The sequence below is a fragment of the Lepus europaeus genome, chromosome 10 (assembly GCF_033115175.1).
Source record: "Lepus europaeus isolate LE1 chromosome 10, mLepTim1.pri, whole genome shotgun sequence".
Classification (NCBI taxonomy): domain Eukaryota; kingdom Metazoa; phylum Chordata; class Mammalia; order Lagomorpha; family Leporidae; genus Lepus; species Lepus europaeus.
Genome location: NC_084836.1, coordinates 27,296,310 through 27,368,066, shown reverse-complemented (window position 1 = coordinate 27,368,066; position 71,757 = coordinate 27,296,310). Strand labels below are relative to the sequence as shown.

Below are 71,757 nucleotides of genomic sequence, written 5' to 3'. Positions count from 1 at the left end.
CGCATTTCTTTAAATGATTTGTAGACACTCAGACTCACTATGGTATCTCAGTCAAGCCTTGCATAAGATGCTCTAAGTCATACTACCCGCATTTGAGAGGTAAGAAAAACTGAGGCTCAGAGACAACGCAAATACATAGAGTAACTGGTACATTTTCCTGCCATGTCCACTGGCCCGGATGCTGAGGCAAGTGACCAGGCGCTCACTTTCACTGTTTTTACACTATTCCTTTTCCTCCCCTCAGCCACTTGTTTCCAGACATCATCTCCTTTCCTCTTCGGTGATTTCTGACTCAAGTCTCTTCTCATGTAACGAACAAATGAGCAAGACTTGTGTGGACCAACACTGAGTCAACTAGTATTTATTGTGCTGACCAGAAGCCAGACATTCAAAGGGTTTAGGCAGAGGGAAACAATCTTCTTTGTCATTTAAAAAAGACCATGGTGAGACTCTCAATGTGAGCCAATTATCTAAAAATAACAGATTAGCCATCCTGGAGCTCCTAGCTAGATGTGTTCTGCCCATGTTTAAAAATCCTGGAGATAGTTCAACTTCCAGTGGCTTCAGTAAGAAAGCAAAGGCTTAGAAAATGCCTGCGCACAGACTTAATTTTGCATCGTGGTGAAGCCCGACTTCTTCAATCACGGATTCAACATTCAACTGCACCTGCTGGGTTCTGGTGGTAACAGGATGAGTTAGACGCAGCAGTCCCACATCTAAAGGAGGTCATAGCCTAGACTGGGAAGACCAGCGCCCTGCTCTGAGCTCCCCCAGGATCGCCAGACTCTTGAGTGACCAGACCTCACGGCCCTCTCAGCCCCAGGGGGAAGCAGCTTCCCTCCCTCAGGCCTCCTTCTCCTCCCACACTGGGCTTTTTCTTTCCGTTCTTAGCATTCTTCTCACTCCCTCCTCCATTGGGCTTTGCATAAATCCCAGTTCCTTTGTCTTGAAAGTTCTTGAGCTCCTTCTGCAACCGCAGCTCCTCTGACAAGAAAATCTGACCAAATCTCCCCCTAAACCCTCTGCCACCTTAGACCGCGTACCATTCACAGTTCTGTCTGTATTCCGCCACTGGTTCATGTGTGACCAGCTGTTCCCAGGTCCCTACCTTCCTGGAGGGCCGGGGACGCAACTGCTTTTGTTAGAGGACAGCAGCCCCTGTTTCTCCTAGGCAGCCAAGAGGCTGTAAGCTCCCAGATGGCCCAAGTTCCACTTATTGAGCGTTGTGGCCTCAGCATCTAGCTGTGCCTGGTACTTAGCCTGAGATACACTCAAAAAACCAGTAAATACCAGCCACGACCATTATTATCAACACATTCTGGAGGGTGAGAACACGGCTGAGGCTAGAGCTGACTTCTGGAAAGAATACAAACCATCTCCAAAGATTATTTTTTAAAAGGAAAGTTGCCTTCTCCCCTTCCGGGGGAAAGAACGAACGAAAGAAAAATCCTTCAATCAATGCCCAAGAACCTCTCAAGGCCGGCACGGTCCTCTCTGGCCCGCGCCACACCGGCGGATTCTGGACGAGAACCTGGCCACCGCGGCGACGCCCCCTGGCCATTCCCTGACAGGGCGCACCCTCGCGGGGCACGCCCGCGGCTTCAGCCCCCCTCGAGCAGCTGGTGTTTAGGCCCTGGCGGGGGAGTGCTGAGGGACTGATAAACCGGGAGGAAGGAGGTCTCAGCTTTCTCGCGCTCACCGGCTTCTTACCGGGTCAGTCACTCCTCACCCGGCTTCAGCCGCCAGCCCTGAGGCCCCGCCAATCCCGAGCCCGGAAGAGCGGGGTCCCGCCCCCCAACCACCACCACCACCGAGGAGGGCGGGAGGCGGCGGCAACGGTCTCGGCACGCAGGCGCAGAAGCGCGCGCAGAATGGCGCGCGGAGGGGGCGGGGCTGGTGTGGGCCCCGCTTAAATACGGGCGGAGGGGGTGGCGCGCAGCCGCCGCGGCGCTGCTGCTCAGTCGGCGTCGGGTCTTTGCAACTGCCTCCGCGTGGCGCGAGCCTCGAGCCTGGCTCTTCCCCTGGTGGCGACGGCGGAAAGAGGGAGTGGAGACGAGCGGTCGGCGGGCTCCATGGAGAGCGGCAGACGCCCAGGCAGAGGCGGCGCTTCCCTCCCGGCCCCCGGGCTGCAGTGACCGGCGCTCACCTCCCGCACCGCGTCGGAACGACCGCCGGCCCCGGGACTGAAGCGGCCTTGCCTCAGCTCCCCGCGCCGCCGTCTCGCCTGTCAGCGCGCCCGGAGCCCCGACGCCCGGATTCGCCCTCGCCCCTACTCCCCGGCGGGGTGGCGGCGGCCAGGCCCCCGCAGCGGCGGCGGCCGGAGCAGCAGCGGCAGCAAGAACCCGCCTCTATGATGAAGTTCAAGCCCAACCAGACGCGGACCTATGACCGCGAGGGCTTCAAGAAGCGGGCGGCGTGCCTGTGCTTCCGGAGCGAGCAGGAGGACGAGGTGAGGGCGGCCGGCGCGCACGCTGCCCGCGGCGGGGCGCGGGGCGCGGGACGGGCGGGCGGTCCTCCTCTCTCTCCCCGCCCGGTGTCGATCGGGCGGCGGGGCCGGGAGGGAGTCGCTCCCCTCCCTGCCGCACTCCCTCCCTCCCTCCTTCCTTCCTCTCGGCGTTGGTGGAGGAGACAAAGGGGCTCGCCCAGAGGCCTGGGCCCTCGTGAGGACGGAAGGTGGAGACGCCCCCTGGCCCTGGGAAGGTCCCGGGCTGTGTGTGTGTGTGTGTGTGTGTGTGTCTCCAGGGAGTCACCATCTTGACGTGTGAATTCAGCTGGACGCCGAGCGAAGCTCGAGGGCTGACAGAAAGGGTAGCCATGGCGTGAGCGTTGCAAGCAGCCTCTTTTCCATTTTTCTTCCCGTGTTACGGCAGTTTGCGGTTTCGGATCAGATCCAGGTGCGTTGGTGGAGCAGCCAACAGCCCTCGCGCTTCGAAATAAAAAGCCCTTCGGTCTGGCTTTGTCCTTTTCACTTTTTGAATGGATCCATTAACTCACAAGCAGTTGGCGTAATTATACTTTATCTTTAAAAAAAAAAGGCCTCCTCTCAAAGTTTCCTGACTGCGGAGAGATGGTTAGTGAAAAAATGTGGAGTAAGGCCACAGGGGAGCAGAGAGGATGGTCTGGAGTTGCCATTTTCAGGCAGTGATCTGGAACTTTCAGCAGATTTATCAGGGCTTCTCGACATTGCTGTCTGGCTTGACATTGGAGAGGAGCAGGCCCCTCTTTGAAGAGCAAGCAGTCCTTATTCTGTAATTTGCCCGTCTGTGTTGGATTGATAGTGGCGCCCTTAGGGTTTCCCTGGGCACTTATTTCAGTTGATTTTTTTAAATGGCTCATGGTTTGAAATTTGCTTCGGGCAATAATAGTCAGGAACTGATAAATCTTTCAGCATTGCCACTCCTAAAATGGTTAGATGGGGGGTGGGGGGGCTGACATTCTGAGTTCTGCTTCTATAAGGATCCAATAAAATACCAGGCTAGAGCTGGAGATGCCAGTCTTAATGGCTTCCTTACTGCCAATCTGTAGTTATAAGTATGATATAATATATACACTCAGTGGCGCAGCTGGTCTAACAGAAATCACGTGCTTGAAGAGTGTGCTCTTCAGACTCTTGTCTTGCTTTATGTTTAGGGAAAGAAACCAAGCCCTTTAGGCTGGAAGATCCTGAACCAGTTTCCAGAAAGCCAGTCTTTGCCTTAGAGATGGTTGTACTTCAGAGAGCTAGCTACTAGGAGGGGAAAGTTCACATTTACAATGTCAATAAGCATTAAGTGCATTCTACAAAAAAAATATTAGGTCTTGAGAGAAAGGCCATTTAGGGCAAAGCAAACTTTGAATACAGAAGATTGCCAAAAGTGATCCAGATAGATCAGGCATCTTCTCTGCCTTGCTCACCGTTGCACTCTTGAAGTCATTCAGCTGAGTGCTACATTGTGTTCAGCCCTGCCAAACAAAAGTTCATTACATCTGAACCTTTGAGCACTTGGAGTAGTGCTGGTTATTCTTGTTTTGTAGATGAGGGGACAGTTTCACAGCGTAATGGCCTTAATTGACAATTAGAAAGCAGTAGAGTCAGAAATAAAGGGTCTAAACCCTACTCCTGCTACTGGGCACTTGGCACAGGGCACCACCCATGGCAGTCGAATGCTATTCGTTGAATAAGATTTTGTGAGTGTGAATTGGAAGCCTTTCTGAAAGAGGTTAGCTTTGAAGTCTTGCCATGATAGAAATTCAAGCTTTGTCAAAAAAGGAGTTTTGGGGAGTGAGGAGATTGAAACCGTGTTGAGCATATGGTAAAGCAAAGTCTGACCAGAGCTTTGGGAATTATGGTTGGTAGAGAAAAGGATTATTTTCATGCTTGGAAATTGCCTCTACTGTAATAAATACAAACTTCATAGCTTATAGTTGAGTCATGAGATAAAATGGAATAAGAAGCAGGATTTGGAGACTATATTAGAGAAATCCATTATGTAAAACTTTGAAAATCTAGTAACCTGTGGATTAAGAAACCAAGTGAATCAGCTTTTTGGGGATATGCAGTGAGGGAATTCCGACTGTGGAATTCTGAGTAAAATGCACGACCAACTTTAACATCTGGTTTAGCACTTCAGAATCTTCATTTCTGTGGTTGTGTATAATTGAGGCTCTTTCTATTACATAGTAATTACAGAATGAAGTCTTAACTTTCCTGGACATCTTAACTGTTTTGCCATGAATTTGCTTCATTCTATTGAAATGACACTGCCAACTTTCCAGGTGAGAGGTAAAAAATGTTTCCCTGTGCTGGATTAAGCACACCTAGAGTACGGTTAGAAGAGGTAAATGTGTGTTTTACTTGAGGATGAAATGTTTTCATAGAATGTAAATTGAAAGAGTAATTGCTGTGTGACTCCAAAACACTGTGCAGAGCTGGCTCTCCCTGTGTGGAAGGCGTCCTCAGTGAGGCCTTGCCTTAGAACATGTGGTTCTAGGAAAGAAAGGTGCTCTAACAGCAGAGGCTACATTCTCTTGGAGGTGGCCTTTGTATTTCTACCCATTTTATCTTTTTCTGCCCTGTGAAGTAAACATGTATTGGCATTTGTATAGGAAGAAATTAAGTAGAAGTGATTTGTCCTCAGGTCACAGAAGCTAACAGGTTTTTTTGAGTACAGATCCTTAGTTTATAAATGTTATGCTTTATTTAATCTAATTCTCCACCTGGTTATTTTTGTGGGGAACCGTCGAGCCTCCAGGCTAGCTCCCTTACCGGAGCCAGGGTAGTGCTCTTGTCTGTTGAAAGATGGCGATACTTTTATTTATTTTTTTTTTTTTAGATTCATTTATTTGAAAGGCAGAGTGAGGCAGAGGCAAAGAGAGGGAGAGAGATCTTCCTTCCACTGGTTTATGCCCTGAATGGTCACAATGGCCAGAGCTGTGCTGATCCAAAGCCAGGACTTCCCCTGGGTCTCCCACGCAGGTGCAGGTGCCCAAGGACTTGGGACTTGGGCCATCTTCTGCTGCTTTCCCAGAGATGGAAATACCTTTAAAGAGAGGTAACCAGAAATGGGTTCTGTTGAGCATTCTTGCATAGATGATGATTTGAACAGGGGATAGCAATGATGAAAACTGAGTTCCTCAGGTGCTTATTCTGTAGTTGGAAGTTAGACAAATGTGTGGTTGAGAAGGGAATACAGTAGGGTAAAAGTGTTGTCAGGTTCTCTGGGGTTGAGTTCCACTGTGAGTCACTTGGAATTGGATTTCAGTGAGTCGGAAAGGAGGAACTGAGCATCCCAAATAGATCAACACTTGCAGAGGTGGCCTAGTGGGCTGCAACTTAGGGTAGCATAGAACAGGTAGTTGGGAAACACGGAGTACCTTAAATGTAAGGCTGAGAAGTTGCTAGGCAAGAAAGGAACTCTTAGTTTTGAATAAAGAACACTCCATTTTAGATGTAGTCAAGCTTGAGAATGATCTGGCAGCAAAAATGGACTGCTAAGTGGAGAAACAGAAATGACTCTGGGTGGAATCCAGGTCCAGCTGCAAGAGAGGCATTAACAAATCAGGAAGAACTGACCTCTTAGATTGGACTTCTTGCTCTAATAATGAACTTTTTTTTAAATGTATTGATCTTAGAACAAAAAAAAAAAAAAAGATTTATTTGAAGAGCAGAGATAACAGAAGGAGAAGGAGAGACAGAGTTCTTCTACCCACTGGTTCACTCCCCAAATGGCAATGGCCAGAACTGGGCTGATTGAAAGCCAGGAGCCTCTTCCAGATCTCCCACATGGGTGTAGGAACCCAAGTGCTTGGGCCACCTTCTACTGCTTTCCCAGGTGCATTAGCAGGGAGTTGGGTCAGAAGTGGAGCAATCGGCACATGAACCTGCACCCATATGGGATGAAGGCTGTGGCTTTACCTACTATACACCACAGGGACTGGTGTTTCTACACATGGTCTTCAATAATGCTGAATGTATATCCTTGAAAAATTGAATCTGCAAGGTCATTCACTAAAACCAGGATCCAGCAGGAAAAGATAGTCTCAGATCTTTAAACAGTAACAATCCTAATAAGAAATATCAATACAGTTGAATCTCGACTAGCATCCTGACAATTTACCCTTTTCAGATTTATACTCTGAGGCACTCATAATTCCTTAGAGATTTCAGTCCTTGAAGATAATTGCTTAAAATGGAGAACACTTTTCATTAAAGTTAATACTATTCAAAGGTAGCATTTTTTAAATGCAAGGAAATATACCAACCTTTTCTATCTGTCACTACAGATCTTCCAGACCTGAAGAAGAGTTTCTTGGTCCACTAGACCAGCTGCTTCAGTAGAATTTTGCATCTGGGTTTGTTCTTTCAGTTCTTGTGGGAAAAGCTTACCCATCATTCCAAAACATTGCTAGGAGAAAACATGATCAACCTGACGTACTACTATTGGTAATCCACCTAGCTACCAATCCCACATAACCTAATTTTAGTAAAATCATGATTTAGCAGAAAGAATTGTTTTTTCTTATTGTTTGTGCCTCTGTAGCCCAAAAAGTAGTACCAATTTGCTTAACAATAGCAGTGTCATGACCATTGTAGTAACCTGTGACCTTTCAAAGTGGCTGTAGTTGGGTATTTCTAATAAGCTGCTGGCTCAATTTTGGCTAAATTCCTATGAAACAGTTAACTGTAGTAGATGTGAATTTTAACAATTTGTGATATCCTGATTCATGAAACAATCCCAAAATTGTTTCTAAATAGCTACAGTTCACAGCTTAAAAACTCTTCATTCATAGATTTAGTGATCCTTTCCAGGGTTCTCTTGGTAGCTGTGCCCCCTTCCCATCCTTGGCACGAAGTGGACTCTGAAGTGGCTAGTTGTTTCCTAAAGGCAGGCCATGACCTCCATCTGTCATCAGCATAAAAGCTGAAACACAAATGGCAACTTGGAACCAACTGGTAGAGTGAGTTAATTTTCGTGTACCTCCACATCCTCTGAAGGCTTAACTGCATTACATAGACCTGAAGCAGCATTTTTTTAGTTTGCATGCTCCTAAGCATCCCCAGTGAGGAGGACCTGTTGGGTAATAGAGGAATTGAAGGTCTGGAGACAACATAATAGATCATTCCAGTTCACTGACAAATCTTCATCCAGTAGGACTCAAGGCTGGTTCCAAGTTGACTGCTGTCAGTGTAAACACTTAAAGTGATAAATGCTTCTATTTTAAATGCTTAAAACATTAGGTATCTAGGAAGAAAGAAAACAACTGTAAGAAATGATACTTCAACAGTATTTTATTCTGTTAACTACCTAATACATGAGAAAAGGGATCAAGGTGGGAGAATGCTTGTGTGAAGGTAGTCATGTTGTCATGTAAGAAGCAGCATTCTCATTTCGCACCACTCCAACGGCTTTCTTTGGCTTTGAATTTGAGTCAAGTCTAGTTCTACAGCCTGGTGAAATGGGCAGCCTCCTCCTTGTATATCATTTTTTGACCATTAATCAGCATGTTAACTGTTTTGCCAATCTAGAAGATTGGGGGCAGTAACAGAAATGTTTGGATGGCTGTTAGTATGCCTTTGGGAGGGAGGTTGAATAATGATGCTTTGTGATATGATTCTGTAGATTTATATTCTCCCAGTATTTTCAGGAGGGACTTAGGAGCAAGCTGCCCATTATTTGAAATCTAGATTATTGCAAGAAAAACAAGTATGTTTGCTGCTGTTGTTATTCAGTAAGTGGCTTCATGAAACCAAAAAAGTCGTTAAAATAAATGGTGCTGAGACTTGACTTCAGGTCTCTACATATGTAGAAGATATTAATGGTTCACTTTGCTGACTCCTAGCAGAAAGTCATATTGAAGCTGAAGGTGGGACTATAAACCAGTAAGAACACTCACTATGCTCAGTACTAATTTCCCAGAAGTTCATGTAACAGAGTTTCAATTGTTGACTATACATAAGACTTCTCGTCTATCTCAAAAAAAAAAAAAAAAAAATTGTGGAAAACTAAACTTGTTATAACAGAAAGGTATGTCTCTGAATGTTTAATATCAGGAAACTATAGTTAATCGCATCAAATCATTTCCTGACCTAGAAAACTCAGTTGAAAGAAGATAGCTAGCTAAATATTAGATAATGAAATTATATTAATTTTGGCCTCTATTAGACTAAACTTTTATGTAATTTTTTTTTTTTTTTTAGATTTATTTATTTGAAAAGCAGAGTTAGAGAAGGAGAGATAGATCTTCCATATGCTGGTGCACTCCCCAAAGGCCACAACTGCTGGGGCTGGGCCAAGCCAAAAGCCAGGAGCTTCTTCCAGGTCTCCCACGTGGGTAGCAGGAACCCAAGGATTTGGGCCATCTGCTGCTGCCTTTCCCAGGTGCATTAGCAGGGAGCTGGATTGGAAGTGGAGCAACCAGGGCTCAAACTGGTACCCATATAGGATGCCAGTGTTACAGATGGTGGCTTAACCTGCTGGCCCCTAAACTTTTATATAATTGTTGTTAAAGCTGAATAGTTTTAATGATTATTTTAAAAATTATTCCAGAAAAATCTGGATTGATAGTTCTCACCTTCAACAAATTCCAGTGACTTTAGTAGAAAAGCCTATATTCTTTCTGATTTCTTCATAAGGTCTGAATTATGATTTGCTACTATAGTGTCCCTCGTCCCCACCATCCCAATTGCTCTTTTAAAATCTTGAGCTTTTTCACTTGGTGAAACCATTTTTTGGAAAGAGAAATTATCATACAGCCACATTACTGAAAGTTACCAAATACTGTGTAAGCATCAGATCCCCTTGTAGTAGTATAATATCCCTCTGAAATAGAGTGGGTGTGGTAGGCACTTAGAAAATACTGAGAGCCATGTGTTGACCTTTATCTCAAACCCCTGCTCAAAACAGCCTTTTTGCTTTGCGGAATTAAAATACAACCACCCTTCAAAGTGATACTAACTTTTTATCATCTGTATGAGTCTAGTGCTAGGACTGGTTTGTGCGCTTCCATAGCCTTTTCTCATGCCACAACAGACCCCTGTTAATTACAGGATTGCCTTGCTGCCCATTAGCTTCATGTTTTTTTCCCTACACTGGCAGACCTGTACTGTAGTCCTATCTATTCTTGGGTCTGTGGAGTGTTGCCCTTTAGTTGTTGCTTTCTTAATCAGCGTCTACCCCTCCCACTCCCAAATGTGGCCTTGACCTTGTCTGAACTCATGAATGAAGTACTCAAGAGGATTAGGCAAATACTTAATAAAACCAGTGTTTTTGGGTTTTTGGTGTTTTTTTTTTTTTTTTTTTTTTAGATTTATTTTTATTTATTTGAAAGTTACAGAGAGAGGTAGAGACAGAGAGAAAGGTCTTCCATCTGTTGAGTCATTCCCCAGATGGCCGCAACAGCCGGAGCTGCGCTGATCCGGAGCCAGGAGCTTCTTCCAGGTCTCCTAAGCGAGTGCAGGGGCCCAAGGACTTGGGTCATCTTCTACTGCTTTCCCAGGCCATAGCAGAGAGCTGGATGGGAAGAGGAGCAGCCGGGACTCGAACCAGCGCCCATATGGGATGCCGGCGCTTCAGGCCAGGGCTTTAACCTACTGCGCCACAGTGCCAGCCCCAAAACCAGTGTTTTCAAATCTGTACTATTAATTACCTTTTCTTGGGCCAGGAGTTTAGATTCCAGTCATTTATAGCACAGGCATATTAAGTATTATACTCATTTAAATTGATCATTTTCTTGGTAAGATTTTATTTATTTGAAAAGGAGAGAGAAAGATCAGTCTTGCCTCTTCTGGTTCACTTCTCCAAAAGATCACAACAGCCTGGACTTGGCCAGGCCAAAGCCAGGAGTTTCATCCGGATCTCCCACATAGGTGCAGAGGCTCAATTACTTGGGCCATCTTCTGCTGCTTTCCCAGGCACACAGCAGGAGCTGGATTGGAAGTGGAACAGCCAGAACTGAACTGCACTCCTATGGGGTACCAGCGCCAGCATTGCAAGTGGTGGCTTTTACCCACTATGCACAGCATCAGTCCCTTAAAGTGATTGTTTTTTGAAAAATATATTCAAAGTTAGTGGTTTGGTCATATTTAATCTCTTTTGGGATGTCAGGGAATTCTTGCATGTTAGTGAAATTAGGCTAAATCACTTATCTGAAATTTACATAGAATTATTTGTCAACAGATTAATACAGATCTATATATTATTGCTTGCTATAACAACAAAACATTGAGCCTATTATGTGACTACTCTTCCCCATTTCCAAGAATGTGATATCTTTGAAGTGGTAATCTTTTACATGAAATTATAAGTGGATAATAAGTTAATTTCAAACAGCCATATGATGTCAGTGGCAAATGTGTTAGTGCAGGGTCAGGGCCTCAAAAGGCAAGAAAAGTCCACACGTAGAAGTCAGCGGTCAGGACAGCTAGAATTATTGGCAAATGGAGGGCACATAAGAACTTAGTTCCATCTGCAGGTTTGTCAATCGGGATGAATAGACAAGTGCTTAATGAGATAACACTGGGTTTCAAATCTGCCATCACCAAAAGATGGATATAACAAATCTTTCCCTTTTTTTTTTTTAAAGATTTATTCATTTATTTGAAAATCAGAGTTACACAGAGGGAGAAGGAGGAACACACAGAGAGAGAGGTCTTCCATCCACTGGTTCACTCCCCAGTTGGCTGCAACCACCAGAGCTATGCTGATTCAAAGCCAGGAGCCACGAGTTTCCTCCTGGTCTTCCCACGTTAGAGTAGGGGCCCAAGCACTTGGGCCATCTTCCACTTCTCTCCTAGGCCATAACAGGTCGGAAGTGGAGCAGCCAGGACTCGAACCAACACCCCATATGGGATGCTGGCACTGCAGGCAGTGGCCTAACCAGCTCCGGCCCCAAACAAATCATTCTTAAATTAGTAATTTAAATGTCAAACATTTCTACATCCCAGGTAATAATCATTTAAATTGATAAATTTTTTGGAAAGATTAAATAAGTTAATGATTTGATCCAGTTTAATCTTTTTGGAATGTTCACAGGCTATTGCATAAATCCTTGGACTAGGCTAAATCATTTGTCCAGAATTTATATAGATTTGTTTTCATGAGTCTCAAAAGCAGTTTATAAACTCCCTACTTCCTAAAAGAGGATGTACTCTCATGGTGGTTAGCCACTGCACCAGCGTGGCACATTATGAAGATAATCAAGGGCATTGCTTAGTAAGAAAATTGTGTGGTATGAATTTCATCCAGTCATTAAAAACCAGGTTGTCCCTAATCAGAATCAGTAGTTACCTTTTATTTTCCTGGTAACTTGAGAATCTCAAGACATTGTTATTTTAACTTAGACTTCATTTGCCTGTCTTGATGAAGTGCCAAGTCCTTTACCATTTATCCTCAGAAAGCTTCCTTTTAAATATAAGTTTTAGAATCTGGTTTGTAGTTTCATCTTTATTTAAAATAAAATGTGAATTTAGAGACCCTTCTAGGCTCTTTTTTAGAATTAATTCCTTTTTCAGTCTATTAGAGTTGTCTTGTTCATATTTAATTTGATAGTTATTAATTAGCTTACCTTTAATAAATCTTTAGTCTTTTTGATACATTCCTTGCTGTCCTCATTTCATCATTCATTCTCAGTAATTATATAGCAAGTAACAACTGGCATAATTTGGGAACAAGTTTAATTGTTGATGAGTTGGTTCAACTCAGTTGGAAACAGCAGAAAGCTTATGGCAGCCAACAGTGCCTGGACCAGGATCTGAGATGATAATTGTGTGATCCTACAAGGATAGTTATTTCTTTTTATAGACAAGGAAATTGATGCATTGAAAGGCAGCCTGTTAGACATCACAGTATGTATAAAAGAATGAAATCTATTTTGGTTATGATATCTGAACAAACACCTTCAAATTTAAACCCATGTGTTAGGAAACTGGCAGTTTGATCTATGGCGCGATCTGCACCCTGATTTACCTCGTGTGTCCCGGTTCCCGCCACCATTGCTGAAAGCCAGGTAGCCACATGGCCCAACTACCTGTTGTCAAGCTCCACCCCCATCCTAATGGGATTCGCTGCTCTTGCTTCCTTGCCCACCCTCCGGCAAAGTTTTAAAAGGGACTGTTCCTGAACACATGGCTCTCTTGGCTCCTCTCCGTCTGCTCTCCTCTCCCCCTTTCCTCTCTCTTCTCTCCTTGCTAGCGCCTCTCCTCGCTTTCTCTCACATACTCTCCTTCTCTCTCTTCTTCACCCCTTCCCTCCAGCCTGCTGGGTTTTCCCCCAAAAAATCCTTTCAGTTACTCCAGTGTCTGGTGTGTTTTGTGATGGCCTAACAGAAATACATAACACCATGTCTTCTGATACTTGCTAGATTTGCTTACCCTGGCTCTTTAATTTTGATACATTAGCCCTGTTTTGCAGTACTTTAAGCATAAATTGACAACAATCTTAAATTTCATTTTACTAAAATTATTGTAGTTGGGCTGGCTTATACCCTTCAGCACAGCTTACATTATTTCAACTAAGGCTTTACTTTTTTTTAAAGATTTATTTATTTGAAAGGCAGAGTTAAACAGAGAGAGGAGAAGTCTTCCATCCGATGGTGCACTCCCCAACTGGCCGCAACGGCCAGAGCTGCACAGATCCAAAGCCAGGAGCTTCTTCCAGGTCTCCCACCCGGATACAGGGGCCCAAGATCTTGGGCCATCCTTCTACTGCTTTCCCAGGTCATAGCAGAGAGCTGGAGTGGAAGTGGAGCAACCGGGTCTCAACCAGCGCCCATATGGGATGCCAGCACTTCAGGCCAGGGCTTTAACCCACTTCGGCACAGCGCAGGCCCTTCAACTAAGGCTTTATTAACTGTTAGCTCCCAAGAGTTTTCTGGATTTGGCAGTGATTCTAATGGAGGCCTTAGATTTCAGTCCACATCAAGAATGAGAGAAACAATGCTGATCCCATTAGCATTAACTGATCTAGATAGGCTATGCCCATAGGCAAAGGTGTGCTATTTTCTAATGAAGGAGTTACTTGCATAGGTGTTTCCTTATCTTCCTACTTGCCTTGTGGGGAAAGGTGGGAGTTTCTGGACTCTTGTTAGCCTGAAACTTTCTAGTTGGGAAGGCTGAGTGTCTGGCAGTTTTGTCAAGCAAGAATGAACTCTTAGGGCCAACAGCTCCTCTGGCAGTAGCATACATGTGTTGTGTTGTGTTTTTTTTTTTTTTTTTAAGGTGTGGGGGGAGTAGACATACCAGGGAGTAAACTTTGCTCTAAACTTGATATGTTTTCCTTGGGAAAACTATTTAAAGTTACGTGAAGGCAGTATACTAAGATAGTTGTACAAACTTTTCTTTAAGATGTCTGTTAACTTTATAAACATCAATTGATTGTTTAATCTTTTTTTATTATGACTGCATTTAAATGTATTGTAGCTCAAATTTTTGTTAATACCTATTTTGTGTACTGCAAATAGTTAATCTGTAGAATACTTATTTATTATAATATAGTTTGTTTTTCTTAGCATGTGAAAGAATTAGTACTCTTTATGCTTAATGCTGGTCTTGATCAGGGGTCTGTAGAGGTTTCCTGGAAGTGGACAGATACATATTTTACACTTTGTGGGTGCTATGTCTGTCAAAACTATCCTCTGCTCTTGCAACACAGCTGCCACCAGGGATATAGGTAAACATGAATCAATGTTAATGTTCTACCCATGGACACTGAAATTTGAATTTTACCTAATTTAAAAATTTAAAAACCATATTTAGCTTATAGACTGCAAAAATAGGTAGTGGGCTGTAGTTTGCCAATCCTATTCTGATTCATAAATTACAACTGCCTGTTGGTAAAATGGAGCAACTTATGCTCATTTGTATAGGTTTGGAATATGAAAGGGGCTTCTCCACCTAATTTTTATTTATTTTTGACAGGCAGAGTTAGACAGTGAGAGAGAGAAAGAGAGAAAGGTCTTCCTTCCGTTGGTTCACCCCCCAAATGGCCACTACGGCTGGCGCGCTGCGCCGATCCAAAGCCAGGAGCCAGGTGCCTCCTCCTGGTCTCCCATGCGGGTGCAGAGCCCAAGCACTTGGGCCACCCTCCACTGCCCTCCCAGGCACAGCAGAGAGTTGGCCTGGAAGAGGAGCAACCGGGACAGAATCCAGCGCCCCGACTGGGACTAGAACCTGGCACTAGAACCCACAGGCAGAGGATTAGCCAAGTGAGCCACGATGCCGGCCTCCACCCAATTTAAAGCATAAAAATAACAAGCATCAGCTTTCCATTCACTTCCCTATTTCTTTCTTACATCTGTTACCCTACAAAATGTTAAGTATTGTTAGATTTTACGTGTAAGCAAACAAGGTGACCTGCCTAGAGTCATAATGCTTATTTGGGAAATAACTAACCTATCACAAACATCAGTACATGCAATAAACGAAGTCTGCCTTTATCCTTTGATAATCTCCCAAGAATTGGGGAATTTTGCTAATTGAATCTGATAGTTAAATGACTAGTTACAGAGTGATTCAGTAAAGTGACCGTGTTGGTGTTGAATTTTTTTTTAAAGATTTAATTATAGGAAAGGCAGAGTTAGCGCTCTCATCCACTGATTTCATTCCAAATGGCCACATCAGATGGCTCTGGACCAAGCCCAAGTCAAGAGCTAGGAACACCATTTGGGTCTCCCACATGGGTGGCAAGGATCCAAATACTTGGGCCATTATCCACTGCTTTCCCAGGTCATTAGCAGGGAACTGGATCAGAGTGGAGCAGTTAGGACTGGAACTGGCTGGCACTGCAAATGGCAGTTTAACCCTCTGCGCCACAGTGTTGGATTCTGATTTTCAAAAGGCTGATTAACAAAGGCTATCGTTGGTTTTTGTGGTATCACATATAATAGTTTTCATGAAATTTCTAAAATGGACTGATCTAAACTAGAGTAAACACTTGCACAGGTTGGAGAATGCTGTGCTTCCCAGGCTGGAGGTATACAGTTATGGATTCATCTTGCAGGTGCTGTTGGTGAGCAGCAGTCGCTACCCAGACCAATGGATTGTCCCAGGTGGAGGAATGGAGCCAGAGGAGGAGCCTGGTGGTGCCGCCGTGAGGGAAGTTTATGAGGAGGTGAGATAAAGAGTGGTTTCTTCTGCTGTTACAGACACTGTGCCTTAGGTTTGACAGGGGAGTCAACTGTGTGAGGTTTACTATAACAAGGCATTTTGTTACATTACACTGAAGAGAAGGCAAGAAAACTGGCACGTCATACGAAGCTTTTGTTACCTGATGCAGCATTTTTTAAATTGTGACTATAGTTAGTACTTTGCTAAACAGGTAATTTTTTTCTAGTAAAATAGAACTAAGTCCACATGGAAGTTCCCCAGAATTGTGTAATATTCATAGAGATGGATCGTGAAAGGTGAGCAGCTTCCTGAGGGAAGAATACTTTCTAAGTAGAGGAAACAGCATTCCCCTAGTCTGATACAGATTTGAAGGGAGAACACACTGAAGTTGCAGTTCTGCTAACTAAGTATAACTAATGAATATTCTGCAACAGAAGGGGTACCAAAAAAATGATGTGCCCTAAGGAAGAATGTGGTTCTAAGGGGGAAGAAGCATAGGTGTTTGGCCTATAAAGATGCCATTCACTTGTTCACTCCCCTGATGGCAGCAACAGCCAGAGCTGGGACAGACTCCCAGGAGCTTCATCCTGGTCTCCCACGGGGGTGCAGGGGCCCAAGCACTTGGGCAGTCCTCCTGTTGCTTTCCCAGGCCATTAGCAGGGATCGGGATCAGAAGTGAAGCTGCCAGGACATGAGCTGGCGCCCACATGGGATACTGCCATCACAGGTAGTGGCTTAATCCACAATGCCACAAGGCCTTTGATGGCTTCCGCCTCTTTTTTTTTTTTAAGATTTTTATTTATTTATTTGAGAGGTAGAGTTACAGACAATAAGAGAGAGAGACAGAAAGGTCTTCCTTCCTTTGGTTCAACTCCCCAAATGGCCACAATGGCTGGAGCTATGCCGATCCAAAGCCAGGAGCCAGGCACTTCTTCCGGGATTCCTACGTGGGTGCAGGGGCCCAAGAACTTACAGGCCATAGCAGAAAGCTGGATTGGAAGTGGAGCGCCAGTACTAGAACCGGCACCCATATGGGATGCTGGCACCACAGGCAGAGGATTAACCTACTGTGCCACGGCACCAGCCCCAGCCCTAGCCCTCCCCCTCCTAATAGCAACTTCCTACTAATTTAGATTCCAAGAGGCAGCAGTGATAGCTCAAGTAATTGGGCTCCTGCTACCCACTTGGTTAAGTTCCTGACTTCATTCCAGCCTGTCATCCTGGCTATTAGGAGTATTTGGGGAGGGGAGTCAATCAGTAGATGGGAGCAAGCTCTCTTATCAGTGCCTCTATCAAAAAATTTAAATTAAAAAAAAAGATAAAGAATCCATTTACTTTATTCATATAGGAGTCTGTTTTCATATATGAAGTTTGTCTCAAATTGGCAGACAAGGGGCCGGCGCTGTGGCATAGCAGATAAAGCCACCACCTGCAGTGCCGGCATCCCTATGGGTGCTGGTTCGAGTCCTGGCTGCTCCACTTCCGATCCAGCTCCCTGCTATGGCCCGGGAAAGCAATAGATGACCCAAGTCCTTGGGCCCCTGCACCTGCGTGGGAGACCTGGAACAAGCTCCTGGCTCCTGGCTTTGGATAGGCGCAGCTCCGGACATTGTAGCCAATTGGGGAGTAAACTAACAGATGAAAGACCTATCTCTCTCTCTCTGCCTCTCCTTCTGTCTCTGTATAACTGTTTCAAATAAATAAATCTTTTTTAAAAAATTGGTACACAGTTTTAATTTTTTTTTTTTTTTTGACAGGCAGAGTGGACAGTGAGAGAGAGAGACAGAGAGAAAGGTCTTCCTTTTGCCGTTGGTTCACCCTCCAATGGCCGCCGCGGTAGCGCGCTGCGGCCGGCGCACCGCGCTGTTCCGATGGCAGGAGCCAGGTGCTTCTCCTGGTCTCCCATGGGGTGCAGGACCCAAGGACTTGGGCCATCCTCCACTGCACTCCCTAGCCACAGCAGAGAGCTGGCCTGGAAGAGGGGCAACCGGGACAGGATCGGTGCCCCGACCGGGACTAGAACCCGGTGTGCCGGCACCGCAAGGCGGAGGATTAGCCTAGTGAGCCGCGGCGCCGGCCACAGTTTTAATTTTTTAAAAAATATTTGAAAGGCAGAGTGACAGATCGTAATCCACTGGTTCACTCTCTGGGGCTGGACCAGGTTGAATCCAAGAGCACAGAACTCAATCTGGGTCTTGCATGTGGGTGGTAGGGACCCAAGTACTTAAGTCATCACCTACTGCCTCCTAAGGTACACATTAGCAAGATGCTGGAATTGGACTCACTATGGAATGCAGGCATCCCAAGCAGTCTGCACTTAATCAGGAAAGAATATTTTCTATCAGTCCTTGCTATTTATGAATTAAAATGATAATAAATCTGGTCAATAGGAACTTGCATATAAAATGAACTAAGCCATGTTTTATAGCAACCCACAGATGATAAATCTTGACACAGTGGAAACAGAACTTGGTATGGGAGGACTTATTGTGCTTAAGTTCTGAAATTGAAATAGCCCACATGTAACTTTTATGTAAATGTTATGAAAAGGTAAATGTTTTATATTTCATCTTTTTTTGATAGGCTGGAGTCAAAGGAAAATTAGGCAGACTACTGGGCATATTTGAGGTGAGTTACAAAAGTAATTCTAATTTTGCTGGTAAAAAAAATTCATGATTTCTTTCTACCTATTCAGATGAAATAGCAACAGCCTATACCAGACAGTCTTGTAAAATGATCAGTGGGCAAGTCAGTCATAGGATTAGGAGGGAGGTAAGTGAAAGTCACTTGACTTTTTCATAGATCACCAGTGATATATGGATTATGGTACTAATTAGTTTGACAGTATAATGGAGCTGATGCAAAAACAGTTATCTCTTAGTGTACTGTATTTAGGTGTAGATTTTTAGGAGGTAAAGTATCTTCACTGTTACTTGGCTTAGGTCTGTTTGTGGATTCTGCCCATTGCCTTCTGCACATGACTTTAGATAGTATCTGTTGTACTTGATGACTTTTCTTGAAAGGTTCAGGTACATGGTAAAAGAAATTCTCTCCCATGTAATCCATTACTATTGAGGGCAGAATGGCATTTTTAAAAAATATTATTTATTTAGAATGCAAAGTTAGAGAGGAGGAGAGACAGATGTTCCTTCCACTGGTTCACTCCCCAAATCACAATGACTTGGTCTGGGCCAGGACAAAGCCAGGAGCCTGGATCTTCTTCCAGGTCTCCCACATGGGTGCAGGGGCCCAAGTACCTGGACCATCTTCCACTGCTTTTCCAGGTGCATTAGCAGAGAGATGGAACAGAAGTGGAGCAGCCATGTCTCAAACTGGCACCCATATGGGATGCTGGCATCACAGGCAGAGGCTTAACCTGCTATGCCACAATGCCAGCCCCCAGAATGGCATTTTTAGGGAAGAAATCCCAAAATGATAGGTACTCAGTTTTAGGGAGAATCTATTCTCATATATCCAAGATTCAGTACCAGATATATAGCATACAAGAAAAATGGTGACTTTACTTTTCTCAGGATAACAGATTAAGGGTAAGTTCTGCATCTCTGGTAGAACCATATTTTTATCTTATCTTTGACTGTTAGAGTATCAATTCTTCAGGACTACTCAGAACAGGATTCTCACCAGAATAATTATTAAGAGTAATGCCCTTAAGATGGTATCCAAACTGGTCTAGAATTCCCTGCTTGCTTTGCCTAGTAACACAGCACCATCTCCTGGTTATACTGGAAAATGTATTGGTTTTTCTGTGGTTCAAATTTTGCAATACAAGTAACACATCTGTCAACATAGTTACTTCAGGAAATCCACCGGAAATAAGTATTAATGAAAACCTGTGTAAGGATTTAACAATTATTGCATCAAAAAGTTTTTTTAATTCCAGTTTTTATGAATATTTGAAGTAGCCTCAGATGCTGACAAAGTTTTTGAAGTAAACTTCTCAAAGAGAACTTAATAGATTATATCTGAAGTTAACAGTGTTAAGCTTTACAAGTACTATTTACATGGAGGGGTCAGTGCTGTGATGTATAGCAGGTAAAGCTTCTGCCTACAGTGCCCGCATCCTATGTGGCCACTGGTCTGTCAAGTCTGTTTTTAAAAATTTACATGGAGAATATAAGGGAAAATTAGGATTGTCCTGCCCTTTCACCATGGTGATCTTAATGAATTTGTGATTGAAGCAAAATAAGCAAACATAGAAATAAACAGCTAATTCTTAAAAATGAAAGGTAATGTTTTCTGTGACATGGCTCTGACTTATGATGTACCTGTTCCTTCCCAAAGACATAACACTATTTGAATTGGTCACTAGGATTACTGTGGTAGGAAAAAACAGGAATTATCCAAACACTACAGCACCTAAGACTAAATGTAATCAGGATCGAAGTGGAACCCTTCATCTTAAGGGTAAATGGTGTTTTATTTTTAACCTAGACAAGGCTAGGTACCACTTTCAATATGGATAATATATATAAGGACTAGAATATTCTAGAACAACCCTAACCTGGATAGTCTTCAGCTTTGGCTCTGCAGAGCTCACCTAGGAGCTGTTATAATATCAGCACTTTAGACCTCAACCAGTGCTAAGCAAATTGATATCTCCTAAAAAGTCACTCACCCTAAGAGAAATAATAGTAAATAATTAATAACTAATAAATAATAGTAAAGTTCCTTTCTAGGTTAGTAGGGTCGTGCTTTATATTCATCTTGATAAACCTTAACAGGGCTGCTCTCCTGGACACTTGGGACACTCAGACTAGAGCTGAAGTGTTAACAGTTTAAGAATTAGCATGGGGGTTGGTGCTGTGGCATAGTCCTGGCTGTTCCACTTCTGATCCAGCTCTCTGCTATGGCCTGGGAAAGCAGTAGAAGAAAGCCCAAGTCCTCGGGCCCCTGCACCCACGTGGGAGACCCAGAGGAAGCTCCTAGCTTCAGATCAGCACAGCTCTAGCTGTTGCAGCCAATTGGGGAGTGAACCAGCCTCTCTGCCTCTCCTTCTTGCTGTAACTCTGACTTTCAAATAAATAAATCTTTTTAAAAATTATTTTAAAAAAATAAGAATTAGAATGAATTTCACCAGTGGTGGTGTCAAAGCTCCAATTCCATACTTTTTATTTTAATTAAAAGTTCTGTGTTAGGTATACTTATCTATGTTGGGAAATAGGCTGTGCTAATCAGCAGTGTGCCAGAACTTTGTCTCTCTCTGTCTAACTCTGCCTGGTAAAATAATAATAATATAATAATACCATGGCTAGCTCCTGTAGATTAAAATGCTTTTCTTTTTATATTCAAGCAGAACCAAGACCGAAAGCACAGAACATATGTTTATGTTCTTACAGTCACTGAAATACTAGAAGACTGGGAAGATTCTGTTAATATAGGTAAGTTCCCATTCCTTTTGCTCTCTGAATAATCTTAATTCACATACTACATCTTAAAATATTTTGGTTACTTTTCGTTTAGAGAAAGAAAGATAAGCATGTTTCTCCACATTTGAGATTCTCCCCCAAACCTGTCTAAGCCAATTCTTCTTTGCAGGGAATTGAGGGGACATTATTAATAGAGTATATGGCTTACTTTTAAAAATTTAGGGGCAGGAATTGTGGCACAGGAGGTTAAGCAACAGCTTAGGACAGCTGCATCCCACATTGGAGTGCCAGCTTGAGTCTCAGCATCTCCACTTGCTATCCAGCTTCCTGCTGATGCTGCCTTGGGAGCTGCTGAAGTGTTTGGGTCTTTGTCACCACATCAGAGACCCCAATGGATTTCTGGGCTTCTGGATTTAGCCTGGCCACCTCTGGCTGTTGGGGCCATTTGGGGAGTGGATAGAAAGAAGATGCCCCTCTCTCTCTCTCTCTCTGCTTTACTTTTTAAGTAAATAAATTGTATAATAACCAATGTCATATTGTTCTCTAGGAAGGAAGAGAGAGTGGTTCAAAGTAGAAGATGCAATCAAAGTTCTCCAGTGTCATAAACCTGTTCATGCAGAGTATCTGGAAAAACTCAAGCTGGGTTGTTCCCCATCTAATGGAAATTCTGCGGTCCCTTCCCTTCCAGATAATAATACCTTGTTTGTAAATGCTGCACAGACCTCTGGGGTGCCATCTGGTATAAGATAAAGAGGACTGGGCAGACCTCTCCCGTCATGTGCAGTTTCACAGGGAGAAGCTTCATTTTCCTTGGCAAACATCTGATTGACGCTTGCAAACTGTCTGAACTTGCCATACAGGGTTTTCAAACAATTTGCATGTTTTTCAGATGCTTTCAAAACTTCTTTAAAAAAAAAATAGTGTAAAATATTTTAATAAGCCAAAGCCATGTGGAAATTTTTTTTAGATGCCTTAACTGTGCCCTAACACCCATGTTATTATTGTGGTTCTCATTTTTTCACAGCATTTTTAAAGCTTTTTTTGTCCATTTGACATGAGCCTGGTTTATCAGATCAAATCAAATTACTGTGGGTATATTTCTCCCCTAAACTTTTCTCTTACTCATGGAATTAACATATTCAATAAATCTTTCTGTGGTAGGAATTAATAAAAAAAAATTTTGATATTGAAGAAATCCATCCTTCCCAAAACGTGCTTCATAAATCAAAACTTAGGATTCATAAATTTGAAATTTGGGATATTTTTGTTTGGGCCATAAGTGTTTTGACAGAATTGGCTTATTTGGGGGAATTTGTCAACTCATCTGTCTTAATGTTCTCAACTGGCATTATGTCACTAGATAACTGAAATTGCTGCCTCCCATGTAACTCAATAGCAGTTTTCACATGAAGAACACTCTTCAGAGTTCTGATTTTTAGGGAAATCTTGTTAGCAAAATGCATGTGTAATCACATCATCATGAAAATTGTATTCATGGGATTTATTTAGCATGCTCAGTTGCCATTTCCCTTTATAATCTCTTTATATATAATAACTTAAAACCATTATTTTCCCTCAATGTAAATTGCTCTTAAAACATTTTCAGTGTTTAAGTTTAGCAATACCTTTTCAGTTAATTTTCTATGGTTACTAGTAACCACAGGGGCATAGTCTCAGCTTATACCCAGGCAGTGATGACTGTACCACAGTGGAAGAAAATGGCCTTCCTGCTGTTCAGCTGTTACAGACTGGGACTGCAAAGGCAACTCAAGAGATCTCATCTTTTCTAGGTTGTCAGAAGGTACTATTTGTCATGTAACTAACTTGTGGGGCACTGGAACATACCTGAGCTGAGTCATCCTCACTTGTCTTTACACTCACTTAAAGCATATATAGACCACCTGGGTACCTTGTCACAGACTCTGCACCTCCCCACCAAATCAGAAATGAAAGGGGAGGAAAAGCCTCAATAAGATGTGGGGTGGGGGAAGATGAAAGATCATTTGTATTAGACTTCAGCCTTTTGTAAATATAATAACTGGCGAGTATAAAGCCTAAAAAGGATAGTTAAAACATTGGCTCTACAAATTAACCTTTAAATTGTAATTGCTGCTGAAAATAGAATCCTCCTATACTTAAGGAAAACTGGTGCCATTACAAAATGAGATCTTGTGCCATAAATGCAGCTAAGCTAAATATAAATACTAGTTCCCAAATTAATGCTAAGTAGGAAAACTTACAGTAACCTGTGTCATTTCATTCTAAATTATGTAGTATGATCAAACATGATCATCCAGAATTTTTATATTTTTCTTTGTACAAAGGTTATGTATTCTGGGTGTTTTTTAAAAAGGAAATATTTTAAATCCCACAAATTGACACTTTCTATATCAATCTTCAATGGACTAAGCTTTTTTTTCTCAGTGATCTCTGAAATTTCTTTAAATTATAGACTTAACAGAGAAACTGGATTGCTTTTGTATATAAGACTGCTGCCATCTGAAATGCTGTCACAAATACTGGGGGGTTTATCTTGTACATGATATTCTTAGAGGTAATAATGCATGAGCTTATTTTATAAACTCTTGGACTATGTATTTGACATGTAAAATATGTACAGTATTAATGTCAACCATCTCTTAAAGTTAGCCTATAAATATTGTTGTACAATTTTCTTTGGTCAGAAATATTTGGACTAAGTAGTACCACTTGGTTCAAGATTTTCTTCAGTGCCATTTAGCAAACCGTCTTTAGTCTATGCAATTAGCAAGAAATTAATACAACAGAATACTTTATGGCTTCCACACTTGAAATTTCACAGGAGGGGTTCCTTCCCAACTTCTCTGGAACCTGGTCCAGCAAAATTAGAGGAAAAGCCCTAAGATTTATTTCTGTTAGGAAAAGCCAATGTTTTCAGGCTAAAGAGTTGAATCTACTAAAATTAACTAATAGTGTCTACTATCTCAGACCTGCAGAGTTTGCAGTGCTGGGACTGTCATCCGTGCTTATTTGTGGGGTAGTTGAATAAAATCGGGCAGCTAAAATTTTCAGTTCCGTGTGCTTCCTAAATAAAACAGAAGTAGTTACTGTGAATTGAGTTGCACACAAAGTAGAAACTGTCCTGCACGTATTTTTTGTAAACATGACATTTTCCAACGAGGTACATGCCATCCAATTTTCTGTGGGTCATACCATTGTATAAAGCAACAGAACTGAAGGGGAGAAACAATCTTTGTACACACTGAATTGCTTTGCATGGTCTCTTGAGATAATTGGTGTAAGAATCTTGACTTTTTTTTATATTTGGAAACATCAAATAAAAACAGAAATGATCTTTGTTTTTTTGTTTTTTAACAAAGTACACAAACAGATCTGTAATCATTTCATTGCTTCCTTATCTCTGACTCTACTTTTCAAATGAACTTTTATTTCTAAACCGACATCATTTAAATATGTCATCTCCCACTAAAGACTTAAGAGCAACCCTGTTGAGAGTTGTACACAGAAGCCTGACTGATACTAACTCTGGCTGGTGCCATTGGCTGAATTCTAGCATTCAGATAAGCAAGCTCCTAAGGCTTATCTGAAAACTACAGCAAAGACCCAACTACTCAAAGGTTCCGTACTTTCTTGCCAGGAAATAGCCTTATATTCATCTACTCTTCTGTGATTTCAACAAATTGAATTCTGCAACCTGAAACACCTGAAAAGCATCTCTGATATGTGAACTGCCACTCCCCTAGTCCTTCCATTTTCCAGTACTTTACAAACAGCAGGATTAGATATGGCATGGCAAGACTGACTACTTTATCAGTTTTTGGTCAAACTCAGTGAAATTATTTTAGCCAGACTTAAATATACCTTCTGATGAAATAATTATACTAAGAACACAATATCTACAAGAATGCAGCCAAAAATTTATGGTTAAGCCATGGAAATAAGATTCTGGTAAAACCTGGGTGCAGAAATTGATAGCCTCTTGATAAGCAACTGAATATCAACATTAAAAAGAAATGCGCCTGGGAAAGCAGAAGAGGGCTCAAGTCCTTAGGCCCCTGCCACCCATTTGGGAGACAAGGATGGAGCTCCTGGCCTCATCCTGGGCCAGCACCAGCAAAGATCTTTAACACTAGCTTTTACATTTTTAAAAATATGTATAGCCCTTTCAACCCAACAACTCCACTTCTAGAAATCTAGTCAACAAAAGTATCTGGCAGGTAGCACAACCGAAATGTGAAATATGTGCTGCACAATTCATGAAACTATTGTCAATATACAGATAAAATTATGACATAGATTGTAGTGGAATGAGAAGGCCATGCCAAGGTGGCCACTGGCAAGCGAGCGTCAGTTAGTCAGGAATGGTTTTGAAATTGCCTGGCGACAGGCTGTGATTGGATGGCTCTGGAAACTGCCTGGCAACAGGCTGTGATTGGTTGGGGTATGGACCGCCCCTTGCCACAGCAATACTAATTTTGCAAAAGCACTACACAGTGTTATATGCATATTTGCATACAATGAAAAGGCTTAAAGGTTGCTTTTCAAAAAGGAACATAGGGATCCAGTATCAAAGCATCTATAGTTTGTAAAATGTTGGTCATTTGATAGTCATTAAGACACCCGTTTAGGGAACCTGCATCCCATTTTGGAATGCCTGTGGCTCAAGTCTTAGTTCTGATTACAATTCGTTTCCTGTTCATGTGTACCCTGAGAGACAGCAGTGATGGTTCAAGTACATGGGTCCCTGCTACCCACATGGGAGACAGGGATAGTGAACCAATGGATCAGAGATCAATCTCCCTTCTCTATGCTTCTTGAAATAAATTCTAGAAAATAAAAATGGTTTGAGAAATTGTCAATGTAAAAACATTCCTTAATTTCTTATATGAAAAATACTGGGCTTTGATACATGTTCAGTTTACATAGCAATGATGGAAGAAGGGAATTATATCATAAACCTGTTCTCAGCCTAACCTGGGTGACAGTAGGTGCTTCTTAGAAAAGGCACGTGGGAGGGTAGGTAGAACACATTTCGTTCTAGCAAAGAGCAGTGAAGAATCACTGCCAAGGAGTGGGGTTGAGTAAGGATATTTTACAGGCCTAAAAATTTAGCATCTTTTTTTACATTGTAGGTGATGGAGAAAAAAATACTCAAGTGAAAATTCAAGTTTTATTGGAATACAGCATGACCACTTGTTTACAAACAAGCTTTCTCACACATGGCATAACTGAGTTGCTGAGACAGACCTATGGCCTGGAAACCCCAAATACTTACTGTTTAATTGGGGGGAGGGGTTGAAATCCAAGAATTTGGCCCCACACACCCTCGGTTACTCAGTCCTCATGCTTCCTGCCAAAATGTAAGGAAAACACCAAGTTCAAATCTGATGTGGGCAACATACCATGTCTAAGCTTTCACTCTTGAACTGAAGTCAGGAGACTTTGTAAATCTACAAGATTATCACGAAACTTAAGAACTATTCAGAGTTACTAATGTAGATCATGGAACTTTTTCGAAGCAGTCCCTTTGTAAGAATGGATCAAGACTATGTAGAGAAGAAATATGATAGTAGGCACACAAAGTTACTAATCTTCTCTAATTTCTAACAGTTTTTGTCCTAAATATAAATGGCAGAGAAATATTAAAGCTTCTTAATGAAAACCCAGGAGATAGTCTTATAAAAACAGTGATATTTCCATTTATGTGGTGATACAAGGTCTAAGTAACTATATCCTCCTACAATCTAACAAACTGAAAAACTTAATTCATCAGAAGCTTGGTTTCCATCACATCTACATTCACACACTTAATGCCACTCCAACAGATACAGGATATCAGCAAAAGGGATGCAAAGACGAAATTAGGAAGACCCAAACTCTATGCTGAGTTCCACACTTAAGGAACTCTTTTAGTCCAAATCCCAATTTTGCAGCCAAAAGGAACCACAAAGCTATAAAGCAAAGCCAACTCTTAGAACAAATTCAATTCCCAGCCTCAACGATAAAATGGAAACTAATGCAAGAGTGACTATGGTAAGGAAATACACAAAGGATAACCAGCCCAGTTGGTGGATTATATATTTTTATTAATTGTATTTTTCAGAATTATTACATTCAACATGTTTTGCTTTTTGTGTTGTCATTTAAAATATAAACCCTGATATAATTCCTTAAGATAGGCAGCATGCTAAACAGCTAAATGAAATGTTGTCCCTAGCCCCAAAGTATATTATTCCAATAAAATATTACAATTTTCTTAAATAGACTGATGACTTAGGTGCCTTATTTATTATGGAATTTCCTTTTTTGGCCAGCTTTTTAGATATGGTTGAGTTTTTAAAACAGCAACTAATAAAAACTCAAGGGGCTGAATTAGCCAGAAAACATCTCTGAACCATGGGAAAAAAAACAATTCCTATTGTCTCCAAGACACCATTTAGTTTCCTTTAAGCTATTTATGTTTTCAATGTCTTGTAGGACACAGATTTCCTTCCCCACTCTTCTCAAAACAGTGCTAAACCATAGCAACCTGAGGCTTTCATGTATTGAAATAGGTAATATTAATAGGTAGGTAATATTATTTTTAAATGCTGCTTCTGAAATTGTTTTACAAGTACATTCTTGGTCTAGAGCAAGGTCTAAGTTCTAAATTGTTCTGGTCTAAGATCTTATTATGCAGATTCTAAGAGGACCAAGGATGAGTAGTGGGGAAGCCAATCACAGCAAAGTAGACAGAACAACAACAAAGTTAAACAAAAACCCTAAAGCCCATATCACACTCAGGATTTCAGAAAAGCAGCTGTTTGGATGAAGTTGATCTTCAAAATGCCTTTTATCAATATATTCAGATTCCCTTTTCTCTCCCAAGGCTTTGCATGTGCTATGCCCTCTGCAGGGAGATGTTCATCTAGCCCAAATCCAAAAGAGCAGCCCCTCGTGTACTTCCCCTCTCCAAGGTGCAGGTGCAAGTTTTTGTTTGCTCCCCATTTGTACTGTAAGAGCCCCAAGGGGAAGCCCCAGGCCACTCATTCAGGTAATCATCCCCAACAAGTAGTAGGCATATATTAAATACTCTTATTTGTCAAAGAAATAAACTGTTTCCTTTAGCTCAGGGGCTACAAAGTGAAAGGCTTACAAGGGATAAGAACTATTTAAAAGAGCAGGCAGGCTAGCAGGGGACCCTAATCAACTGGAGACTAACTGGGTAAGAGGACAATGACATGCTCTTAAGGTGGTTGCTACTCAGCTCCTTCCAGTAGGTGCCATGCACAAAGGTGGGGCAGGTCCACAACTGCCAGCTCTTCAGATCATTCAGATATTTGCGTTCTGGATTTTCCTGTGAACCTCCAGACTTTAAAATGCTGGCAGCAAATTCAAAATGTTTCTAACCAACCACACTGTGTGAGGCCAAGTTAAACAGACCTGCAGGCCAGAAGTACTGCCAGTTTTCAACCACTGCTTTGGTCTCTCCCAGATCTCCTAAGAAAGTGCAATCAACACATTGGCTCTTGCTTCATCCCACTGGTTGAGAAAGCAAGCCTTTTCAAAACAATAGGGACCTCTCATCAAAATTCCAAAGGGGGAAAAATGCAATGCCATGAAATTAGGAGTACATATATTTGAGGCCAAAGCCTTAAGTCATTTCTGTATTTCCACAACTCTAAACTTAGTAGACATCATAGTCCTCTTTAGATTTTTATAGTGCAACAGATTTAAATCTGAGATTTTCTAACTTGTAAATCATTATGTGATTTTAGCTAAAACCATGAACAATGCTACCCACGGTAAATAATGCTGATCTCTAACAGCTTGAAGTCATTTTTAGAATGATATTCCGTTTCCTAAGTTGTAGTCAATGATGCCCTCTGAATAACGCAAGAATTGTCTATAAACAACCACTATTAACAGTTTTAAAATTCACAATGGTAACTACTTTATTCTGAATTTTAACATTTGCTACCAATATCAGTTACCAGTCATCAAATGTTTTATGTTGAAAATGTAATTTTAATAGATAATTCTTCATATTACATAAGATCACAATAAAATACACTACATTCTGAAGAAATTCCAAAAGTTATGAGAATAAGAATGAAGAAAATCCAAATGGGCTACAATATCCATTACCTTAAACTGCAAGAGAAAAAGGTTCCAAGTTTACAGATTTATGGCTGGCTACGTTTATGACTTCAAAATACCAAGAATGAGGAATTAGATAGGAAGAGAGGTGGGAAAGAACACTTTTGTGAGGGGAGGAACTCGGTCAATGAAGAAAAAGAATCCATGAATTCCAAATTAAAGAATAAAAGTTCCCACGGCAACAACCAGAAAGATGAAAGAATCATTAACTGAGTATGTGATGCTCTCAAAGGAAGAAACCTTCTGATGACACTTAGGCAGGTGCTGTGCTTGAGATCTGTGCATCAGGCCTGTCAGGAAAACTCACAAATGCCTCCGCAAACCCCAAATGATGATCAGATTGGTGTTTCCCAATAACACACACCAGCAGGAAGTTTTCAGACAAGAATCAAGAAAAAGGTCATAACCCAAATCCAAGGCAAAAATGTGCTGTAACACATGAAAACTTTCTTTGCTGTGACTGTCCTGTATGGTAATTTTCAAACATAGTGGCAAGACACCAATGACCTAACTAATCAGACAACACAACATTTATTTCAAATTTCTAGGAGGTAAAAAAAGGTCAGATACTGATGCTTTATGCATGCTCAGGGCTAGTTTATAAATACTCCATTCAATAATGCTGTAACACAGAGTTGCATCAGTGAAAAAAAAACTGGCAAAATCTACCGTTTGCCATTCAATTTATCAGATGGTGAAAACCAAAACAGAATGTTCCATCAGAGCTTTAATTTTTAAATACGATTGTCACATTGGGAAAATGAAATAAACACAGTAAAATAAACTGTACAAAGGCAAAGTAGAATAACAAAAAATATTTTACTAAAACATAAGATTTACAGAAGTTTCCAGACAAGCCATACAAAATGGTCACAAGCTTTTTTGAAGGGGGGAATCTACACTTGACAGCAAAGTCACAATGTTATTAGTGAGGGCTGTGATGTTTATTTAATGTTCCCATTTTGGTTCAAACAATCAAGCTTGTCCATCTACAGAGTCTAAATTGTTAGACGTGGCTAGAGAGCATATTCTAAAGAATTGGTTAGCTGCTTTTAACCAATGTAATTAGATCACCATAAAAAGGGGGGGGGGGGGAAGAGCCCATAAAATTAAAACTTACCTCCCCCCTCAAAAAAAAAATAAAATAAAATAAAGAAAAACACCCACACCCCTGCAGCTAACCCTGACAACTACCTTCATTCACAGTGCTTTATACTTAAACCATGATAGGGGAAATGAGTAAAAGCAGAGGGGCCACTGCTTTTAAACGTTTCCACAACAATCCAGATGATACTTCTAGCCTCTGTTCATGCTTTACAACAGCGAATCAGGACAAGACATAGATTTGCTAATGTGCATTTAATCACCAAAGGACTGAAGATGTCTGGGCTTTTATTCTGTAATATTTCTAAGACTGTGTCCATTAAATGCAAACAAAAAGGAAGAAGTCTTGGCAGAACAGGAGAAGTGATGCATACTTGATGATCAGATCGATTTAAATATTATTCATGGCATATAGCCTAGTCCATGCTCTAGCTGTAGACAAAAACAAACATGCAATTATTATTTTACTTAGTTCAATCTATTATCTGCTCAACTCCACAGTAAATAAACAAATACTATTGTTACTTACGGAAATGCCATGCCATAATCATTTAAATTCATGTCATTTTATAAACTAGATCAAGGCTGGAAGATTTTCTGTATGCCTAATTACCAAAAACACCACAATAAAATTCAAAAGTTCTACAAAACTTAACAGGCTGAATTTTTGGATCTCCATCAATGTTGTTAAAATCAGAAGAACCTTGTTGATTCCGAACTCTCCAGCCATAAACTGCCACATATTTTAATCATATGGATTACAAAAATAGCTCAAGAGTTCAAAGGATTTCTAGATCTTTACATATTGCTAAATGAATAAAAGATACTCAGTATTTGTTAAACCCAGTAGAATTATAAGGGTCCAAGATGTTCCAATTACACATTGTCCTTAAATCTGAGGATCCCATAGCAGACTGTAAGACATTATTAGATATTATATTTTAAGATATTATTTGCATACTATAACAGGCAGAATCTAATTTATTTTAGATTTTTTTTCTTTTTTCTTGCCAAGGGCCTTAAAGAATGGTAGTACAAACTAGTTTCTAAAAGTAGAAGTGGTGTGAAAGAGAATGAATATTAAATACCTGTTTCTATGGCTTGGGCTTCATTGGTCTTCCACTGCTCCGCTACATCATTTGCTAATGGATCATCTGGATTGGGAGCACTTAACAAAGCCTGGATCGATAGCAGAACTGTGCGGATCTGCAGTGCTGGGGACCACTTATCTATGAAGGCAACAGGCCCAGTAGGATATGATAAAGCATGAAAAAACAAGCCCAGAACTGCTGCATCTCCCTCCCACAGACCTCTGTGGTCTTTGTACACACCAAGAATATGTTTACATTCTAGATATGAAATGCTTAAGATAATAAAAAGGAAAAATTTTAATAGCATATAATGATAAAGGTAACACTTACCTTTCAAAATATCTAAACATATTCTTCCCAACTTGTCTACATTAGGATGATAAATTTTGGTCATGAAACGTACTTTAGGGGCTGCCATTGGGTATTCTTCTGGAAGGAATAGTTCAAGTTTAAAAGTCCCTCCCTCAAAGGGGGAATCCTGGGGGCCAGCAATGACCACATGAAAATAGCGGGCGTTGCTCTCATCTGGTTCTGCTTTAATGCCAGGAACTGGTTCTGCCAGCAAACGCTGGGTTTCCTGCAACAGAAAAGCAAATACATTTGTGAAACAAATGCCATGTCACTAAACCAAAATTAAAATTACAAAGTTCACCCCTTGAAATTAGACATAAAAGAACCTCTCCAATCTCCCAAAGGGCTTTTATTGGCTTACACAATATAAATTTCAAAGAAAAGACCATGTAAATGATTACAACCAGCTGAATATAACTGCAAAATCTCGATCACCTACCACATATTCCAGTTACAAATGTCTAAAATATGTTGGTAACAAAAGTAATGAAACTGGCCAGTGCCGCGGCTCACTAATCCTCCACCTGCAGCACCAGCACCCTGGGTTCTAGTCCTGGTTGGGGCACCGGATTCTGTCCCGGTTGCTCCTCTTTCAGTCCAGCTCTGTGCTGTGGCCCAGGAAGGCAGTGGAGGATGGCCCAAGTGCTTGGGCCCTGCACCCGCCTGGGAGACCAGGAGGAGGCACCTGGCTCCTGGCTTCAGATCGGTGCAACACGTCGGCCGTATCAGCCATTTGGGGGGTGAACCAAAGGAAGGAAGACCTTTCTCTCTGTCTCTCTCTCTCACTGTCTAACTCTGCCTGTCAAAAAATAAAAAATAAATTTAATAAGTAATGAAACTAATTTTGAAAAAAAAAAAAAAAAAACCACCCACCCGTGCGTGCACACGCGCACATGCACACACACAGTAGGATTACCACAAAAGTAAAGCAACTTGTTCTTGTAAACTACACCAAAACTCAGCTATTTCATAGGCAAAATTAGTTTTTAAAGCCATTGACAATCTCTCACGGAAAATATAAAGAAATAAAGGAAGGAGGTAAGAACAAGCATAGGCATCTGAGTAAGGACAGATGATGGTGACTGGTTTCTAAAATTGATGGTTAACCTCAAAGGGATCTTCAATGCTCCCACCAATCTTACTATTGGTTCTCCTTTCCACTGTTTCCCCTCTCTCCCATAAAACATACTCTTCCCTCTTTCAAACGTTCAGCACCTCTATCCTCAGCCTCACTTTGACTGATGCCTGGGTTCCTATTTCATGAGGAAAAATAAGCTTCCTAAATTCCCAGGAAAACACCTGCTCACTCACCTGCACCTGTCCCACACGCTCTGTCTTTGCTCCTGTTACTGCCAATGAAGTGCCTTATTCTTGGCTAAGGGCCAACCTCTTCAGATTACCTCTGCACCTATTCAAGGAAACTGCTAACAGTGTCTGCCTCCCTTCCTGGACCTTCACTTGTCCCTCGTTATTTGATCTTCCCCCAAATCATGCAAACTGTTGTCATTTTTCCCCAGTAAGGGCAGAAAATGACCTGGACCCACTCCCCACCCCATCAACTACTGCCTCAATGCTTTATAATTGCCTGTCTCCAATGTATTCCTCCCCTCCTTTCTTGAACATACTCTACTATCAGGCTGTAGCCAATAGCCAGTTTATAATAAGGGCACCAATGATACACACACAGTTAAACCATAAGGCCAATGCTTAGTCTTTATCTTACTTGCTCTAAATGAAACATCTTATTTAGCTGTTCTGCCTTCATCTTTATAAGACTTTACCTGTGCTATCACCACTCTCCTACCTCTCTTCCTACTTGCCCAGCATCAACTTCTTTTAGTCTCCTTGCCAGTTCCTATCTCCCCAATACCCCAACACTGAAGTGCAACAGGGATCTGCCCCAGAGCCTCTTCTCTACTACACATTCAGTGATACAATGAATTTAAATTCTAAAGACATTCTAAATATGAAGAAGCCTCCTGTAATTCATACCCGGGACAGACCTCTCCCCTCATCCTATTTCTTCCATCCATATTGCCTGCTTAACAGACCTTCTATTAAATAAAAAGCATCCCAAACTTAACATGACCAAATCTGAGCTTCTCACCTTCCTGACCCTCAACATGCTTTTCTCCCAAAGTTCCTGTTCTATCTAATTCATCCACCTATTCCTTCATATGCCACACATCTAATCTGATTGAATTCCATTTTGAAACACACCAAAATCTGCAATTGGATGGCTTCTTGCCACTCCACTGCTACACTACTCTAAGTCACACAAGTTCTCACTTAGTATACTGCAACAGCCTCCAAACTTGTTCTCCCTGCTTCTAACCTTGTTACCCACTACTTCCCAAGCTGGTATTTCACAGTCATTTTAAAAACCAAAGTCCTTACCATGGACTCCCCAGAAAGGGCTCTATATACCTCACTCTGCCTACCTCTCTGACTCATTTTCAGATAATCTTTATTTGTTGTTAATATTTATTTATTTACAGAGACAGGAAGAAGAGCCTGAGAGAGAGAAATCTTCCATCTGCTGGTTCATTTCCCAAACAGCAGCAACAACCAGGGCTGGGCCAGACCAAAGCCAGAAGCCAAGAGCTTCCTCCAGCTCTTCCACATGGGTGCAGGGGCCCAGCAATTGGGCCATCCTCTGCTGCTTCCCAAGACACATTAGTAGGGAAGTGAATAGGAAGTAGAGTGGCCAGGACATAAACTGGTGCCCATATGGGATGCCTGTGTCCCAGGCAGTGGCTCTCCTGCCACGCCACAAAGCCAGCCCCTCATCTTCAGATATTCTAACCCCAACACCCTCTCTTTGTTCTAGCCAAGTCAAGTCTACAAGTTCTTCAACCTGCTGAACATACTCCCACACCTCTAAGGCTTTGTACTTGCTCTTCTTTCCCCCAAATTGCTCTCTGGTTTACTCCTTCAACTCCTGAAGCTTCATTCAAAGACATTTTCTCACTGCAGTCTTCATAACTGAAAATGCAATCTCATTTCCCCCTACCCTACACACTTCCCTGCTTTATTTCCACAGCACCACTGATTACACATCTTGCTTATTTTGTTGAGGTGTAAAAGCTCCATAAAAGAAATTTCAGTATGTTTATTCCTGACATATCTTTATTACTTGGAGCAGAAGCTGACACCATAGTAGATGTTCAATGAATACTTGATGAGTTATGTGTCTACTTGATGCCATAAAGAATGAGGAATGAACTATCAGATTTTCATCTTTATTATCATTAAAGTAGGGTCCTTTTCAAAGCAGGATGTATACATCATGAAAGAAACACAAAAGGATCCATTCAAGTGCTGGAGAAATAGTCTGACTTCTACTAATACTAAACCAAAACACCATTAATATTTAATAAACTGGAAACAGTATGTATAGCATATATTAGCAATACATTTTCAATATTTTGAATAGGCATGCATAGTAAATCTAAGTTTTAAGGAATGAAAAACAATGAAAATACTTAAGAAATTATATACATTACATTATTTCATTCTACAACCACAGTATACACACTTAAAAAAAAAACTTTCTCAACAGTCATGTACGGAAATAGTCGTAAGATGTAGATACAAATCAAATCCTCACCCCAAATTTGTTAAACCCATGGCCATCTAAAAAAAGTAATGTATCTGGCACTCAATACTTTATTTTAATTATAGCAATGCAAGAGCAACTTAGAAGCTGAAACACTGTGAATCCCTTTCAATAAAATGTTCTCTAGGTTCAAAATAAAACATTTTAAGAACATTAAAAAGTCCGAGAGGCAATGTTGATGCCTCCCTCTTTTGGAAACCATATATAGAACATGCAATGAGAAAAAAGATGTCTTCATTTCTAGGAAAAATCAAAGATATTAAGAATGAACAGCAAGAATGGAAGAATTAGAAAAGAACAAAACAGTAAAATGCTTGAAGTTTGGCCTTTCCTCACCTTGATCCTTTTGTTTTCCTATTTTTAGAAAGCCATGACGATGGAGATTGGAAAAAAGAGAGCCAGAGTCCACACTCTAGTTAAACAAGGTAGCAGCAGCTATTTGAAGCTATAATAAGCTACCAGAAGGGCCTCTAAGAGCATATCCTAAAATAGTTTCCAAAATCATCCTCAGTACACATTAGCAGAGACAGATATGGCATTCATTTTCTCATCTTCAGCTCATCCTCAAAATCAGACATTAAGCAGATCATGTGATCTGATCAATCACAAGATTTAATTGAAACATATTCTAGGATAAGCTAATTTAGGTATGGAAAACACCTGAAATATTTTCCCTTGCTCTCAAGTTCTAATGGATTTGACACAATGAACAGATGTATAATTATATGACTACAGTTCTGATTTCCCAAACAAACCCAGAGCATATATTACGGGAGGGAAAAGGAATAAAATCCAAACCACATGAACAAGTCTCAGATGCTAGCATATGAAAGTCTTAGGCACAGAAGCTGGTGGCAACTTTTTCCCAAATAAGGTAAAAACTGGATAGGAGAAAAAATTCTTGCTACAATTCAACACATAGTTAACTGTGAAATACCTTCTAGCTTTACACTATTTGGTCGAAAAATAGCAAAGCACAGTATGCTTTTTTAAGTCAACAAGAAAAAGATTAAAATTCGTACTGATTCACGTACTAACAAGTAGTTTACATTGCTCTGAACCACAGTGTCCTTAATTCCTCTCATGCAGAGCAGAGTAGTCCCCATTATCTACAGTTTCACTTTTCCACTGATTCAGCCATCCCAGTCAACAAGTCTGATTACATTACAGGGAAAGTTCTAGAGATGAGCAAGTTTTAAATTGTTCACTGTTTTGAGTAGCATGATGAAATTTCTCGCACCCTGCTCCATCCCACCCAGGACTTCAATCATCCCTTTGTCCAGGATATCTACAATTCTAACAGTACTCAGCCATCAAACCTCAGTAACCATCTTGGTTATCAGACCAACTGCTGTAACATCACAATGCTTATATTCAAGTAACCCTTACTGTAGTTAATAATGGCCCCAAAGCACAAGAGTAATAATGCTGGCAATTCAGATGACAAAGTAAAGCCACAAAGTGCTACCTTTAAGAAAAAAAGTCAATGTGTTTTGGCTTAAGAAAAAAAAAACTACACTGTGGTTGCCAAGATTAACAATTAAGAATGAATCTCTTGAAAAGTTGTAAAGAAATGAAAAGGATATTCAAGCTGGTTTGCTGAATGTCCTGCAAAATTCAAAAGTTATAGCCACAATGTGTGATAAATGCTTAGTTAAAAAGGCAAAGGCCAGCACATGGCGCAGTAGGTTAATCCCCTGCCTGTAGCACAGGCATCCCATATGGGCGCTAGTTCAAGTCCCAGCTGCTCTTCTTCTGATCCAGCTCTGCTACGGCCTGGGAAAGCAGTAGATGATGGGCCAAGCACTTGGGCAGTGCATTCCCGTGGGAGACCCAGAAAAAGTTCCTGGCTCCTGGCTTTGGATTGGCCCAGCTCCAGCTGTCGTGGCCATTTGGGGAATGAACTGGTGAATGAAGACCTCTATCTCTTCCTCTCTATGCCTCTGCTTCTCTTTGAAATAAATAAATGAAATATTAAAAAAAAAATAAAAGGAGAAGGAAAAGGAATTAAAGTTGTGTATGTCCGACAGGCACCACAGGTGGAGGATTAGCCAGGTGAGCTGCGGCGCCGGCACCCCGGGTTCTAGTCCTAGTTGGGGTGCCAGTTCTATCCTGGTTGTTCCTCTTCCAGTCCAGTTCTCTGCTGTGGCCCGGGAAGGCAGTGGAGGATGGCCCAAGTGTTTGGGCCTTGCACCCCATGGGAGGCCAGGAGGAAGCACCTGGCTCCTGGCTTCAGATCGGCGCAGTGTGCCAGCCATAGCAGCCATTTGGGGGGTGAACCAATGGAAAAAGGAAGACCTTTCTCTCTGTCTGTCTCTCTCTCTCTCTCACTCTCTAACTCTGCCTGTCAAAAAAAAAAGTTGTATATGTCTAAAATCCAAAACAGTACAAATAGGACTCAGTACTATCCAAGGTTTTAGGCATCTTCTGGGAGTCTTGGAGCATACCCATTGTGGATAAAGGGAACAAATATAACAAATATAGAATATCAAATGAGTTAACGTCGTATAATGACCTGACAAATGAGATCACACACAAACGCCACCATCACATAGACTCAACTCAAAAAGAATTTAGGTTAAGATCAAACCACAACAAATCTCAAGATTTATTAAATCAACAAAAGTTTATTTTAAGGAAAACAGAATAATCACTACTTGCATTTTGGGATTCCACTATGTTTTTTTTAAAAAAAGATTTATTTTAAAAGTCAGAGTTATACAGAGAGAAAGGAGAGACAGAGAGAGAGAGAGAAGTCTTCCATCTGATGGTTCACTTCCCAGTTGGCCGCAATGGCCAGAGCTGTGCCAATCCAAAGCCAGGAGCCAGGAGCTTCTTCCATGATTCTCATGCTGGTGCAAGGGCCCAAGGACTTGGGCCATCTTTTACTGCTTTCCCAGGCCACAGCAGAGAGCTGGATCGGAAGTGGAGCAGCAGGGTCTCGAATCAGTGCCCATATGGGATGCTGGCGCTTCAGGCCAGGGCGTTAACCCACTGTGCCACAGCACCGGCCCCTCCACTTAGTTTAAAAGCAAACCAAGGATGGAAGCACAAGAACTAGGCTTGGGGCCATGTGTACAGACAGTACTGTAGACTATGGTCAAGAAATCAGTTCCTAAAAAACTGAATTTCCTAAAAAATTGAAAAGGAAGAGCAGCAAAGAACAGGGTGCAGATACCAAAAGCATCAAATTAACCCCCAAAAAAGTTATCTCACAAAATAAAACAACAGTACATGCCACAAATACTTATCCCCCATATTTAATTTGACAATGAAGCTCTATGCATTCTTTTAAAAAAATTTATTTATTCATTTGAAAGGCAGAGTTACAAAGAGGCAGAGGCAGAGAGAAGAGTGGTCTTCCAACCACTGATTCACTCCCAAAATGGCCGCAACGGCCGGAGCTGAGCCAATCCGAAGCCAGGAACTTCTTTTGGAAGCTCCCACATGGGTGCAGGGCCCCCAGGACTTCGGGCATCTTCCATTGCTTTCCCAGGCTATAACAGAGAGCCAGATCAGAAGTGGAGCAGCTGGGACCAGTGCCCATATGGAATGCCGGCACTGCAGGTAGCAGCTGTGACCACTATGCCACAGCACCGGCCTGGGGCCCCACACATTCTCAGTGTGATGATTAAATTATATATAAGTAGACATTTTGGGTATTAAACTATTTTCAGAAAAAAGGTGATGATTCATAAGAAAAGCCAGTATGTTAGTTAGTCCAATGTACCATGTCTAGATTTTCTCCAGTTAGAATATTTTCTGAAGTACAATGTATGACTAGTAATGCCAACTGTAGATCTTTTAGCTCACCAAGACCAAGAGCTGTATGACAACTCTAACTTTATTATTATTAAAGTCATGTAAAATTGAGGGATGTCTTAATGATACTTACTCAATTCTAATCTCTATCACTTAACCTTTTATTCCTTTAAATTTATTTTCATTTTTTAATTTGAAAGGCAGAGAGAGAGAGAGAGAGAGAAATTGAGAGAGATCTTCATTTGCTGGTTCACTCCTCAAATGCCCACAACAAATAGGGCTGGGCCGGGCCAAGCCAAAGCCAAAAGCCAAGAACTCCATCTGGGTCCCCACATGAGTGGCAGGAACCCAAGTATCTGGGCCATCTATACTGTCTTCCCAGCATATCAATAGGAAGCTAGATTAGATATGCAGATAGCCAGGACTTGAACCAAGTACAACATGGGATGTGGCCATCCCAGGCAGCAGCTCAACCCATTGTGCCATAACAACAACCCTGGTAGGTAAGCATTTTTAAAAAGTTACCACCAGTGGGTATTTGAGTACCATACCCCTAAGTTCATTTTACCATAAGCCGTATGAGCTTTACTGCACAAATTCGACAAACACCATGATTTTTATAAACACATGTTCCTCCCTACAATAAAACTGACTATATTCTAGCTGGGATTAGGCCAAGAACCAAGTTGTGCTCAATTTCTTCACTATACTACCTCCTTACAAGTACTAAAGCTAGCTAGCAATATGCCAAGATAAAAGTGGCTGATCCATATTTTTATCTACAATTATGCTTTCCAACAGAAATACAATGCTAGCCACACATGAACTTCAAATTCTAGTGGCCATAATAAAAAGCAAAAAGAAACAAGTAAAATTAATTTAATTAATATATTATATTTAATATATTCAAAGCATTGTTTCAACATGTAATCAATATAAAAATTAGGTATACATTTTGCATCCTTTTTCAAAAACTAAGTTTTCAAAGATCAGTATGTAATTTATACCCACAATAAATAAATTCAAGCTATCCACATTTCAACTATCAACAGTCATATGGGATTAGCAGCTACCACATAGGACAAGGAAGCACAAAGACAATCAAGTTACAGTTATGTGACTGGGCCGGCACCGTAGCTTAACAGGCTAATCCTCTACCTTGCAGCGCCGGCACACCGGGTTCTAGTCCCGGTTGGGGCGCCGGATTCTATCCTGGTTGCCCCTCTTCCAGGCCAGCTCTCTGCTATGGCCCGGGAAGGCAGTGGAGGATGGCCCAAGTCCTTGGGCCCTGCACCCGCTTGGGAGACCAGGAGAAGCACCTGGCTCCTGGCTTCGGATCAGCGCGATGCGCCGCCCGCGGCGGCCATTGGAGGGTGAACCAACGGCAAAAAGGAAGACCTTTCTCTCTGTCTCTCTCTCTCACTATCCACTCTGCCTGTAAAAAACAAAACAAAAAAAAAGTTATGTGACTGACAAGAATTTAACTTAGTTCATATAGTCAATAAATTTTTGTAAAGAAATTTTAACTACTGCTATATTCCCCTAGAAAAAAAATTCTATATAAGATAATGGTCAGGGGCCACCATTGTGGCATAGTGGGTAAAGCTGCTACCTGCAACACCAGCATCCCATATGAGGTCTGATTTCAGTCCCAGATGCTCTGCTTCTGATCCAGCTCCCTGTTAATGGCCTGGGAAAAGCAAACACCTGCCACCTACATGGGAGACCCGGATGAAGCTCCTGACACCCCGCTTTGTCCAGGACCAGCCCCAGCCATTGCAGCCATCTGGGGAGTGAACCAGCAGACAGAAGATCAATCTCTTTCTCTCTCACTCTCTCTCTCTCAAATAAATAAATCTTTTTAAAAAATAAAGTTAGAACTTCTGGAATCACAATAGGGGCCACCGCTGTGGCGTAGTGGGTAAAGCCACCACCTGCAGTGCCAGCATCCCATATGGGCTCCAGTTCGAGTCCTGGCTGCTCCAATTCCGGTCCAGCTCTCTGCTATAGCCTGGGAAAGCAGTAGAACATGGCCCGAGTCCTTGGGCCCCTGCACCCATGTGGGAGACCCAGAAGAAGCTTCTGGCTCCTGGCTTCGGATCGGCACAGCTTCAGCCATTGTAGCCATTTGCGGAGTGAACCAGCAGATGGAAGACTTCTCTCTCTCTCTGCCTCTCCTTCTCTGTGTAACTAACTTTCAAATAAATAAATAAATCTTTAAAAAAAAAAAAAAAGCAACAGTTACTGTTTGCAACAGTCACAAGACTGTATTTGGAAATGATGTCTGTAACAATTTAAAAAAAATGAACTATTAAAAATGAATTCAAAGGAGGTAACTGCATAATGAAATAAGGGCTAATCACAGAGGATAATTTTTTTTTTTTTAAACAGAGGATAATTTAAATTTTCAGAGTCCACACTACCCCCTAGTGGACATAAAACATCTCCATTTATTTCAACCTTTTTCCCTTTGCCAATACAAAACAAATGATGCTTATGATGTTCACATTGCTAACTGGTTTTTAAAAATTACATCATATGAACAACACTGAGAAACCAAAAGCAAATGTTAGCATTCCCTCTGAACATGAGTTTAGATAAGGCTTATCCTGACCTGGATTCAGGAAGTAAATATAAGCAGTCTTTTATAAGTAACATCAGCAAAATCAAGCTCTCATTTTGTCTCCTAAATCAGTCTCACTACTAACTGCTTACAATCCTTTTGATGGGCTTTGGGAACCATGAAAATTTCTTTAAAGCACTTATCCTAAAAGTCAGAGAATAATGGTTCTCAACACACACTCATTCTCCCATACATTTAAACTTCATGGTTTCTTAAGTGACAAATTCAGATAAGGACAATGGGAGGGGCAATTTGTTGTTTCTTTCTTTCTTTTTTTTTTTTTTTTTTTTTTAAAGATTTGCTTATTGGGGCTGGCGCTATGGCTCAGAGTGTAAAGCTGCCACCTGCAGTGCTGGCATGCCATATGGGTGCCTGTTCAAATCCTGGCTGCTCCACTTCCAATTCAGCTCTCTGCTATAGCCTGGGAAAGCAGTAAAAGATGGCCCAAGTCCTTGGGCTCCTGAACTCACATGGGAGACCTGGAAGAAGCTCCTGGCTCCTGGCTTCAGATGGGCACAGCTCCGACTGTTGTGGCCATTTGGGGAGTAAGCCAGCGGATGGAAGATCTCTCTCTCTGCCTCTGCCTCTCTGTAACTTTGCCTTTCAAATAAATAAATAAATAATTTTTTTAAAAAAGATTCATTTATTTAGTTCAGATGCTGAGTTATAGACAGAGGGAGAGACAGAGAGGTCTTCCATCTGCTGGTTCACTCCCCAAATGGCCGCAATGGCCAGAGCTGGGCTATTCCAAAGCCAGGAGCCAGGAGCTTCTTCCAGGTCTCCCATGTGGGTGCAGGGGCCCAAGCACTTGGGCCATCTTCCACTGCTTTCTCAGGTGAATTAGCAGGGAGCTGGATGGGAAATGGAACAGCTAGGACTCAAACTGTGCCTATTTGGGATACCAGCACTGCAGAAGGTAGCTTAACCCGTTACATCACAGCATCTGCCCTGAAAAGAGCTATTTCAAAGGTATCAAGGATTAACTCTGCTAGGTTAACAGGTATGGAAAGTACTCTTTATTACACTTAGAGTAGTAACCTAGAAATGGGGCTGGATCACTTGTACTAGAAATCTACATCTTTTTTCTTTTTAAAATGTATGTATTTATTTATTTCAAAGGCAGAGTTAGAGAGAGGGAGAGACTGATTCACTCCTCAGATGGCCACAACAGCAGGGACTGGGCCAGGCCAAAGCCAGGAGCCAGGAGCTTTCTCTGGATCTCCTATGTGGGTGGCAGGGCCCCAAACACTTGGGCATCTTCCTCTGCTTTCCCAGGTGTATTAGCAGGGTGCTGGACTGGAAGTGGAGCAACCAGGACTCAATGGCTCCCGTAAGGGATGCTGGTGTTGCAGGTGGTGGCTTAACCCACTACACCACACCACCAGTCCCAACTAGAAATCTACATCTAACCCACATCAGTAAGACCACATCAATACTTCTGTGAAGTCCAGGGAAAAAAAACAGAGTCTTGGAAATAAGAGGATCTTCTGAAAGGTTAAGTACATATGACCACATTGTTTCTTGGGCTTCAAATTAATCTGGAAGCTTCTCCCCAGTACTTCAGTTTCCTGTTCATTACCTCTACAATATGATTATCACAATAACTGTTGTATTTAAAGACAGGAACCATACCTAGCAAATGTAGTTAAATGCTGAACAAGTACCATTCACTGAATAAATGCCAAGCATGCATAAATACCACACAGAGTTGACAGGAAAGAATGCTATACCTGCTGTGTTTGTTGGTAACTTTTACCTCTGAAATAGCATTTAAGATTATTCTAATTAATGACAGTGGACAAAAATCAGAAAATCCTAACAAACTCCCTGCAAGAAGGAAATCTGCCTACCATTCCCCAATTCTTCCACCCCAACTAAACACACGAGAGATTGTGTTGTAGTGTGTGTTTTTCTCTCCGCCAGCCTACAAATTCTGTAAGGGCAGGGCAGGGACTACATGCAATTATCAAGTACTCCTCCCTAGACACACAGAGAATCAATAAAAGTTCACTAATAAAAGTTCAATAAAAATGGTGCCAAACACCAATTTAGATGCTGCATATATACTAACTCAATTAATCCTCATACTCATTTCATAAATGAGGAACTAAGAATAACTAGCTAAGGGTTCATATTGTGATATAGTAGGTAAAGCTGCTGCCTATGATGCCGGCATTCCTTATGGGTGCTAGTTTGGATCCTGGCTATTCCACTTCCCATCCAACTCCCTGGTTAATGCACCTGGGAAAGCAGGGGAAGACGCCTCAAGTACTTGGGCTCTGGCACCCACGTGGGAGACCAGGATGAAAATCCTGGCTTCCTACCTTCAGCCTGGCCCAGCCCTGGCCATTGTGGTTATTTGGGGGGGTGAATTAGTAGATCGAAGATCTTTCTGTCTCTCCCTCTCTAACACTGCCTTTCAAATAATTATATAAATATTAAACAAATAAATAACTAGCTAGTTACAATATAACCAAATGACAAGCAAATAAGAAAATGACAGAGTCAAGATTCAAATCCCAATTGCTGGGTTCTATTCAGTCTAGCACTAACATTAAGATGTTTGTTTCTTAATCTCAATGGAACAAATAACGACAATTAACTATATGACACTGTAAAGTGTCTGACAAGGGCAGCAAACAATAGCAGTGAAAAGGAAGGAACAGCTATTTTCAGCCCTTGCATAATCATAAATAATGCTTCACGAGACATCTTTAAGCCAATATACTTTTACCTGGAATTATAATCTGAAAATGGTAAATCGTTTTGCCTATCTTTGATACCACATGAAGCCACTATGTTCTGCAATTTTTTTTTTTTAAGATTTATTTGTTTATTTGAAAATCAGAGTTACACCGAGAAGTAGAGGCAGAGTGAGAGAGAGGTATTCCATCTGCTGGTTCACTCCCCAAATGGCCACAACAGCCAGTGCTGCACCCATCCAAAGCCAGGAGCCAGGAGCCTCTTCCAGGTCTCCCACGGGGGTGCAGGGGCCCAAGGACTTGGGTCATCTTCCACTGCTTTCCCAGGCCATAGCAGAGCTGGATCGCAAGTGGAGCAGCTGGGACTTGAACCAGCACCCATGTGGGATGCTGGCACTTCAGGCAGCGACTTTACCTACTATGCCACAGCGCCAGCCCCTCTGCAATGTTCTTGTAGCTTAGAAATATGAATTTACAAGGCTGGCACTGTGGTGTTATGGGTAAAGCTGCCACCTGCAGTGCCACCATCCCATATGGGCACCGGTTCGAGTCCCGGCTGCTCCACTTCCGATCCAGCTCTTTGCTATGGCCTGGGAAAGCAGTAGAAGATGGCCCAAGTGCTTGGGCCCCTGCACCCACGTGGGAAACCTGGAGGAAGCTCCTGGCTCCTGACTTCGGATGGAAGACCTTTTTCTCTCTCTGCCTCTCCTTCTCTCTGTGTGTAACTCTGACTTTCAAATAAATAATTTTTAAAAAAAAAAATATTATGTGAAAGGCAGAGTTATAGAGAGACAGAAGGAGACCAGGAGGGAAGAGATCTTCCTTCTGCTGGTTCACTCCTCAAAATGGCTGCAACGGCCAGGGCTGGGCCAAGTTGAAGGCAGGAGCCAGGAGCTTCTTCCCAGTCTCCCACATGGGTGGCAGGAACCCAGGGACCTGGGCCCTCCTCTGCTGCCCTCTCAGGTGCATTAGCAGGGAGCTGGATAGGAAGTGGCACCAGCACCCATTGGGAATGCCATCACTGCAGGTTGTGGCTTAACATGCGGAACCACAGCGCTGGCCCCCTTAAAATTTTTCTTCAAAGAAGATTTATTTATTTGAAAGGCAAAATGATGGAGGAAGATGGTCTCCTATGTGGATGCAGTGGCCCAATGACTTAGGCCATTTTCTGCTGCTTTTCCAGGTTCATCACCAGGGAGCTGAACTGGAAGCACAGCAGCCAGAACTCAAACAGGTGTTTGGATGTGGGACACAGGCTCGCATCACAGGGAGCAGCTTAATCCTCTGTGCCTCAAAGCTGGCCCCATTTTATTGTTGTTATTTTTTTCTTTCTTAAAACTATAACCAGTTATTTGAAGACAGTAACTTATTTTAACATCCTTACATGTAACTTTAGTTGTTTGTCTGTCTACTATTAAACAGTGGTAAAAAGTCTCCCAATTGTATATTCCTTTTCCCTTCCCTTCCTTTGTATAACTGCAGTAGACGGATTTGGGAGCTTAAGATATGAAGAAAGTATAACAGAAAATAGAAAAACTTATCTATAGTCACAAAAAAGGACTGCCTGGCAAGTACTCAAGGTCAAAATGAGGTTTGGAGTAGATATTTTGTCATTGTTTTTGATCACCTCACAATTAAAAAAAAATCTAGTTTGGGAATTAGCAACCTCAACACATGCTTTTATGGATCCCCATTCTCCTTCAATAGCAGCCAAAGTCTTATTTCTTAACTCCTTTACAACTAGGCTTAGTCAAACCCTGTGCATCAGAAGTTAAGCTATTCTGGAGAGAACAGCATTATAGAAATCATTTTAAGTGTTCTAGTGGTAGCATACTGTACTTGGCATTAGCAATGACACTGCACACACTGCATACTGTACTGCCTACCCAGTGATAAGAGCAAGATAGCCATCATGGTACAATTCTGAATCCTATTCCTGGTTGCCTTCTTTGGCCCTCCCTTAAGATTGTGAGGTACATAGCAACTTACTAAATACTGTTTCTGCTTAAGCTACCCAAAGTTGGCCTCTTTTGCTTGCTAAAGATATAAAATTCAGTTTAGGTAGGGAAGGAAGTGAAGAAAAGAGTCAACTGATAGTGAGGGATATGAAGAAGCTAAATATACCTCTTTAGAATCAACTGGGCCAAAGAAAGGAAACACTTAAGTTAGCTAATCTCTTTATCAAAGAATGTCTGCCTAATTTAAGAGCCCATAAAGAAGGTGTTAGGGGCTGGCAGCATTGTGGCACAGCTTGTTAAGCTGCCCCAGATGGTTAAACCTCTGAGAACTAAGATGCCAGCATCCCATACTGGAACGCCAATTGGAGTCCCAGCTACTCTACTTCTGATCCAGCTCCCTGCTAATGCTCTTGGGAAGGCAGTGGAAGACAGCTCAAGTACTTGGTCCCCTGCCACCGATGCAGAAGACTAGGATGAAGTTCCTGGCTCCTGGATGTGGCCTGGTTCAGCTCTGGCTGTAGCAGCTATTTGAATTAGTTTAAATAAAATTAACCATGCTCCTAATAACTGAAATCCAGTTAATATTCAGGAATTTTTTGTTGTTGCTGTTCTCATCAAAATTAAAGCCCTGAAAAGCAATTTAGTTGTTTTATATATAAACTGACATTCGTTGCAAACCATATGACACAAACAGGCACTTCTGGCCTACAAGCTAGTGGCTATCCTTGTATAGACAGCCACTATTACTTATTCTTTCCTTTTCCTTCCAGCTACTTCTGGTTTCAAATGGGTAAATAACAACAAAATTGTATGCCCAAAGTCCCCATTAACAGGAAAAACCTTATAAACTTATATTAACAGACAAACAGATGGAAGCAGAGCAAGTTGATTTCTTCAGTAAGGCAAACAAAAACAAGTCACATTTGGTCCAGATCTGCAATTTCAACCCAACTGTGCCAATGATACAATTTTGTCCAAACTCCAAACCACCAGAAGAGAAAAAATAGTCTTTCACACTCTGCATATTAATTCTGGGATCAATTAGGAAGCATCCATATATTAAGGGGTTATCATTCTCCAAATAAGCATCCTTTAGCTGGGTTGCCACATTATACAACTTCAGAGGAAGACCATTCACATCATACTCTTTGTGAATGGAATCCCTGAAGTTGTGCAATGCAGAGCCAAATACTTTAGAATAAAGGATAAAATTTCAGTTTAGCAGCTGTAAAAATTAACCTTATTATTGTTAAACTCATGGAAAATTGATTATATGTAATTCTAATAAAATCAGAATATATATTACTTACCAAAAGCATCCCATTTTCCTATCCACTGTTGATAAATGGGCATTCACTGTGCTTTCAAAATCAATGCCTCGCTTCAGAGCTATATTTAATATCATCCATTTTATAGGACTAATATATAAACAACACACAATTTTCTTACACAGTAGGAAGGCATTCATTCTTTTAACATTTACAGGAAGTCAGCATCTTTGAAAAACCAGGAAACAGTAATAACCAACACTAGATAGGGCTGAGTATTACGTTAGGCTCTGTTCTTTGCGTTCTAATCCTTCAACCACCCTAGAGCTAGCTTAGCATATTAGGCAGACAGAGAAAGAGAGAGGTCAAGTGAGGTGGCCCAAGCTAGTATTTATTTCTACACATTTCCACAATCCATAAATCAGCATTTTGCTATAGGAGAACTATCTTACTAAACTAATTAGTAAGCCATTAGAGTAATAAAAATAATGTTTTAGGGGCTGGCGTTGTGACATAGCAGGTAAAGCTGCTGCCTGCAGGTCGGCATCCCTTATGGGTACCAGTTCAAATCCTAGCTGCTCCACTTCCAATACAACTCCCTGTTTATGTTTTGTTTGTTTGTTTGTTTTTAATATTTATTTATTGGGACCAGCACTGTGGTGCAGCAGGTTAACGCCCTGGCCTGAAGCACTGACATCTCATATGGGCGCTGGTTCCAGTCCCAGCTGCTCCTCTTTCGATCCAGTTCTCTGCTACAGCCTGGGAAAGCAGTAGAAGATGGCTCAACTACTTGGCACCCCCTGTACCCACATGGGAGACCTGGAAGAAGCTCCTGGCTTTGGACTGGCACAGCTCCGACTGTTGCGGCCATCTGGGGAGTGAACCAGAAAATGGGAAGACCTCTCTCTCTCTCTGCCTCTGCCTCTCTGTAACTCTGCCTTTCAAATAAATAAATAAATATTTAAAACACACACACACACATACACATTATTTTAGCCACAGAAAGCAGTGCTTCTCTATCTCAAAAGTTGACTATCAATTAAGAAGCAACTGACTAGGAGTTGGAGCTGTGGCTTAGTAGGTTAAGCCTCTGCCTGCAGTGCTAGCATCCCATATGAGCATCTGTTCAAGCCCAGGCTACTGCACTTCCAAACTGGCTCCCTGCTGATGGCCTGGGAAAGCAGTGGAAGATGGCCCAACTCCTTGGGCCCCTACACCTATATGGGGGACCTGGTGGAAGCTCCTGGCTCCTGATCGGCTCAGCTCCAGCCCTTGAGGCCATTTGAGAAGTGAACCAGCAAATGGAAGATCACTCTCTCTGTCTCTACCTCTCTCTGTAACTCTGCCTCTCAAATAAATAAACCTTAAAAAAAAAAAAAAAAGCAGCAACTTACTAAATGCTACTGAATATTATTGGAAAGCAGGGGTGTACCATCTATAGAAAGCCATTTTTTACATACTTTGCCGTCTTACTGTGTCCCCAACTAGCCTGGCTCCAATGACCACAGTCCCAATGCTGAGCATCAACATCATCAGTTGAAAGAACAGATGAACCATCAACTACTGAGACTAATCCCATACAGCAAAGAAAATTACTGACTGGCCAAAGAGGAAAGAAATTCAAAGACTTCCAAAAATGGTAGGCCTAAGTTTTGATGAAGCCAGACTGTGGTTATAAATGGCAGGAACATGTAGTCAAAAGGGCTTTTAAAAATCTTGACCAACTATTTCACTCTTTTCCCCAAAACCTTAGCCTTCTCTATTGTCCCTACAGGTCATATCCTTCAAAGGACCAAATGTTAAGCACCAGACAATCCAGGCTTAAAATTTTCATCCCTGGCTTCGATAATCTAGCCATTATTTTCCTCAACTTTAACAATAACAATTGCCTCAGTACTGTACTTATTAGTTGATACTTTAAAGACTCTCCTCTTCCTCAAGGTTTTTAGAAGTATTTGAAATGGAATTGCTCAAGAAAGTAGATTTTAAAAAGGTTGGGGGGGGGGGGCTGTGGCATAGCGGGTAAAGCCACTGCCTGCAGTGCAGGCATCCCATATGGGCACTGGTTTCAGTCTCAACTGCTCCATTTCCAATCCAGCTCTCTGCGATGGCCTGGGAAAGCAGTAGAAGACGGCCCAAGCCCTTCGGCCCCTGCACTCTCATGGGAGACCTGGAAGAAGCCTCTGGCTCCTGGCTTCTGAATGGCACAGCTCCAGCCATTATGGCCATCTGGGGACTGAACCAACGAATAGAAGACGACTCTATCTCTCTCTGCCTTTCAAATAAAATAAATCTTTTTTTTTAAAAAAAGTTAGAGACTTTAATATTGAACAGATTATCAACATGCAACAACGGATCTTGTAATCTGTGGTTCCAGAAGATTATTTTGCCCTCTGCTATCAAGCCAGAGGAAATGATCTAGCCACCTCAGATTTTATTGTAACTAAGCAGATTCAGATTAGTGCAGATGTTATCATGATAGACACCTAAGTACAATAACATGGGTCAAATTTAGCCAGTTCATGTAGATAGCCTGAGCTTCTGAAACAATGAAACAATAAATATATTTAAATAGGAATACTGGGCCAGCGCCGCGGCTCAATAGGCTAATCCTCCGCCTAGCGGCGCCGGCACACCAGGTTCTAGTCCCGGTCGGGGAGCCGGATTCTGTCCCGGTTGCCCCTCTTCCAGGCCAGCTCTCGGCTGTGGCCAGGGAGTGCAGTGGAGGATGGCCCAAGTGCTTGGGCCCTGCACCCCATGGGAGACCAGGAGAAGCACCTGGCTCCTGCCATTGTATCAGCGCGGTGCGCCGGCCGCGACGGCCATTGGAGGGTGAACCAACGGCAAAAGGAAGACCTTTCTCTCTGTCTCTCTCTCTCTCTCTCACTATCCACTCTGCCTGTCAAAAAAAAAAAAAAAAAATTAAATAGGAATACTGGACTCAGTTATTGCTAGCAATATGAACCAGCAATACGAGATTATGTGAACCTACTTGCGGCTCAGGGAAAACAGACTAATACAAAGTTATAAAAATGTTATCCTTAAAATAACTTATTTATAAAGGCCTGATGCTGTGAAGATCTGTTTTTCCTTCTTTCTCTGTAACTCTGCCTTTCAAATAAATAAATCTCAAAAGAAAAAAAACCCTCAAAAAAAAAAAAAGCCCCAGGTTATTCCTCCGCCAGTGGCGCCAGCATCCTATATAGGCGCCAGTTCTAGTCCTGGCTGCCCCTCTTCCAATCCAGCTCTCTGCTATGGCCTGGGAAAGCAGTAGAAGATGGCCAAAGTGCTTGGGTCCCTGCACCCACATGGAGGAGCCAGGAGGATCCTGGCTTTGGATCAGCACAGCTCTGGCCGTTGCGGCCATCTGGGGAGTGAACCAATGGAAGGAAGACCTTTCTCTCTGTCTCTCCTTCTCATTGTAACTTTACCTCTCAAATAAATCTTTAAAAAAAAAAAATTTATATCATCTAAGTAAACAGTTTCCTTAAAGTGATCAGGTGGCTGTGACACACAGGAGGGAGACATTTTTCTTTTTTTTTTTTTTAATTTGACAGAGTTAGAGAGAGACAAAGATCTTTCTTGCGTTGGTTCACTCCCAAAATGGCCACTAGGGCCGGAACTATGCCGACCCGAAGCCAAGAGCCAGGTGCTTCTTTCTGGTCTCCCACGTGGGTGCAGGGGCCCAAGCAGTTGGGCCATCCTCCACTGCCCTCCCGGGTCACAGCAGAGAGTTGGACTGGAAGAGGAGCAACCAGGACTAGAACCCAGTGCCCATATGGGATACCAGTGCCACAGGTGGAGGATTAACCAAGTGAGCCACGGCGCCGGCCCCGAGACATTTTTCAATGATTTTTTTAGCATATACACATACTATTTATCCAAAAAAGCAAAAGTCCCCTAAAAAAGCTAAATAAATATTTTTGAGGAACCATATTTTAAAGGCACAATGTCTCATTATCAAGATAGTCTTTAATACTAAGAATCAACAAGGATAAAAAAAAACACTAATAATGTTGAGGAGAAAGTTGGCATTCAAATGCATGGTGGCAGAAACTTTCTTTTTTTCTTTTTTTAAGATTTATTGGCCGGCGCCGCGGCTCACTAGGCTAATCCTCCTCCTAGCGGCGCCGGCACACTGGGTTCTAGTCCCGTTCGGGGCACCGATCCTGTCCCGGTTGCCCCTCTTCCAGGCCAGCTCTCTGCTGTGGCCAGGGAGTGCAGTGGAGGATGGCCCAAGTCCTTGGGTCCTGCACCCCATGGGAGACCAGGAGAAGCACCTGGCTCCTGTCATCGGATCAGCGCGGTGCGCCGGCTGCAGTGCGCTACCGCGGCAGCCATTGGAGGGTGAACCAACGGCAAAAAGGAAGACCTTTCTCTCTGTCTCTCTCTCACTGTCCACTCTACCTGTCAAAAAAAAAAAAAAAAAGATTTATTTACTTATTTAAAAGGCAGAGTTACAGAGAGGCAGAGGCAGAGAGAGAAGTTTTCTCTCTGGTGTGCTGATCTGAAGCCAGGAATCAGGAGATTCTTCCAGGTCTTCCACACAGGTACACTGTTTCATTGAATCCTCAGAACCTCCAAATACGCTTTATAGAAAGGCACACTGAACATGGATGAGGAAACGGACTCACTTTATCTCACACCTCAGTACACTAGATCCTGGAATCTTCAGCACCCTTAAGTGTTTTATACCTATGCATCCATGACTGGTGAGTGACAAAAAGTTCTAAGATGTGTCAGAGCTAAAAACAGAAAATGTTTCTTAATTTGTTCTGATGGTACACAAAGTATCCTTGGACCTGTCAGAGTCACCAAGGATAGGGAAAGAAGTGAACTCCACAGTACCATTTATTTGCCTGTCTCCCTCGGCATTTTCTCTCTAATCCTTTCTTTCTTTCATTCTTTCTTTTCTTTTTTGACAGGCAGAGTTAGACAGTGAGAGAGAGAGACAGAGAGAAAGGTCTTCCTTCCGTTGGTTCAGCCCCTAAATGGCTGGTGTGCTGCGCCGATCCAAAGCCAGGAGGCAGGTGCTTCTCCTGGTCTCCCTTGCAGGTGAAGGGCCCAAGGACTTGGGCCATCCTCCACTGCACTCCCAGGCCACAGCATAGAGTTGGACTGGAAGAGGAGCAACCGGGAAAGAATCTGGCACCCCGACCGGGACTAGAACCCAGGGTACCGGTGCTGCAGGCAGAGGCACCGGATTAACCTAGTGAGCCACAGTGCCAGCGAATCCTTTCTTCTATAATATCCTAGTTGAGGCAGGCAGGAAGTTCTGTGTTTCCTGAAATGTGTGGCTTACTCCATTGAAGTGGAGAAATTTTTCAACTGATTTGAAACAAAGATGCTTCTCTGTTCACTTACAAAAACAAAACAACAACAACAAAAAAAAACAGACAAGGCTGTGGCATGGAGGCTAAAGTCCACATGGGCACCAACTGCTCCACTTTTAATCCAGCTCCCTGCTAATGTAATTTCTCTCTCTCTCACCACCCCCCAAACTCTGCCTTTCAAATAAATAAATCTTAAAAAACAAACAAAGCCTAAAGACAAGAGAGAAGCCCTTCTCTTAAACATAATCAAAAAAGGAGCCCCTATATAAAAATCCCTAATTCTGAGGCCAGTGCTGCGGCATATAGTAGGTTAAGCCTGTAGTGCCAGCATCCCACATGGGCAACCTGCCTGTTAAAAAGAGTCCCAGCTGCTCCACTTCTGATTCAGCTCCTTGCTAATGATCTGGGAAAGCAGCAGTAGATGGCCTAAGTGCTTGGGCCCCTGAAGCCACATTAGGAGACCTGGAAGAAGCTCCTGGCTCTTGGCTTCGGACAGGCCCAGCTCTGACCATTGAGGCCATTTGGGGAGTGAACCAGCAGATGGAAGACCTCTCTCTCTCTCTCTGTCTCACCCTCTCTCTGTAACTCTGCCTCTCAAATAAATAAATAAATGTGTTTTTTTTTTTTAAATCCCTAATTCTGCAGGACTTCAATCAAGCTTAGTACTACCAGATCTCAAGGCTTCTTCCTCTTCCCCCCACCTATCATAGGCTGGGACATGCCATGTAGTTTTCTTCTACCTTCAAACCTCTACAGCAGGAAATTAGTGTGTCAGATACAAATTCAATGTCTCTCATATCCTTCTATGCCTTGTGATTCTGGTGTTAAATTCTGCAGAGAAGCAGGTGCTATAGGGAAACTTCAAGAGAGGACTTCTCTTCCAGGCTTCCTGTCTGCTTGTAGGGCCTGTGTGTAACACCCAACATTCTTACAGTACATTAATCCAATTTGCAGTTTATACAACACAGAGAACCAGCTTACTGGTCATTCATTCCCACAGAGGCCCAGACATGGCATAATTTAGAAGTGCAGAAATTCATCATTTTGACTTGTAAACTTATCACAGGTTGTAAAGAGAGAGCACAAAGAAGGGAGTATCAATGGTATAATTAGGATGAAAGGGCCAGGCTGGCCGGTGCTGTGGCTCAATAGGCTAATCTTCCACCTGTGGCGCCAGCACCCCGGGTTCTAGTCCCGGTAGGGGTGCCAGATTCTGTCTCGGTTGCGCCTCTTCCAGTCCAGCTCTCTGCTGTGGCCCGGGAGTGAAGTGGAGAATGGCCCAAGTCCTTGGGCCCTGCACCCGCATGGGAGACCAGGAGAAGCGCCTGGCTCCTGCCATTGTATCAGCGCGGTGCACCGGCCGCAGCGACCACTAGGGGGGGTGAACCAACAGAAAAGGAAGACCTTTCTCTGTCTCTCTCACTGTCCACTCTGCCTGTTAAAAAAAAAAAAAAAAAAAAAGGACCAGGTTGTAAAAAAGTCTTGCAGGTAAGGTTAAGGAGTCTACACTCAATCCTACACACAAGGGAGGGCTGTCTGTGTGTGTGTGTATCTGCCTTTTTGTGTTGGATGAGGGAAAGGTGGAGAAGTGGAGAAATGAAGAAGTGAAGACAGAAGGATGAATTCTAAGACTGCTACCAAAAAAATCCAGAAAAGGCTTTAAAAGCCCACATAGTTTGGTGGAACGACGCCGCCTGCAATGCTGGCATCCCATATGGGCACCAGTTCGTGTCCTGGCTGCTCCACTTCCGATCCAGCTCTCTGCTATGGCCTGGGAAAGCAGGAGAGGATGGCCCAAATCCCTGGGTTCCTGCACCGTGCAGGAGACCCAGAAGAGGTTCTTGGCTCCTGGCTTCGGATCAGCATAGCTCTGGCCACTGCAGCCAATTGGGGAGTGAACCAGCGAATGGAAGACTCTCTCTCTCTCTCTCTCTGCGCCTCTCCTTCTCTCTCACTGTTAACTCTTTCAAACAAATAAATAGATCTTTAAAAATAAACAAATAAATCTTAAGGGGAAAAAAAAAGAACTAGCCTAGAGAAAGTCAGTGGGTTGGCCAAAGTCACAACCTCTCAATCCCTGAGATTAAGAATATATAATCCGGGGGCTGGCACCGTGGTGCAGTAGGTTAACCCTCCACCTGTGGCACCAGCAACCCATGTGGGTGCCAGTTCGAGTCCCGGTTGCTCCACTTCCAATCCAGCTCTCTGCTGTGGCCTGGGAAAGCAGTAGGTGGCGGCCCAGGTGCTTGAGCCCCTATACTCGAAGAGAATACCAGGAGGAAGCACCTGGCTCCTGGCTTCGGATCGGTGCAGCTCCGGCCATATGGCCATTTGGGGAGTGAACCCACGGATAAAAGACCTTTCTCTGTCTCTCCCTCTCACTGTCTGTAACTCTACCTCTCAAATAAATAAATAAATAAAGTCTTTAAGAAAAAAAGTCTTAAAAAAAAAGTATATATAATCCAAATCTGATTCCTATCAGTATTCAACAGAATTGTTCAAATTTCTTAAGAGAATTCATCAATCAAATCTACTCTTTAGATAAAAGACTAGGGACCGGCACTGTGGTACAGTAGGTTAAGCCACTGCCTGCAGTGCCAGTATCCCATATAAGTGTCAGTTCCAGTCCTGTTTTGCTCCACTTGCAATCCAGCTCCCTGCTAATGCACCTGGGAAAGAAGCAAAGAATGGCCTAAGTGCTTGGGCCCCTGTATTCACACTCCAGACTTCAGCCTGGTCCAGCCCTGGCTATTGCGAACACTTGGAAAGTGAACCAGCAGATGGAAACTCTCTTTCCCCCACCTCTTTGTTAACTCTGCATCTCAAATAAATAAATCTTAAAAAAAAAAACAACAAAAAACTTAGTACCACTAAAATCTTTTTATAATAATGGCTCACAAGGCCTAAAGAATATTTTTAAATGTTCTAAACCAATGCAGGCTCCAAATGTGACTGGGTTTATGGGAGCCAGTACAGATTAGATTACCTATCTCCTAAAAATTCTGCCTTGCTTCCTTCAGCATTGCCATTTCTTAAAGTATGGATTTATAAAAAACTTCAGCTAAAATAATCCAGAAAAGAATGAAATACAGATACATACTATGCTATAAATGACCTTGAAAACACTGTGTTAAGTGAAAGAAGCCAGACAGAAACAGCTACATATTGTATGATTCCATTTACATAAAATGTGCAGAATAGGCAGACACACAGAGACAGAAAGTAGATCAGTGGTTGGCAGGGGTTGGGGGTACAGGAACTGAGAGTGCAGAGGATTTCTTTTGGGGATGATGAAAATCTTCAGGAATTAGATAGCGGTGAGGGTTGCAAAAATTTGTGAATATATTAAAACCACAAAATTATAAGCCCTAAAAAGGCAAATTTTATGTTGTGTAAATTATACCTCAAAAAAAATGAACCATTTAGGATTTTGGTTTCTTTTTTTTTTTTTTTTTTTTTTGACAGGCAGAGTTAGACAGTGAGAGAGAGAGAGACAGAGAGAAAGGTCTTCCTTTCCGTTGGTTCGCCCCCCGAAGTGGTCGCTACGGCCGACGTGTTGCGCCGATCTGAAGCCAGGAGCCAGGTGCTTCCTCCTGGTCTCCCATGAGGGTGCAGGGCCCAAGCACTTGGGCCATCCTCCACTGCCCCCCGGGCCACAGCAGAGAACGGGACTGGAAGAGGAGCAACTGGGACAGAATCCGGTGCCCCAACAGGGACTAGAACCCAGGATGCCGACGCCACAGGCAGAGGATTAGCCTAGTGAGCCACGGCACAGGCCAGGATTTTGTTCACTATTCAGTCAGAGTCTAGTATGTCATCTATGAACAAAAGATTAGCATCAAAAGAAAGTGAAGGGGAAATTATTATCTATTTTCAGTAAATAACATGTTTGCTATACAAGTATTAACTGAATTTTCAGTAAAGATCACATACTCATCAGTTACACTTCAGGGGGGAATAAGCAACTTCTTAACCTGAAAGCTTTCTGTAGTCCAAGCACAGAAGTGCTGACTCATGTTACAGTTTTAGCACTACTCAAATATCTCCCTAGAATTTGGTATGTCTTAACTTAGAAGGACACACTATTCCCTCACCCTACTTTTATACCTATCCATCAAAAACTTCAGTTCAAATATCACTCTCTAGAAATCTTTTCTTAAAGCCAATCTTCAGGGTTTTCCCTGCCCAGCTTACCAATTTTCTGCTGTTCCATTAACACCTTCGTATTTTCTTTTTTTTTTTTTTTGAAGATTTACTTATTTGAAAGACAGAGTTAGAGAGGTAGAGACAGAGAGAGAGGTCTCCCATCAGATGGTTCACTTCCCAGATGGCTGCAACAGCCAGAGCTGTGCCAATCTGAAGACAGAAGCTTCCTCCAAGTCTCCCAAGTGGGTGCAGGGGGCCAAGGACTTGGGCCATTTTCTACTGCTTTCCCAGGCCATAGCAGAGAGCTGGATCAGAAGAGGAGCAGCTGGAACTAGAACCGGTGCCCCATGGGATGCCGGCACTACAGGCGGCGGCTTTACCCGCTATGCCACAGGGCCAGCCCTGTATTTTCAATATGTAAGGCAGGAATTGCATGACTGCAATTGTGTCCCCATATTCTACCCACTTTTGCATTCAAGTCAAGCACACCACAATCATCTGGAGCTCTGAAAGCAAGAAGCCAGCAACTGTCAAATTTACAAAATACCCTCAGACAATTCTGATACTTAACCATGGGGGCCAGCACTGTGGCACAGTGGGTAAAGCTGCCACCTGCAGTGCCAGCTTCCCATACGGGCACCGGTTCAAGTCCCGGCTGCTCCAATTACAGTCCAGCTCTCTGCTGTGGCCTGGGAAAGCAGAAGATGGTCCAAGTGCTTGGGCTCCTGCACCCGTGTGGGAGACCTGGAGGAAGCTCCTGGCCTCAGATCGTCCAGTTCCAGTCAATGCAGCCATTTGGGGAGTGAACCAGCGGGTGAAGACCTCTCCCTCCCCCTCTCTGTAACTGCCATTCAAATAAATACATAAATAAATCTTAAAAAAAAAATACTTAACCATGAAATAAACATTCAGATTATAAACAAGTGTTCAGAGAAAATACCTGATAGTTTCTACAACTCTTGTCATTACATTAGCTGCCCTGTCAACTGAACTAAGATTCTGGTAAGAAACAGCAAATACTTGGCCAAATATTCCTTTCCAAATCAATCGGAGGCAGGCACTTGAACTGAGCTTGCAGCACTTTAAGTTTAACCCTCATCTGAACCACAATAATAAAGACAGGCTGGATACCCTTCCTTATTTGAAACAGTTACTTACTGGGAATAGTTCTTTCACAGCTAAAGCTAAGAAAAGGCAAGCTTTATACTTCTAAATCATTGTGCCTCCAACTGTGAAAAGAAATGACTTTTCCAAAAAAGCATCAAATCAAGAATTGCATTTGCAGGAACAGGGAGAATTATATCAGAAAAGTATTTTTACTTATTCTCTCCAACTGGGAGTAATGAAATTATTAGGTTCCCTAACCCCAGGAGCTGAAGACACAAAACCCAATATATAAATAAGTGTAAGATTATTCTAAGGTACTTTCAGTTTTACTGTTTTAATTTAAAAGCAAGATTAATTTAAGTCAGAGACCTCCTGGCAGAGTGCCCAGGAGAGGGGCTCCAAGAGAGGCAAAATTGAAGGGGTTGGTGGTACTGGGGTTTTCAAGCACAATTAGGGGGAAGAAAAAAACTTATCAGCTTGGTATTCAGTTACAAGGCAAGGTTTTATTGAGGTTCAAAAAAAAAAAAAAAAAACTTGTCCAAAATTAAGAATAGCTACAGTCTCATTCAGTGATATCTCAAATATATTCTGCTGTTAAGAAATAACAGGAACGAGGAATAATTGCTCTCTGAAGAAACCATAAACTTCTCCAGGTCCAGGGATCCAGGAGAAGAATATGCCACTCAGAACACAGGCATTCCTTTAAGGAATTTAAGAACTATATCTCTAAACAGAACCCCACACTTATGCAAAAGCCTCTACCAACTGAAAAACAAAACAAAACAAAAAAGCTAAGTCTGCACTTGAACATGTTTCCATTTCATTTGTTTAAATAATAAATTTTTTAAAATACATGCACTACCAGTTATTATCTAAGAGCAGATATGTTCTGGCACATTCCACCTGCAGCACCTGAATATAATACAATCAGACTACCTAGGTTCCAATCACAGCTCTACAAACTACTTACTCATTTGTGCAGGTCCCTCTAGCTATACAACAGGGATACAACTGCTATTGGAATTAATATACTTAGGCCAGTACACAGTGTCAATAAATGATATCTAGATATCTAAAAATAGACATAATAAAAACTGACCAATCTCATTTTAGTAACAGTTGCTAGAATGCACTTTGGTGAATATGATTTACTGATGAATCTGAATTTAGCAGTGAAAAACTCGACAATGGTTTGCCCAAGAGTTCTGGATGCAAAATCATAGAAATAAAACAGCTCTTGATGAGACTCTAATAAGTATTTAAGGCATCATCTATCACACATACTGAATTCTGAAATATGCCATTCTCTCTCCTTCGTTTTCTTATCTGCTTTCCCATTTACTCACTCACACTCCCCTCCTCTCTGCCTAGTCACCTTAAAGTTTTAAAAATACTTTCTAATAGATACCTTTCCTTTATCCTTAGATTATGGTAAATCCTCTGGATTTCTTCTTTGATAGCATACCTCACAGTAATTTATTGTTTCACGACTATTTTCCATTAGCCAGTAAACTTCTGTTTTACCTAGCTTAGAGCTGAACATGTATTATGCATTCAATAAATGTCAACAAATAACTTATTCAGTTAATTTAATTAAAGCACATCTTATGAATAGATAACTGACAGAGAAATCAAGCTCCTTTTTTTTTTTTTTAAGATTTATTTATTTATTTGAAAGGCAGAGTTACAGAGAGGCAGAGGCAGGGAGAGAGATATCTTCCATCCTGAACTGGGCCAATCTGAAGCCAGGAGCCAGGAGCTTCTTCTGGGTCTCCCATGCGGGTGCAGGGGCCCAAGGACTTGGGCCATCTTCTACTGCTTTCCCAGGCAATAGCAGAGAGCTGCATCAGAAGTACAGCAGCTGGGATTTGAACCAGCACCCATATGGATGTCAGCACTGCAGGCAGCAGTTCTACCCACTAGACCACAGCGCCAGCCCCCCACCCTTTTTTTAAGATTTACTTATTTATTTGAAAGTCAGAGTTACAGAGAGATATCTTCCATCTGCTAGTTTAATCCCCAAATAGCCACAACAGCTGGTGCTGGGCCAGGCCAAAGGCAGGAGTCAGGAGCTTCTTTCCAATCTCCCACGTGGGTGAAGGGGCCCAAGGACCTGGGTCATCTTCCACTACTTTCCTAAACACATCAGCATGGAACTGGATGGGAAGTGAAGCAGCCCAACCAGAAATCAGCATCCATATGGGCTGCCAACGTCGCAGGTGGTGGCTTTACCTGCTAAGCCACAATGCTGGCCCCAAGCCTTGCATTCTTACTAGCTAACTAAAGCTACTGTGTCCCTACCTTACAGGAAGACAGTAATCAAACTGTCCTCAAGAGACAGAAAGTGGCCAGTGTGGCAGTGCAGCAGGTTAAGCCACTGGCTGCAACGCAGGCATCCCATCTGAGTCCAGATTGTTCCACTTCTGATCTAGCTCCCTGATAATGCACCTAAAGAAGCAGCAGTTCTCTGCTAATGGCCTGGGAAAGCAGTGGAACACAGCCCAAGTGCTTGGACCCCTGCACCCTCGTGGAAGATGTGGAAGAAGCTCCTGGCTTCAGATGGGCTCAGCTCTGGCCACTGGAGCCATCCGGGGAGTGAACCAGCAGAAGGAAAACCTTTCTGTCTCTCCTTCTGTCTGTAACTATCTTTCAAACAGAAATCTTTCAAAAAAAAAAAAAAAAAACTGTCTTAGAAGGTATGGGGGGCCGGCGCCGTGGCTCAACAGGCTAATCCTCCGCCTTGCGGCGCCGGCACACCGGGTTCTAGTCCCGGTCGGGGCACCGATCCTGTCCCGGTTGCCCCTCTTCCAGGCCAGCTCTCTGCTGTGGCCAGGGAGTGCAGTGGAGGATGGCCCAAGTGCTTGGGTCCTGCACCCCATGGGAGAACAGGAGAAGCACCTGGCTCCTGCCATCGGAACAGCGCGGTGCGCCGGCCGCAGCGCGCTACCGCGGCGGCCATTGGAGGGTGAACCAACGGCAAAAGGAAGACCTTTCTCTCTGTCTCTCTCTCACTGTCCACTCTGCCTGTCAAAAATAAAAAAAAAAAAAAAAAAAAAAAAAGAAGGTATGGGGGTAGAGGGAAGTACTGAATTACAAGTCAGAAATCCTAGTCATCCAACTTCTTTGGCCTACAAATCCCTGAAGAGAGAGAAAAATATGTTTTCTATGTGGTTACAACATATGTGGAGAAAAAAAACTAAACTTCAGCAAGGCAAATGTATAACGTTTCTGATGTCACTGTAGCTTAGTAAGGTGGATACTCAGGAAGTGCTTGATAATTGGACAAAACTCAGTTTCTAATGTGTGGGAGTGGATCAGTCTGGATTAAAGGAAGTGCTCAACACAGAGGAATTTAAAAAATATCACTCAACAGACTTTAGTTTTTAATTTTCTTTCACTTATGCTTACATCCCACAATTAAAACATTACTTTATCAGTGTCCTTATAGCCTCAAAGTTCAATCACTACCAAAAGCAGTCCATGGAGTCCATGGAGACCTAGGGAATCCACGAATACACATGACAAGAATCCAAATTCCCAGAAACTTAAAAATCAATAAATTTAAAAAAGAAACAAAAGAGAAAGACAGAAAGGAGTGTGGCAGGAAAGGAGAAAAGGAATCTCATTATGTTCGTAGAATTTTATCTACAAACCATATAGATCTGTGAACAACTAATTAATTTAAAAATAAAAGAACCCAAATTATTAGAAGTCATATACAAAAAATAAAATTCACTTTCCTAGGAAACTCAGAAAATTGTTGAAAGTGGCAACAACGAAAAAAATCCTGATACTTGTTTCCACTCAATTTTTTCTATACAAGTTTCCAAAGGTGATTTTAATTACAATTTGACAGGTCCATCATCATCATGGTAAGTTTTTCCCATGCTTTCTTTTTAATGTGTGTTTGGGGGGGGGAGGGATCAAAGATTTTCAGAGGGCCAGTATTGTGGCATAATGGGTAAAGTAACTGCTGTAATGCTAGCATCCCATATTGGCGCCAGTTCAAGTACCAGTGGCTCCACTTCAAATCCAGCTCCCTGTTAATGGCCTGGGAAAAGCAGCAAAGATGGCCCAAGGGTCTACATGAGAAACCCAAATGAAGCTCCTGGCTCCTGGTTTTGGCCTGGCCCCAACAGATTGAAGATCTCCCTCTTAACTCTTTCAAATAAAATAAAACTTGGGGCCAGCACTGTGGCTCAGTAGGTTAATTCTCCACCTGCAGCGCCGGCATCCCATATGGACACTGGTTCTAGTCTCGGCTGCTCCACTTCCAATCTGGCTCTCTACTGTGGCCTGGGGAAGCAGTAGAAGATGGCCCAAGTGCTTGGGCCCCTGCACCCATGTGGGAGACCTGAAGAAGCTCCTGGTTTCAGATCGGCGCAGCTCTGGCCCTTGCAGCCATTTGGGGAGTGAACCAGTGGAAGGAAGACCTTTCTGTCTCTCCCTCTCACTGTCCATAATGCTCTCAAATAAATAAAAATCTTTAAAATAAAATAAAATACTAATACTGATAGAATTAAAAAGGAGAGAACGATCCAACATTGGAAGTGGGATACACAGCAGACTCATAGAATGGCAGATGTTCTAAACAGCACTCTGGCCTCAGAATCAGCCCTTAAGGCATTCGGATCTGGTTAAAAAGCCCATGAGAGTTTCTCAGACATGGAAAGCCACGACACTGTGGCAAAAAAAAACAAAAAACAAAAACCTAAATGAAAGATCTCTGTGCGATCCCAGTGGAAAGAATGGGCCAAAGAAGGAGGTACCTTTCTCTGAAGGGAGGAGAGAACTTCTACTTTTTTTTTTTTTTTTTTTTTTGGACAGGCAGTTAGACAATGAGAGAGAGATAGAAAGGTCTTCCTTCCATCAGGATAACTTCCAATTTGACTATGGCCTTATCTAAATAAGATCAGGGTTGGTGAACTCAAGAGGCTTCTGTAGCCTTGGCAGCTCATGATAAGAGCCCCAGGTGATTACTAATATCATAAATAAGAGTGTCAATTGTTAAATCAACAACAGGAGTCACTGTGCACTTACTCCCCATGTAGGATCTCTGTCCTTAATGTGTTGTACTATGTGAATTAATGGTAAAACTACTACTAAAACAGTTCTCTATACTTTGTTTGTCTGTGTGGGTGCAAACTGTTGAAATCTTTACTTAGTAAATACTAAGTAGATCTTCTGTATATAAATTTTATAATTGAAAATGAATCTTAATGGAGAATGGGATGGGAGAGGGAGTGGGAGATGGGATGGTTGCAGGTGGAAGGGAGGTTATGGGGGGGAAAAGCCACTGTAATCCAAAAGTTGTACTTTGGAAATTTATATTTATTAAAGTTACAAAAAATAAAATAAATCTTCAAAGAAAAAAAAGCTACTTTTCTAAACTACTTATTAAAAACAGTTTCCTATACATTATACTACCTACCTAAAGTAGGGCTTTTAAAAAGTGAGGAAAAAGGCCGGCGCCGTGGCTTAACAGGCTAATCCTCCACCTTGCGGCGCCGGCACGCCGGGTTCTAGTCCCGGCTGGGGCGCCGGATTCTATCCCGGTTGCCCCTCTTCCAGGCCAGCTCTCTTCTATGGCCCGGGAAGGCAGTGGAGGATGGCCCAAGTCCTTGGGCCCTGCACCCGCTTGGGAGACCGGGAGAAGCACCTGGCTCCTGGCTTCAGATCAGCATGATGCGCTGGCCGCAGCGGCCATTGGAGGGTGAACCAATGGCAAAAAGGAAGACCTTTCTCTCTGTCTCTCTCTTTCACTATCCACTCTGCCTGTCAAAAAAAAAAAAAAAAAAAAAAGTGAGGAAAAATAGTACCTATATTTTCAAAAACTATTATTAAAAAATAAACCTAAAAATTCTTGAGGCAAAACCAGATCATAGAGGATTTTTAACAATTTGAAACTAAATCTTACGAAATAATAAAATAGATTTTGGGAAAGATTGGTGAAATTTTAATCTCAGCAGGCTAGTCTGCTAGGTTTTAATGAAATAAGTCAACTCTTTGGGCACTGCTTCCTAAAACTACTGTTCCATGATTAATGTTGAAAAGACAAAAGCATGTCACTGTATCAATGTAACAAATAAAGCTAAAATCAATTTGTTTCAGACCGAGGTAATAATTACAGATCTCACTTATTCCCAAAGTAACTCTGCTCCTTCTTTTTGAGAGGATTAAGGAGGATCTCTCATTTTAGAGAGATACTGTAGGTACTTTTTAACCTTGGTGACTTTAACTCTCAGCCATTTCCAGAGATTAAAAGGGTTCTGGCCCAGGAGAGGAGACACATAAAATAAACTTTAAAAATATAGTTAAAAACAGAACTACTCACACTTGAGCAAAATTCCTTATACACAAAAGTACTCATTACAGCACTGCTTGTAGAACACAGTTTTGGGAATACAGTTATCAGTAAGTAATCATTTGGTTCCACAAAGCAGTCTTTTAAAAAGGAGTTACCTGGGGGCCAACACTGTGACATAGCCAGTAAAGCCACCGTCTACAGTGCTGGCATCCCATATGGGTACTGGTTTGTGTCCTGGCTGCTGCACTTCCAATCCAGCTCTCTGCTATGGCCTGGGAAAGCAGTAGAGGATGGCCCAAGTCTTTGGGCCCCTGCACCCGTGTGGGAGACCCAGAAGAAGCTCCTGGCTCCTGGCTTCAGATGGGCGTAGCTCCAGCCATTGCAGCCAACTGGGGAGTGAACCAGTGGATGGAAGACCTCTCTCTCTCTCTCTAACTCTTTCAAATTAATAAATAAATATTTTTTTAAAAAAAATAAGTTGCCTGAAAGATACATTGGTGGTTGGAGTGGAAGGGACAGAAGTATTTGTGGGAGCCGGCGCTGTGGCACAGTGGGTTAATGCCGTGGCCTGAAGCGCTGGCATCCCATATGGGCGCCAGTTCGAGTCCTGGCTGCTCCACTTCCGATCCAGCTCTTTGCTACGGCCTAGAAATGCAGTAGAAGATGGCCCAAGTCCTTGGGCCCCTGCACCCATGTGGGAGACCCGGAAGAAGCTCCTGGCTCCTGGCTCCTGATCGGCACAGCTCCGGCCATTGCAGCCAATTGGGAAGTGAACCACCAGATGGAAAACACTTCTCTCTCTCTGCCTCTCCTTTCTCTGTGCAACTCTTTCAAGTAAATAAATAAATCTTAAAAAAAAAAAAAAAAGTATTTGCATGAGGGGAGAGTACTGTGGTGCAGTAGATTATGCCTCCACCTGTGGTGCCAGCATCCCATATGGGCACCAGTTTGAGTACCTGCTGCTCCGCTTCCAATCTGGCTTCCTGCTAATGGCTTGGGAAAGGAGTGCTTGGGCCCCTGCACACACGTGTGAGACCTGGAGGAAACTCCTAGTTTCAGATCAGCCCAGGTCCAGCCTTTGCAGCCAGCTGGGGAGTGAAGATCCCTCTCTCTGTAACTCTGCATGAGATAAACGGAAGAAGCCAAACTTACAGATGCAACAAGTTGTTCTGGTCATTCTGGAAGGATACACAATAGTGGTTGTGCAAGGATAAGAACTGAGCTGAAGAACTGATGTGGAATCAAAATTTTATGTACCTTTTAGAGCCTTTCAACTGTGCTGTTTGTTCTAGTCAACACAAAAGATTGCTGTGCTTTGACTTTAAATTTATAAATAGAGACCAACTTTTAGCTCAGATACTGGTTCAGATAGAATCTACTAAACAGTAACAATGTCAAATTAGGACATAAAATAACTCTCTTATAATGTTTTTCTAAAGAGATTAAGGCTCCTTCATAGTCAATAGGTCAGTGCTTACTATGTACCAGGGATTATTCCAGCATTAATGAGCCATGCCTAGGTAGCCCAAGGGTTCTTGTCTTCATGGAGCTTTACGGCACAATAACTGAGCAGTTCTGTATGCTATAAGACAGAAGATATCTGGAGAAAAGAAACTGGGGGAAGAGAATGGAAACTGGTTTATACAGGACAGTTAAGGCAGAACTCTCTGTGGATATGACACGTGAACTAAAGAACTGAAGAATGCAACAAACGAAGCAATGCAACAAGAGGAAAGCCCTATAACTGGAGTAAGCTTGGCCACTTATTGTTCAGAGTACAAATCAACAGTGTAGTTACAGTCCAGGGACCCAGGGAGAAAAGTGCAGATGACAGAGGTAGGCAAATTCCAGATGTACGTAGGGCCTGGTAGCTAGGAGGTAAAAAGTAAAGTCTGTATTGTTAAATATGAGGAGAAACTCTGTAGTTTTTAGCAAGGGAGTAAAATGATCTAGATTTTTAAAAGGTAACACTAACTTCTGTTTAGAAATAAGCTAGTACAACAGGCCAGGCAACAAATGATGGAACTGAACAGTGGTTTGTGAGAAATGAGGAAACAGGTCTCATTTAGGATGTCTTTTGGAGAGTAGAGCCCACAGAATTTGCTACTGGATTGAGTATCAGATTTGAGTAAGACAGCAACTGGATGAATAATAATTTTAAAAATTCATCTTTTATTTGCATAGTCATTTACAGTTGTGAAGGTTACTTGTACATACATTACTTCTTTTCCATGGGGAAGGTCACACTAGTCAAGTCCCCAGTTCTGTCTCTCACCGTTTTAAAATCTTAGGGGTCATTTAAATTGGTGTCCAGACTGTACAACATACTGACTCATTTGCAAATATCAAATGGTTGAACAGGCAAATGTAAATAATGGCCCTTATGAGGAACATTACATCATATTCGTTCAACTCAAACATTTTTATATTTTCATTAGATTAGAACAGTAACACTGATATTATAATCAGCTCTACTTTTTAGGCTTTGAAAGTCAAAGGTCACCAAGAGATAATTAACAATTAAGCAACAAAAAGTATGTCCCTAACACAACAAAACAGTACAGCTAGCCCCATCTACCACTATATTGCACATGGAACCTTGCTTGTATGGTGGATGACAGCCAAAAGCTAACGTTGAAAAATAAGTTCTGATATTTTAAAAATAATCATTTTCAGGAGACTGGCGATGCAGGCACCCCATACGAGCACCGGTTTGTGGCCTGACTGCTCCACTTCCAATCCAGTTCCCTGATAATGTCCTGGGAAAAACAGAGGAAAAAGCTCAAGTGTTTAGGCCCCTGCCACCCACGTGGGAGACCTGGATGAAACTGGTGGCTCCTGGCTTCAGTCTGAGTGAATCTGTGAATGAAAGATCTCTTTCTGTCTCTCCCTCCAACTCTTTCAAATAAATAAATAAATCTTTTATAAAAATAACAATCATTTTCACAGATTATAAAGCAATCTACATAATAAAAGCACACACAATGCATAAAACCCACATAATACATGATTAAAAAATAATCTTCTAATCCATTGTAGGAATTAGAGAAAACAGTCCTTCAAAGCTAGAAATAACATTAAACTAAAACCACCTAATTTTAACTAGACAAAAATCCAAATCAAGGTCCCATTCACTAAATAGATGTTATCAACAAGATATTGTAAAACAATTATATATTACAGCAGGAATTATTACTGTCTTAAACAGTAAACTATACTGCCTAGTATAAAGTATTGTGTGCCAAGTGAGTTACTCATGGAAACTTCAATTTACTGTCTTCAACCTTGTAAATTTATAAACAAGGTCCCACAGAATTTATTTCTCCACCCAAAACTTTGATATGACTTAAGAATACTTTCAGAAGCAAGCAAAAGGGGGAAAAATAAACAAGTTAATTGTTTAGCACACTATTTTAGAGAATTATCTTTAGTGTCAATTTGTTATGTACTGAGTCCATAAAGTGAGTTACAGCAAATAAAATATATATGGTGTACAACTCTCACTTTTCAGGTGAGGTCTAGATAAACAGGTGAGGACCGTGTGACTGCATTATAACTAACCATACTGTAAGGATCTTCCAAAGCACATGAAAACTAAAGCTGGTGAGACGGTTCGAGACAAATCGATCATACAACAAATTCCCACTACGAAGGTTCATGTTACTAGACTGCAGTGCTCACTGACAATTTCTTCTACTTCCCGCATTTCTAGTAATTTCTACCCTATGAAACCTCTTATTTCTCTAACTCAAGCACTGTCAGGTCGGTGATAACCCCATCACGGATATATTTTATTGTAACTGCACGAAGCACTTCACAATACATCATCCTTCAAAGCCTAATAGGTCTTCCCACTTAGTCGCATCTCCCTTAGAACTTAGAAGAACCAACGAGATTAAATACTCGTTCACTAGGTTTATCAACCAAAATGATGCTGCAATTCAGTACCCTTAGCTGGCATATTGAGCTATGCAGATGTTCAACTAACTTCCTTCCTTCCTTCCTTCCTTCCTTCCTTCTCTCTCTCCCTCTCCCCTCTCCCCTCTCCCCTCTCCCCTCCCCTCTCTCTTCTCTTCTCTCTCTCACAAACACACACACTGACCGAAAAGCTTAAGATTTAGTTTTCATGAATTACAAGAAACCTCTCATGTCTGAGGATTGGACGATATTATGAAAAGACCTTACAAAGATGTCGAATTCGCCATGATTCCATCTATACTTGTCAAAGTACAACACTCACAAAGAGCCCAAGAATGGCTTAATAACTACAGCGCACAAAATCGAGAGGCTCTGAACAGATTTCACCGGATGCCCCCTAACTGCGGGCCTCCCCCAGCCTTCGGGGCAACTACTTCCTCGCAACACAAACAGCCTCTGGAAGAGTTTGCCAACCAGAGTAAAATCACTTCGCGAAGATAACGAGCGGAAACGTGTGCAGAAGCTGAGCCGCTCGCGGAAGCCAGGGCGGCGGGGCGCGGAGCCCCCACGGCCGCGGACCGCAGCGGCCAACGGGGAGCCATGTGCCGACCGCTGCAGGGATCGCGGCCCTCGAGGAGCCGCCTCCCGGGGCGCAGCGCCCCGCCCGGTCTCACCCTCCCGGTTCATTCATTCTGCACCCGGGGCTGCCGCACCCCCGGCGCTCCTGCCCGGCCGGAAAGCGGGTTCCGGGACCGAGGGGCAGTGTTGGGTCACAGCCCCCGCCCAGGGTCCGGGTCACGACGCGCCCGCGGCCTTCGCCAGAGGGTGGTCGATCTATGAGCCTGCGAGGCCCGCGCCCAAGACCAGCAGCCCCGCAGCCCCGCAGCCTCGCCGGCCCTCCCTGCGCCGGGGCGCGGGTGAGGCCTCCTCCGCCCGCTGGGCGTCAGCTAGGAAGCCTCAAGTCCCCGCCGCCCGGCTGCCCCGCCGCGGCCGGAAGTCGCCCCAGCGCCCCCTCCCCAGAGCCCGACTTCGCTCGCTGCGGCGGCCAGACCCTCTCCGCACTGCCCCGGGCCTCCTTCTCAGCGCGGGCTGAGGGCCGCAAGAAGCAAAGGATGACGCTGCCCGCCCCGCCGGGCGGACCAGAGCAAGGCGAGGAACCGGAGGCTCGGCCGGGCGGTTACCTTGATGATCCTGCGGGGCAGCCCGGCCATCTTGTCAGATCCCGAGTTCGGCCTCTCGTCTCGTCTCCGGCTCCGCTCGCCTCACGCACGAGTGGAAGTCCCGGACTCCACTTCCGGGGGACGTTGCCGCGCCCGCCGCCGCCGCCGCCGCCGAGGCCCCTCGGGAAATGTAGTCCCTGCTCGGGCGCGGGCGGGCTTCCCTCAGACCTGGCCCCCTCCCCCGCGCTCCCCGCCCCAGCCCCGGCCGGGGGTGGCGGAAGTGACGCTCCGCGGCGGGGCAGGGACTTGGGGGAGGCGGCGCGGGCGGCGCGGAGCTGCAGCGCTCGTGGCCGAGCCTGCCGCGTGAAAGTGGGACTGGGTGGCCCGGGCCGGCAGCCCCCCCACCCCTTATCCACGGCCACGCCCGCGCGGGTGGGCGACGTAACAGAAGCCCGGCCTCTGACGTAGCCCATTCATTGCTTGGTTCCTTCATTCAGTGTGCCGGCGTCGGGCGCTGGCGGGGCTGGCGGTAGAGGCCCCGCCTGCGGGACGGCCCGAAGCGCCCGCTGCTCCCTCTGGGGGATCGCAGGACCGCGAGTCGTTTGTAGAGCCTCTGACTTTGGGTGTCACTGGTTATCCAGACCCTGGCAAGGGCCCAAGCCGGGCCTCTTACCGGTTAAGCTCCTTGGGTAGCCTAAAGGAAAGACTTGGAGCGAGTTCCGGGCCTCGAAGAATGATTTCCGAACACCTGGCCCTGGCGGCTCAGAGGCAGAGTTGCCAGTTTGGACCAATGACCAAAGAGAGGATTGGAGAACCCAGGAGAAAGTGGAGTTGTTTGTCCCTAGGCAGGTCTACCAAGCCGTATGCCCTTAACTACTTAACCGCAGGGTTTCCCAGCACCCTAACACAGTGGTAGTGTGTGAATGAATCACGTGCCAAGTGCTGTGTTAGGAAATGTGAATCCCAAGATGAACAAGCTGACCATGAGTTCCAGTGGAGGCGACATGTAAACAATTAGAATCCAGTTGTTAAGGGTTTTAATGGAGACCCCTCCAATGTGCAATCTGAGTACAAAGAGGCATTAACTGAGAACTCTTTTAAAAAGAGAGAGAAAAAGGCTTGTTTATTTGAAAGGCAGAGAGACAGATCCTCTATCCATTGGTTCACTCCTCAAATGGCTACAACAGCCCTGTCTGGCCTAGGTGGAAGTAAGGAGCCAGGAACTTAATCCTTGGCTTCCACATGAGTGGCGTGACCTAAGCACTTGGGCCATCATGCACTGCCTTCTATGTGCGTTAGCAGGAAGCTGGATCAGAAACAACAGCTTGTACTCTATCCACACTCAGCTCAACCTGCTTCCCCACAACGCAGTCCCCAAGGAAGGCTTCCTAAGGAAGTGGAGTCCTAAATCAAGGATAAGAACCAAACAGGCTGGCGCCGCGGCTCACTAGGCTAATCCTCCGCCTTGCGGCGCCGGCACACAGGGTTCTAGACCCGGTCGGGGCACCGATCCTGTCTCGGTTGCCCCTCTTCCAGGCCAGCTCTCTGCTGTGGCCAGGGAGTGCAGTGGAGGATGGCCCAAGTCCTTGGGCCCTGCACCCCATGGGAGACCAGGAGAAGCACCTGGCTCCTGCAATCGGATCAGCGCGTTGCGTCGGCCGCAGCGCGCCTATCGCGGCGGCCATTGGAGAGTGAACCAACGGCAAAAGGAAGACCTTTCTCTCTGTCTCTCTCTCACTGTCCACTCTGCCTGTCAAAAATTTAAAAAAAAAAAAAAAGGATAAGAACAAAACAGACGTGCAGACCATGATGGAAGAGCTTGGTAAACATAGGAAATAGGCGGTGAAGTGGTACTGAACTATGAGAGGAACAAGGCGTGTGTTTAAGAAACTGGAAATATGAATGCAGGAAACCAGTGAGGAACATTTAGGGCTGGACACAATGCTAAATGAGTACATAGATTAGTTCATTTCATTATAAACCAAAGGAGGTACACTTGGTTATTCCCAGTACCTTTTAGATGAAAACCACGATAATGAGAATTTCAAATACTCAGAAGTTTGAAATGCTGGTTCTGTGAGCAGAAGAGTCTGAGAAGGCAAAGATACTTTCAGAATAGTTCAGAGAGGCCCCAGGAGAATTCACCCTGGTATAAAGAAAGGCAGAGTGACCGTGGTGTTGGAAATGTGCAGACTGGGCAGG

The 71,757-nt window shown here is 42.9% G+C and overlaps 2 protein-coding genes across 3 annotated transcripts; one reads left to right on the top strand and one right to left on the bottom strand.

Moving 5' to 3' along the window:
- Positions 1-1,951: 1,951 nt before the first annotated feature.
- On the top strand, positions 1,952-24,304 carry NUDT4 (nudix hydrolase 4). Of its 2 annotated transcripts, none has more exons than XM_062203132.1 (5): positions 1,952-2,449; positions 15,474-15,584; positions 18,164-18,208; positions 20,895-20,979; positions 21,515-24,304. In XM_062203132.1, exons 1-5 carry the CDS (start codon positions 2,351-2,353, stop codon positions 21,715-21,717), a joined length of 543 nt encoding a protein of 180 aa, XP_062059116.1. In that variant the 5' UTR covers positions 1,952-2,350; the 3' UTR covers positions 21,718-24,304. The 2 variants fall into 2 exon arrangements, with proteins under 2 accessions (XP_062059116.1, XP_062059115.1); XM_062203131.1 differs by having other exon boundaries at positions 20,892-20,979.
- A 5,602-nt stretch (positions 24,305-29,906) lies between these two features.
- UBE2N (ubiquitin conjugating enzyme E2 N) lies at positions 29,907-69,692 on the bottom strand. The gene is made up of 4 exons (XM_062203133.1): positions 69,577-69,692; positions 31,632-31,878; positions 31,299-31,439; positions 29,907-30,642 (listed from the first exon to the last, which is right to left on the bottom strand). Exons 1-4 carry the CDS (start codon positions 69,604-69,606, stop codon positions 30,602-30,604), a joined length of 459 nt encoding a protein of 152 aa, XP_062059117.1. The 5' UTR covers positions 69,607-69,692; the 3' UTR covers positions 29,907-30,601.
- Positions 69,693-71,757: the final 2,065 nt, after the last annotated feature.

Bases quoted from the DNA above. Each gene is read 5' to 3' on its own strand.
- UBE2N (XM_062203133.1), bottom strand. From the start codon at position 69,606: ATGGCCGGGCTGCCCCGCAGGATCATCAAG. The intron at 31,879-69,576 runs GTAACCGCCCGG...TTTCTGTTGCAG, and splicing joins TGCCCCGCAGGATCATCAAG to GAAACCCAGCGTTTGCTGGC. The intron at 31,440-31,631 runs GTAAGTGTTACC...TTGCCTTCATAG, and splicing joins ATGTTTAGATATTTTGAAAG to ATAAGTGGTCCCCAGCACTG.
- NUDT4 (XM_062203131.1), top strand. From the start codon at position 2,351: ATGATGAAGTTCAAGCCCAACCAGACGCGGACCTATGACCGCGAGGGC. The intron at 2,450-15,473 runs GTGAGGGCGGCC...TTCATCTTGCAG, and splicing joins GGAGCGAGCAGGAGGACGAG to GTGCTGTTGGTGAGCAGCAG. The intron at 15,585-18,163 runs GTGAGATAAAGA...TTTTTTTGATAG, and splicing joins TGAGGGAAGTTTATGAGGAG to GCTGGAGTCAAAGGAAAATT.